At 45.8% G+C, this 71926-nt stretch overlaps 1 protein-coding gene and 1 long non-coding RNA gene across 2 annotated transcripts; one reads left to right on the top strand and one right to left on the bottom strand.

The window, feature by feature from the left end:
* The first annotated feature begins 17049 nt into the window (after window positions 1-17049).
* On the top strand, window positions 17050-27405 carry LOC129658485 (uncharacterized). The gene is made up of 3 exons (XR_008717363.1): window positions 17050-17242; window positions 19512-19574; window positions 27202-27405. It is a non-coding gene; the product is annotated as an uncharacterized LOC129658485 (long non-coding RNA).
* Window positions 27406-32372: 4967 nt separating this feature from the next.
* LOC129658832 (protein cordon-bleu-like) lies at window positions 32373-65105 on the bottom strand. Its single transcript, XM_055589642.1, has 6 exons — window positions 64804-65105; window positions 50260-50357; window positions 47221-49055; window positions 46105-46224; window positions 45182-45442; window positions 32373-33444 (listed from the first exon to the last, which is right to left on the bottom strand). Exons 1-6 carry the CDS (start codon window positions 65100-65102, stop codon window positions 33427-33429), a joined length of 2631 nt encoding a protein of 876 aa, XP_055445617.1. The 5' UTR covers window positions 65103-65105; the 3' UTR covers window positions 32373-33426.
* Window positions 65106-71926: the final 6821 nt, after the last annotated feature.

The following is a 71926-nucleotide window of genomic DNA, read 5'->3' as shown; positions in this document are numbered from 1 at the left end:
ACAAATTGAGTAAATAACATGTGTCTCTGAGTTCTGTGAGCCACGTTAGCAAATTAATTGAATCTGAGGAGGCTTTTATGGGAACTTCCAATTCATAGTCAGATGACCACCTTGACTTGCAACTGGCATCTGAAGGAGGGGGCAGCCTTGTGGGACCTGACATGGTAGTGTCATAAGTAAGTTACACTGTATGATATTCACTTGGTGTCACAAAATCCTGAGGAATTAAGTTGAGAATAAGGTCGAGATAATCAAGAAATCATTGGAGCATCAAAAAAAGTCCCAGTGGCAAGCACTTATTCAACTAGAGTGAGTGAGTGCGAAGTCACTCAGTTGTGTGCGACTGTGTGATCCCATGGACTGTAGCCCACCAGGCTCCTCTGTCCATGGAATTTTTTAGGCAAGAGTACTCGAGTGGGTTGTCATTTCCTTCTCCAGGGGATCTTCCCAACCCAGGGATTGAACCTGGGTCTCCAGCATGGCGGGCAGATGCTTTACCATCTGAGCCACCATGGAAGCCCAACTATAGACTAAGATTAAATAATAGTGAAAAAGAGGACAAAATAGTATTTCGATACCTTCACATGTTTTGATTCAATGAGTATATTATAGCTTACAAACACAGACCAAAAAGCGGGAGAATTAATGGAAAGTAGAATAAGATTGCTGGTTGCTACAAGGTGATAAATGGGGAGAAAACAGTTTGTATATTCAATTAGATACTGAGAGAGAGGAAATGCAATAAAATAAAGGCTATTTATACATGTTGTATCATAAATGAGTATTGTTAAGAAGGAGACAACAGGCTCAAAATAGGGTGACTTGTGCTAAGCCCTACATTTTGAAACCAAGATCAAATATCTAACTTAATTACGTTTCAACTTCTCCCAGAAGTGGAGTCTTAAATCAGTCAATTTGGAATCACCTGGTCAGCACTAGAAATGTCTATCATCCCCTAATGTAATATCACAAACAATTCATTTTTTACTAGTATAACTTCCTTGTCCTGTCCCTTTCTGCCTAATAAAAGCCCTCTTTTATTTTTTTAATTAAACTTATTTATTTTAATTAGAGGCTAATTACTTTACAATATTGTATTGGTTTTGCCATATATCAACATGAATCCACCACGGGTGTACACGTGTTCCTCATTCTGAACCCCCCTCCCACCTCCCTCCCCATACCATCCCTCTGGGTCATGCCAGTGCACCAGCCCCAAGCATCCTGTATCCTGCATCGAACCTGGATGGGCGATTCGTTTCTTATATGATATTATACATGTTTCGATGCCAGTCTCCCAAATTATCCCCCCACCCCTCCCACAGAATCCAAAAGACTGTTCTTTACATCTGTGTCTCTTTTTCTGTCTCCCATATAGGGTTATCGTTACCATCTTTCTAAATTCCATATATATGCGTTAGTATACTGTATTGGTGTTTTTCTTTCTGGCTTACTTCACTCTGTATAATAGTCTCTAGTTTCATCCACCTCATTAGAACTGATTCAAATGTATTCTTTTTAATGGCTGAGTAATATTCCATTGTATATATGTATCACAGCTTTCTTATCCATTCATCTGCTGATGGACATCTAGGTTGTTTCCATGTCCTAGCTATTATAAACAGTGCTGTGATGAACATTGGGGTACACGTGTCTCTTTCCTTTCTGGTTTCCTCGCTGTGTATGCCCAGCAGTGGGATTGCTGGGTCGTATGGCAGTTCTATTTCCAATTTTTTAAGGAATCTCCACACTGTTCTCCATAGTGGCTGTACTAGTTTGCATTCCCACCAACAGTGTAAGAGGGTTCCCTTTTCTCCACACCCTCTGCAGCATCATTGCTTATAGACTTTTGGATTGCAGCCATTCTGACTGGCATGAAATGATACCTCATTGTGGTTTTGAATTGCATTTCTCTGATAATGAGTGATGTTGAGCATCTTTTCATGTGTTTGTTAGCCATCTGTATGTCTTCTTTGGAGAAATGTCTATTTAGTTTTTTGGCCCACTTTTTGATTGGGTCGTTTATTTTTCTGGAATTGAGCTGCAGGAGTTGCTTGTATATTTTTGAGATTAGTTGTTTGTCAGTTTCTTCATTTGCTATTATTTTCTCCCATTCTGAAGGCTGTCTTTTCACCTTGCTTATAGTTTCTTTTGTTGTGCAGAGCTTTTAATTTTAATTAGATCCCATTTGTTTACTTTTGCTTTTATTTCCAATATTCTGGGAAGTGGGTCATAGAGGATCCTGCTGTGATTTATGATATATGTCAGAGAGTGTTTTGCCTATGTTCTCCTCTAAGAGTTTTATAGTTTCTGGTCTTATGTTTAGATCTTTAATCCATTTTGAGTTTATTTTTGTGTATGGTGTTACAGAGTGTTCTAGTTTCATTCTTTTACAAGTGATTGACCAGTTTTCCCAGCACCACTTGTTAAAGAGATTGTCTTTAATCCATTGTATATTCTTGCCTCCTTTGTCAAAGATAAGGTGTCCATAGGTGTGTGTATTTATCTTTGGGTTTTCTATTTTGTTCCATTGATCTATATTTCTGTCTTTGTGCCAGTACCATACTGTCTTGATGACTGTGGCTTTGTAGTAGAGCTTCAAGTCAGGCAGGTTGAGTCCTCCAGTTCCATTCTTCTTTCTCAAGATTGCTTTGGCTATTTGAGGTTTTTTGTATTTGCATACAAATTGTGAAATTATTTGTTTTATCTCTGTGAAAAATACCGTTGGTAGCTTGATAGGGATTGCAATGAATCTATAGATTGCTTTGGGTAGTATACTCATTTTCATTATATTGATTCTTCCAATCCATGAACATGGTATATTTCTCCATCTGTTAATGTCTTCTTTGATTTCTTTCACTAGTGTTTTATAGTTTTCTATATATAGGTCTTTAGTTTCTTTTGGTAGATATATTTCTAAGTATTTTATTCTTTTCGTTGCAATAGTGAATGGAATTGTTTCCTTAATTTCTCTTTCTATTTTCTCATTATTAGTGTGTAGGAATGTCAGGGATTTCTTTGTGTTGATTTTATATCCTGCAACTTTACTATATTCATTGATTAGCTCTAGTAATTTTCTGGTGGAGTCTTTAGGGTTTTCTATGTAGAGGATCATGTCATCTGCAAACAGTGAGAGTTTTACTTCTTCTTTTCCAATTTGGATTCCTTTTATTTCTTTTTCTGCTCTGATTGCTGTAGCCAAAACTTCCAAAACTATGTTGAATAGTAGTGGTGAAAGTGGGCACCCTTGTCTTGTTCCTGACTTTAGGGGAAATGCTTTCAACTTTTCACCATTGAGGATAATGTTTGCTGTGGGTTTGTCATATATAGCTTTTATTATGTTGAGGTATGTTCCTTCTATTCCTGGTTTCTGGAGAGTTTTTATCATAAATGGATGTTGAATTTTGTCAAAGGCTTTCTCTGCATCTATTGAGATAATCATATGGCTTTTATTTTTCAATTTGTTAATGTGGTGTATTACATTGATTGATTTGTGGATATTGAAGAATCCTTGCATCCCTGGGATAAAGCCCATTTGGTCATGGTGTATGATCTTTTTAATGTGATGTTGGATTCTGATTGCTAGAATTTTGTTAAGGATTTTTGCATCTATGTTCATCAGTGATATTGGCCTGTAGTTTTCTTTTTTGTGGCATCTTTGTCAGGTTTTGGTATTAGAGTGATGGTGGCCTCATAGAATGAGTTTGGAAGTTTACCTTCCTCTGCAATTTTCTGGAAGAGTTTGAGTAGGATAGGTGTTAGCTCTTCTCTAAATTTTTGGTAGAATTCAGCTGTGATGCCGTCTGGACCTGGGCTTTTGTTTGCTGGAAGATTTCTGATTACAGTTTCAATTTCCATGATTGTGATGGGTCTGTTAAGATTTTCTATATCTTCCTGGTCCAGTTTTGGAAAGTTGTACTTTTCTAAGAATTTGTCCATTTCTTCCACGTTGTCTATTTTATTGGCATATAATTGCTGATAGTACTCTCTTATGATCCTTTGTATTTGTGTGTTGTCTGTTGTGATCTCTCCATTTTCATTTCTAATTTTATTGATTTGATTTTTCTCCCTTTGTTTCTTGATGAGTCTGGCTAATGGTTTGTCAATTTTATTTATCCTTTCAAAGAACCAGCTTTTGGCTTTGTTGGTTTTTGCTATGGTCTCCTTTGTTTCTTTTGCATTTATTTCTGCCCTAATTTTTAAGATTTATTTCCTTTTACTAACCCTGGGGTTCTTCATTTCTTCCTTTTATAGCTGATTTAGGTGTAAAGTTAGGTTATTTATTTGACTTTTTTCTTGTTTCTTGAGCTATGCCTGTATTGCTATGAACTTTCCCCTTAGCACTGCTTTTACAGTGTCCCATAGGTTTTGAGTTGTTGTGTTTTCATTTTCATTCATTTGTATGCATATTTAAACTCAAACCCAAAACAATAAAGTAAATGGCAATGGGATCATACTTATCAATAATTACCTTAAATGTAAATGGGTTGAATGCCCCAACCAAAAGACAAAGACTGGCTGAATGGATACAAAAACAAGACCCCTATATATGTTGTCTACAAGAGACCCACCTCAAAACAGGGGACACATATAGACTGAAAGTGAAGGGCTGGAAAAAGATATTCCATGCAAATAGAGATCAAAAGAAAGCAGGAGTAGCAATACTCATATCAGATAAAATAGACTTTAAAACAAAGGCTGTGAAAAGAGATAAAGAAGGACACTACATAATGATCAAAGGATCAATACAAGAAGAAAATATAACAATTATAAATATATATACACCCAACATAGGAGCACTGCAATATGTAAGACAAATGCTAACAAGTATGAAAGGGGAAATTAACAATAACACAATAACAGTGGGAGACTTTAATACCCCACTCACACCTATGGATAGATCAACTAAACAGAAAATTAACAAAGAAACACAAACTTTAAATGATACAACAGACCAGTTAGGCCTAATTGAAATCTATACGACATTTCACCCCAAAACAATGAATTTCACATTTTTCTCAAGCGCGCACAGAACCTTCTCCAGGATAGATCACATCCCGGGCCATAAATCTAGCCTTGGTAAATTCAGAAAAATTGAAATCATTCCAAGCATCTTTTCTGACCACAATGCAGTAAGATTAGATCTCAGTTACAGGAGAAAAACTATTAAAAATTCCAACATATGGAGGTTGAACCACACGCTGCTGAATAACCTCCTTTATTTTGAACGTATCCTTTCCACTTGCTAGATGTGAAACTGCCCTATTCATGAATGCTTAAAATCAATAAGATTTTTTAAATGTGCTCAGTTTAACTTTTTTGAATCACTGTTGGTGGTGGCGCTGGGATCTGAAGGAGACCTCGGGCAGCTTCAGGGACAATGAGAAGCACAGGTGTGGCACCTGCACCCACTTTGAGTTCTCTTTCTCTCTTTACAAGGGCCGTGGGCCATGTCCTCTTGGTTCTGAGCTCCACTGTCTTTTGCACATAGCTCTGGACCTAACTGGCTTTCCAGTCCAGTGAAGGTCAGCTTGAATCAGTAGACACTTCGCCCTGGAACCCCAGTCCCTAGCCCTTGGTTAATTCACAGCCCCCAGTTGTTGGTATCTGCTGACTTCATTCATGGTTCCATGACGGGAATGGCTGACGCTGTGCACCGAGGACCTCTTTTGTTTTTGGTTCAGGGGTGGTCTGCAGAAGCTTCTCTTTGGTTATGCTGGTGTCCACAGTTCTGTTTCTCTGGCTGCTGTTGGTTTCTGTGAATGTACACATGAGGCGAAGGCTATTATTAATGGGACTCTGGAAAGCCCTCAAAGCCACAAAGTTGGTAGATGACGTTTGATCGCTTAAAAGCTATTTCCATATTTCTACTCCTCACCTAAGATTCTCATGCTACCACAAGTTGGTCACAGAAAGAGTTAGATTAACACTAGGTCACTTGCCAACTTTAAGAAAATTTTGGTGCAATGAAGTGCACTGTAAAACTCTACATAATCCCCAACCCAATAGCACATCCTTCTTAGGTATTACTTTGACTCTAAGAGGCCTAAGGCTTAGCTAAAGAAATGGGATCCATCAGTTCCAAAGAGCTAAGCACATCACATTCCAGCTCACCAGCTAATTTTAGGTCTAAGATCTCTACTCTCCAAAGGTGTAGATATCTATGAAAATGTCAAAGTGTTACTAATATCAATCTAGGATGATAATGACCATTATTGGGAATGTTTTAACAAGACAAGATCATTCACTGAAGAAGTGCACTTGAAAGTAAGGTTTCCCCAAGCACACACACAGAATAAAAACACCTGTTTTAATTAGTATGCAGAAGCATCCAAAAGTCTTCAAGATTCCAAAATATCTTCACTGAAAAATTTATTAGAAAAGGTTAATGAAAAATTAAAAACACAAGAGGTACCTGAAACAAAAGGCAATAAGACTGACATGACTTCTCCAGATCCCCTCTATCCTCCTTTACCTGAGTAGTAGCTGTTGTTCAGTCACTCATGTCTGAGTCTTTGCAACCCTATGGACTGCAGCACGCCAGGCCTCCCTGTCCGTCACCATCTCTCGGAGTCCACCCAAACACATGTCCATTGAGTCAGTGATGCCATCCAACCATCTCTTCCTCTGTTGTCCCCTTCTCCTCCTGCCCTCAATCTTTCCCAGCATCAGGGTCTTTTCCAATGAGTCATTTCTTTGCATCAAGTGGCCAAAGTATTGGAGTTTCAGGTTCAACATCAGTCCTTCCAATGAACATCCAGGACTGATCTCCTTTAGGATGGACTGGTTGGATCTCCTTGAAGTCCAAGGGACTCTCAAGAGTCTTCTTTAATACCACAGTTCAAAAGCATCAATTCTTTGGTGCTCAGCTTTCTTTATAGTCCAACTCTCACATCCATACCTGACCACTGGAAAAACCATAGCCTTCACTAGATGGACCTTTGTTGGCAAAGTAATGTCTCTGCTTTTGGATATGCTGTCTAGGTTGGTCATAACCTTCCTTCCAAGGAGTAAGCGTCTTTTAATTTCATGACTGCACTCACTATCTGCAGTGATTTCAAAGCCCCTCAAAATAAAGTCTGACACTGTTTCCACTGTTTCCCCATCTATTTCCCATGAAGTGATGGGACCAGATGCCATGATCTTAGTTTTCTGAATGTTGAGTTTTAAGCCAACTTTTTCACTCTCCTCTTTCACTTTCATCAAGAGGCTCTTTAGTTCTTCTGCACTTTCTGCCATAAGGGTGGTGTCATCTGCATATCTGAGTTTATTGATATTTCTCCGGGCAATCTTGATTCCAGCTGGTGTTTCTTCCAGCCCAGCGTTTCTCATGATGTACTCTGCATATAAGTTAAATAATCAGGGTGACAATATACAGCCTTGATGTACTCCTTTTCCTATTTGGAACCAGTCTGTTGTTCTGTGTCGAGTTCTAAGTGTTGCTTCCTGACCTGCATACAGATTTCTCAAGAGGCATGTCAGGTGGTCTGGTATTCCCATCTCTTTCAGAATTTTCCACAGTTTGTTGTGATCCTTGCAATCCAAGGGACTCTCAAGAGTCTTCTCCAGCACCACAGTTTGAGAGCATCAATTCTTCAGTGCTCTGTCTTTTTCCAGCTCTTGCATCCATACATGACTATCGGAAAGACCATAGCCTTGATGATACAGACCTTTGTTGGCAAAGTGAAGTCTTTGCTTTTTAACACACTGTCTAGGTTTGTCATAGCTTTCCTCCCAAGAAGCAGGCTCTTCTAATTTCATGGCTACAGTCACCATCTGCAGTGATTTTAGAGCCCAAGAAATCTGTCACTGCTTCCATCTTTTCCCCTTCTATTTGCCAAGAAGCGATGGGATTGGATGCCATGATCTTAGAATTTTTTAATACTGAGTTTTAAGTTGGCTTTTTCACTCTCCTCCTTCACCCTCATCAAGAGGCTCCTTAGTTCCTCTGTTGATGTGGATGATACCATATCAACAGCTTGTAACTTGATTCCACCTTGTAACTCATCCAGCCTGGCATTTCATATGATGGGCTTTTCATATAAGTTAAATAAACAGGATGACAATAAATAGCCTTGTCACACTCCTTTCTCAATCCTAATCCCATCAGTTGTTCCATACAGAGTTCTAATTGTTGTTTCTTGACCCACATACAGGTTTCTCAGGAGACAGGTAAGATGGTCTGGTATTCCCACCTCTTTAAGAGTTTTCCAGTTTGTTTTGATCCACAGAGTCAAAGGCTTTAGTGTAGTCAATGAAACAGAGGTAGATGTTTGTCTGGAATTCCCTTGCTTTGTCTATGATCCAGTGAATGTTGGCGATTTTATCTCTGGCTCCTCTGCCTTTTCTAAATCCAGCTTGAACATCTAGAAGTTCTCAGTTCATGTAATGCTGAAGCCTGGCTGGAGGATTTTGAACATGACCTTACTGGCATGGGAGACAAGTGCAGTTGTCTGGTGGTTTGAACATTCTTTAGTAGCACCCTTCTTGGGAATTGCGATGAGGATTGACCTTTTCCAGTCCTGTGGCCACTGCTGTGTTTTCCAAATTTGCTGACATACTGAGTGCAGCACTTTAATAGATTAATCTTTCAGGGTTTTAAATAGCTCTGCTGGAATTCCATCACCTCCACTAGCTTTATTGCCAGCACTGTTTCCTAAGGTCTACTTGACTTCACACTCCAGAATGTCTGGCTTTGGGTGAGAGACTATACCATCATGGTTATCCAGGTCATTAAGATCTTTTTCGCACAGTTCTTCTGTATATTTTTTCCATCTCTTCTTGATCTCTTCTGCTTCTACTAGGTCTTCACCATTTCTGTCCTTTATTGTGCCCATATTTGGATGAAATGTCCCTTTGATATCTCTAATTTACTTGAAGAGATCTCTAGTCTTTCCCTTTCTGTTTTTTCCTCTATTTCTTTGCACTGTTCACTGAATAAGGTCTTCTTTTCTCTCCTGCTTTTCTCTGGAACTCTACACTGAGAAAGGGTGTACCTTTCTCAAAAAAAGGGAGGGAGAAATGGAAAGATGCCTGAATACTCACATTGTATATTTCTCTATCTAGACTGTCTTTCCACTCTGAAGAGACTATTAAACAACCAGCTGAGGCTGTAGGAGATCCTCCTCAAATATCTTTCATTCCTCTGTCAAAGACAAAACTATGGGAAATTTCTAAGCCCAAGGAGGATCCACCAAAGTTTTCTGAAGAATTTAGAATCCTTATCAGAGTCTATGACCTTGGACTGCATTTATTAGCTTATGCCCATGCTGGTGTGCAATGAGGAAGTCCCAAAAATGGGTACAAGAAGCAGAATGGCACAATCCTGAGGGTAACGTTGGAGAACCTGTGTTCAACATGCCCCCCTTATGGACTGGGAAAGCTCACAAATTGCAAACACTTTTCAAAGCCATTCTTAGTTCTGCCTGCCGTGATTGGTTAATGACTCAGACCTGCCTATATCTATATATCTATATATATCTGTGTTAGACTTATTATGTTAAAAGTCCACCTGGAAGGGCTCTTCCTAAGGCATCCTGGGTTTCATATAGTAGATGAAGTTACCCAGCCTGCTCTAGTAGCCTTATTTGTAACTGGATTATCTCCTGAGATGAGTGGATTTTCAAAAGGCAGAAAATAGGATGAGAAGCCACCAGTCTGACTGAACTCGTGACCACAGCTAAGCACTTTGAAAGAACTTTGGAGAAGGACCATAAACAAAAATCTGCCAAGTTGCTAACTTCACAGCTGCAACAGCTCCAGGGCCAGGCACCTAAAATAACACTGGGTGTGTGATACCCTCCTGGGGCTCCATCATCAAGGCGCTTGCCCAGGAGTTGCTGTCTCATTTGTAATCCACTGGGACACTGGAAAAAAGATTGTCCTCAAAGTTCTTATGCAGATCCTTCCACACCAACTCAAATGCCCCATATCTGCCCCTGAAAGAGGCCCCATATGGGCCCCTCTCAGAACTCTTGAGACTCTGATGGCTTGTCCTGTAAACAGCTACCAGAGATGCCCTTAACCAGTCAAGGGGAAACTAAAATTAAAGTCAACAGAGAATCTTGCCAAATTTTAGTAGATACTGGAGCTACACTCTCTACTTTAAACCTCATTCTCATAGAGAAAACTCCTCAGAGTGAAAAAGAAGTTTCCATAGTGGGGTAAGAAAATTCAGAGGGAGTTTCTATCTCAACCAGTACAAATGGCTCTGGGACCTATCAATGAAAAGAGTTCTCTTTCGCTCTTTCACACAGCCCTAGTGAGTCCGTGAAACAGATATCTCCTTTCCAAACTAGAATATCCTGACCAACCTGAACCTGATCTTCTCCATTCCTTTCAACCTATCCTTGATATAGAAGAGGAAGAATTCCAGAAGAAGACCCCTAATTTAACCACAGCTTCTGCAGGCTACTAACATTGAGAGAATAAAAAGTGTAGAACTTATAAATATTCTATTGCTGCTACTGCTAAGTCACTTCAGTCGTGTCTGACTCTGTGCAACCCCAGAGACGGCAGCCCACCAGGCTCCCCCGTCCCTGGGATTTTCCAGGCAAGAACACTGGAGTGGGTTGCCATTTCCTTCTCCAATGCATGAAAGTGAAAAGTGAAAGTGAAGTCACTCAGTCGTGTCCGACTCTTCGCGACCCCATGGACTGAAGCCCACCAGGCTCCTCTGTCCATGGGATTTTCCAGGCAAGAGTACTGGATTGGGGTGCCATTGCCTTCTCCAATAGACACAACTCTTTCCAATTGCCTCAACAGCTACTAAAACCCAAAGCCATACAAGACCTCACTCCAAGAGTAGAAGTGCAATTCACCCATGGGCTGAACTTTCCCTGCACTAGTTCCTGTGGCATGCTGACCTTGCCCATCTGGACACCTGATGGGAGGGGATAGTGAATTGTCCAGGATTTGAAATCTATTAAGGAAAAAAAGAAAGAAAGTGCTAGTTGCTCAGTCATGTCTGATTCATTGCCACCCATGGACTGGAGCCCGCCAGACTCCTCTGTCCATGGAATTCTCTAGGCAAGAATAATGAGTGGGTTGCCATGCCCTTCTCCAGGGGATCTTCCTGACCCAGGGATCAAACCTGGGTCTCCTGCATGGCACACAGATTCTTTACTGTCTGAGCCACCAAGGCAGAATCTATTAACAAGATAGTTCTTCCGTATTTCCCAGTTTTTCGGAACCAAACACTCTTTTGTCACCAGTTCCACCAGAATCAGAATGGTTACCTGTTGTGGACCTTTGTTCAGTCTTCCTGAGCATCCCTGTAGGTCATGACAGCCAAGATCTGTTTGTGTCCACTTGGAATAATCAACATTGTGCATAGACAGTTACACTTCAAAGGTTCACCAAGGCCCCTGCTTATTTCTCCCAAGTGTCCCACTGAGATGTAATTAGCCTCCAGATCCCAGGACATCAACCCTCTAGAGCACGTGGATGACCTCTGCTATGTGCAGAGATGCCCATTTATGAATTCAATGTATTTGCTGAGACAGTTAGCTGGAAAAGGACATAAAATCTCTAAAGAAAAATTACAATGATCTCTAGACGGTTTTCATTAGCTCGATCATCATCTAACTGCTGAAGGAATAGAGTCATCTCCAGATTGAAGCTAATCCAAGAAGGCTGTATGCCACAACTCAGTGACAGCTCCATGGCTTCCTAAGCCTGCCTGGCTATTGGAGACTGTGGGTTCCTAATTTTCCTTGTGGACTCACCTTGGAAAGATGATCTTGAGCTGGTCTTTATAAGACCAAGAAAGGCAGGATAAGAACACCTGCTCTAGGGCTACCCAGCTATTCACAACTGTTCACCCCAGGGACTGTAGCCCACCAGGCTCCTCTGTCCATTGGATTCACCCAGCAAGAATACTGGAGGGGGGTTGCCATTTCCTTCTCCAGGGGATCTTCCTGACCCAGGGATCAAACTTGCATTTCTTTTGTTTCCTGCATTGGCAGGCAGATTCTTTACCGCTGTGCCACCAGCAAAGCCCGCTGTTCACCTTAATCAGTTATAAAGGAGATAACTGAGCCCTTGGGGATGTTCACACAGGAAAGTGGCAACGAACACAAGCCCTTTGCCTATTACAGTACACAACTGGATTCGGTTGCTCTTGCCTGTCGAACTGACTTAAGGTGCCGTAACAGAGTTAGGAGAAGCCTCAGAGGATTGGATCTTAAGAAATGACAGTGATTTACAAACTCCACATGCTGTCCAAAGTCTCCTGAATAATGACTTGACTCAACGTTTCTCTGCCAGCAGGTTAACTTCCTATGAGACCTTTCTGCTCTCACTACCTAATCTGCATCTGAACTGTTGCAACATTCTTAGCCCTGCTGTATCACTGTCTCTCTTGACGAAGGTGAGCTTCAGGACTGCGAGATAATAATGTTCCATTTTCTGACCCCAGGTCCTGATTTGTGAGACTAATCCTGATTTAATTTTGTCTGTTGATGAATCAGACCATAAAAATGGGAAAGGGAATTTCCAAGTTGGTTAGGCCGTTATTACCCAACATGCACTGCTTGAGAGGGGAAATCTCCCACAAGCTCAATCAGCCCAAGGAGCAGAGAGGCATGCCCTTCTCTGAGCTGCCCGATGGCAGGACCATACTTACGCTGACAGCCCATATGCCTTTAGGGTCAGCCATGATTTGAGGACGTTACAAAAGTAAAGAGTTTTTCTTTCATCCTCTGAGACCCCAGTGAAAAACAGGCAGCAGGCAAATGACCTTCTTACTACTCTTCTTTTATCTTCTGAAATTGCTTGTATTGAAACTGAGGCTCCAACTAAAAAAGACTGAACTTGACTATGAAGGCCTCACTCTGACTGACCTTCATGCAAAGGCAGCAGCAATAGAATCTGTAAATGTGGTGGCCCAGGTGGATGAAGTTCATTTTGTCTCTGCAAAAGAGGACCCCTTGTTGCCAGACTTTTGCTTTTCTTATATCCTTGTAACATGGCAATAGTCTGTGCCTGAGCCAGAGAAATTAAGATGGACCAACAATGGCTGTCAGTTCAATGAACAGTCAGTGCTGTGGGAAACTTAAGCCATTTGATTCCTACCAGCTTCCTGGTAAACCCCACTGTTAACAGTTTCTGCCTTCCTTCACCCACCAAGGTGCCATTGCTGCTGTTCAGTCACTAAGTCATGTCTGACTCTTTGTAATGCCATGGGCTGCAGTATGCCAGGCTCCCCTGTCATTTATGGTCTCCTGGAGTTTGCTCAAATTCATGTCCATTAAGTCAGTGATGTTATCTAACCGTCTCATCCTCTGCCACCCTCTTCTCCTTTTGCCTTTAAACTTTCCCAGCATCAGGGTCTTTTCCAATGAGTTGGCTCTTTGCAACAGGTGGCCAAAGTATTGGAGCTTCAGCTTCAGCAGCAGAATAAGCATTCCTTCCAATGAATATTCAGGGTTGATTTCCATTAGGATTGACTGATCTGATCTCCTTGCTGTCCAAGAGACTCTCAGAATCTTCTCTAAGCAATATGATTTGAAAGCATCAATTCTTTGGCTCTCCGCCTTTTTTATGGTCCAACTCTCACATACTGATACATGGCTACTGGAGAAACCCTAGCTTTGATTCTGCGGACCTTTGTTGGCAAAGTGGTGTCTCTGCTTTTTAATATGCTGTCCAGGTTTGTCATAGCTTTCCTTCCAAGAAGCAAATGTCTTTTAATTTCATGGCTGCAGTCACCATCCACAGTGATTTTGGAGCCCAGGAAAGTAAAATTTGTCACTGCCTCCTTTTCCCCTTCTGTTTGCCATGAAGTGATGGGACTGGATGCCATGATCTTAGTTTTTCTGAATGTTGAGTTTCAAGCCAGCTTTTTCACTCTCCCCTTGCACCCTAATCAAGAGGCACCTTAGTTCCTCTTCACTTTCTGCCATTAGAGTGGTATCACCAGCATATCTGAGGTTATTGATATTTCTCCTGGCAATCTTGATATCAGTTTGTGATTCATCCAGCCCAGCATTTTGTATGATGTACTCTGCATAGAAGTTAAATAAACAGGGTGACAATACACAGCCTTGTTGTACTCCTATTCCAATTTTGAACCAGTCTTTTGTTCCATGTCTGATTCTGTTGCTTCTTAACTGACATACAGGTTTCTCAGGAGATGGGTACAATGTTCTGGTATTCCTATCTTTTTAAGAATTTTCAACAGTTTTTTGTGATCCACACAGTCAAAGGTTTTAGCATAGCCAATGAAGCAGATGTTCTTCTGGAATTCTCTTGGTTTCTCTATGATCCAATGAATGTTGGCAATTTGATCTTTGGTTCCTCTGCCTTTTCTAAACGCAGCTTATATATCAGGAAGTTCTCAATTCAAGTGCTGCTGAAGCTTAGCTTGATGGACTTTGAGCATAACCTCTCTAGGATGGGAAGTGAGCACAGTTGTCCTAGGTTGAGCATGCTTTAACATTGCCCTTCTTTGAAATTGGGATGAAGACTGATTTTTTTCCTGTCCTGTGGCCACTGCTGAGTTTTCCAAATTTACTGGCATATTGAGTCCAACCCTTTAATAGCATCACCTTTCAGAATTTGGAATAGCTCAGCTGGAGATATATCACTTCCTCTAGCTTTGTTCATAGTGATGCTTCCTAAGACTTGACTTCAGACTCCAGGAAGTCTGACTCTAGGGGAGTGATCACACCATCGTGGTTACCTGGGTTTTAAGACCTTTTTTGTATAGTTCGTCTGTCTATTCTTGCCACCTCTTCTTAATCTCTTCTGCTTCTGTTAGGTCCTTACCATTTCTGTCCTTTATTGTGCCCATCCTTGAATTAAATTTTCCCTCAATATCTCCAATTTTCTTGAAGAGATCTCTAGTCCTTCTCATTTTACTATTTTCCTCTATTTCTTTGCATTGCTCATTTAAGAAGGCCTTCTTATCTCTCCTTGCTATTCTCTGGAACTCTGCATTCAATTTTGTATGTCTTTCCCTTTCTCCTGTGCCTTTTACTTCACTTCTTTTCTCAACTATTTGTAAAGCCTCCTCAGACAATCACTTTGCCTCCTTGAATTTCTTTTTCTTTGGGTTGGTTTTGGTCTGCCTCCTGTACAATGTTATGAACCTCTGTCCATAGTTCTTCAGGCACTCTGTCTGTCTATTAGATCTAATCCCTTGAATCTATTCATCATGTTACCTCCACTGTATAATCATAAGGGATTTGATTTAGGTCATACCTAAATGGTCTAGTGATTTTCCCTACCACCTTCAAGTTAAGCCTGAATTTTGCAATAAGGAGCTCGTGATTGGAGCCATAGTCAGCTCCAGGTCTCGTTTTTGCTGACTTGTTTTTCCATCTTCAGCCACAAAGAATACACTCAATCTGATTTTGGTATTAACCATCTGGTGACGTCCATGTGTACAGTCATCTCTTGTGTTGTTGGAAGACAGTGTTTGACATGACCAGTGTGTTCTCTTGACAAAACTCTGTTAGCCTTTGCCTTGCTTCACTTTTTACTCCAAGGCCAAACTTACGTGTTACTCCAGGTATCTCTTGACTTCCTACCTGAGCATTTCAATCCCCTATGATGAAAAGAACATCTCTTTTGGTGTTAATTCTAGAAGATCTGGTAGCTCTTCATATATCTGGTCAACTTCAGCTCCTTTGGCATTAGCAGTTGAGGCAGAGACTTAGACTACTGTGATGTTTTGCCTTGGAAATGAACTGAGATCATTCTGTCATCTTTGAGGTTACACCCAAATATTGCATTTTGGACTCTTGTTGACTATGAGGGCTACTCCATTTCTTCTAAGGGCTCCTTGCCCACAGTAGTAGATACAATCGTCATCTGAATTAAAATTGCCCATTCCCATCCATTTTAGTTCACTGATTTCTAAGATGGCAATGTTTACTCTTGCCATCTCCTGCTTGACCACGTCTAATTTACCTTGATTCATGGACCTAACATTTCAGGTCCCTGTGAAATATTGTTCCATACAGCCTCAGGCTTTACTCTCACCAGCAGACAGCCATAACCAAGTGTCCTTTCCACTTTGGCCCGGCCTCTTCATTCTTTCTGGAGCTATTAGTAATTGCCCTCTGCTTGTCCCCGGCAGCATACTGGACACTATCTGACCTGGGGGCTCTTATTTCAGTGTCACTTTTTTTTTCGGTTTGCCTTTTCATATTGTTTATGGGGTTCTGGTGGCAAGGATACTGGAGTGGTTTGTTATCTCCTTCTCCAGTGGACCACATTTTGTCAGAACTCTTCACTATAACCTGTCTGTTTTGGGTGGCTCTGCATGGCATGGCTCATAGCTTAATTGGGTTATGCAAGCCCCTTCACCCTGACAAAGCTGTGATCCGTGAAGGGAATGGTACAGTTAAGATGACTCAAATTATGAATAAACATTGGTGGGGGGACTTCTATAACATTGCAAAAGTAATTTACCACTGATATCTGACCTGTCGGCTCCATAATCCTGGAAAATCTATTTTTGTCCCCAGAGGGCTCAGACCTCCTCCCTCTGGACCCGACGGCACCTGCAGCTGGATTCATTCAAGTGCCACTCAGGAATGGCTGTCAGTATGTTCTTGTTACTGTGTCTATGTCTTCCAGATCAGTTGCAGTCTTCCCCTGCTGCAAGGCTGAGGCTGTCACAAAGAAATTGTTAAAAAATGTGTTTTCCACTTGGGGTATACCTTCCACAATCTCCAGTAATGGAGGCATCCACTTCGCTGGGAAAATCACACCAGCCTGACCCAATTCCTTGCAACTGTCACTTGGAATTACCGCTGTCCCTTTCACTTGCAATCATCAGGCAAGGTCGCAAGCAGTTTGTGCCCAGACAGGATTTGTCTTTGTCTGTGGTGGTTCTCATTCCCCATTAGGCCTATGAATGCCAAGTTGTTGCTACCTGACCAGGCCATGACTGCACCCCTAACTGTCCACTCTCATGGTGAGACGCCTTGATGGTTAGCCCCCCTGGATTTACATAGCTCAATCAGACAGGACCTACTCAGGGGTCTTCATGGTTCAGAGTTTGCTTCCTCCAACAGGTCCTCACCTCCCTGGCTCGGGGTCAGTGCTGGGAGTAAGATCAAGAACCTCTCCTTAACTCTTGAAGATACTGCAGAATCTGCCAACAAAGATTCTTTACTCCCTGAGAAGATTGTTCTGCTCATAGGACAGTCCCTGTTATCTTTTAACTGAAGAAGGAAGTGTCTGTGCTGTGGCCAGTTACCACCTGCTGCACTTGGATTGATACTTCTGGGTAAGTTGAGACTCAGCTACATAAGACCACTGAACAAGCTACTTGGCTGAAGAAAGAGCGTTCTTCGGTGGGCCTTTCTTTGACTTATGTGATTTGACTGGCTTTGGTCTTAGGGCCATGGTTCCAAACTTCACCGCGGACATTATCTTGCTTATAATAATCACGGTAGTCTCTCTGGTGCACTGTATTCTCTTAAAAGCTTCAAATGCTGCGTTGTAGCTATCAACCACCAAATAAATAACCTCCCCAAGGCTGGAACATCAGAAAATGAATGAACAGAATGACCAATTTTTTTTAAAAAAAGTGTAAATCTGAATTTGAGACCTATGAAAACCACAGTGACTCAGCAAGAAATCAATCATGACCTGTGACCCCCACACAAGGATCAGCAAAACCTGTAAAAACTTGAGAAGAACATCTGGAGGTGACACTGATGTCAGTGCATCCCGATCAAGCCACCAACGGTATTCTTCAGAGAACTGGAACAATAATTTCACAATTCATATGGAAATACAAAAAAACCTCAAATAGCCAAAGCAATCTAAAGAAGAATGGAACTGGAGGAATCAACCTGCTTGACTTCAGGCACAAAGCCACAGTCATCAAGACAGTATGGTACTGGCACAAAGACAGAAATATAGATCAATGGAACAAAATAGAAAGCCCAGAGATAAATCCACGCACCTATGGACACCTTATGTTTGACAAAAGAGGCAAGAATATACAATGGATTAAAGACAATCTCTTTAACAAGTGGTGCTGGGAAAACTGGTCAACCACTTGTAAAAGAATGAAACTAGAACACTTTCTAACACCATACACAAAAATAAACTCAAAATGGATTAAAGATCTAAATTTAAGACAGAAACTATAAAATTCCTAGAGGAAAACATAGGCAAAACACTCTCTGACATAAATCACAGCAGGATCCTCTATGACCCACCTCCCAGAATAATAGAAATAAAAGCAAAAATAAACAAATGGGACCTAATTAAACTTAAAACCTTTTGCACAATGAAGGAAACTGTAGGCAAGATGAAAAGACAGCCTTCAGAATGGGAGAAAATAATAGCAAATGAAGCAACTGACAAAGAATTAATCTCAAAAATATACAAGCAACTCCTGCAGCTCAATTCCAGAAAAATAAATGACCCAATCGTAAAATGGACCAAATAACTAAATAGACATTTCTCCAAAGAAGACATACAGATGGCTAACAAACACATGAAAAGATGCTCAACATCACTCATTATCAGAGAAATGCAAATCAAAACCACAATGAGGTACCATCTCATGTCAGTCAGAATGGCTGCTATCCAAAAGTCTACAAGCAGTAAATGCTGGAGAGGGTGTGGAGAAAAGGGAACCCTCCTACACTCTTGGTGGGAATGCAAACTAGTACAGCCACTATGGAGAACAGTGTGGAGATTCCTTAAAAAACTGGAAATAGAACTGCCTTACGACCCAGCAATCCCACTGCTGGGCATACACACCAAGGAAACCAGAATTGAAAGAGACACATGTACTCCAATGTTCATTGCGGCACTGTTTATAATAGCCAGGACATGGAAGCAACCTAGATGTCCATCAGCAGATGAATGGATAAGAAAGCCGTGGTACATATACACAATGGAGTATTACTCAGCCCTTAAAAAGAATACATTTGAATCAGTTCTAATGAGGTGGATGAAACTGGAGCCTATTATACAGAGTGAAGTAAGTCAGAGCAAAAACAGTGATACGGTATACTAACGCATATATATGGAATTTAGAAAGATGGTAACGATGACCCTATCTGTGAGACAGCAAAAGAGACACAGATGTATATAACAGTCTTTTCGACTCTGTGGGAGAAGGTGAGGGTGGGATGATTTGAGAAAATAGCATTTAAACATGTATATTACAATATGTGAAATAGATCGTCAGTCCAGGTTTGATGCATAAGACAGGGTGCTCAGGGCTGGTGCACTGGGATGACAGTGAGGGATGGGATGGGGAGGGATGTGGGAGGGGGGTTCGGGATGGGGAACATATGTACACCCATGGCTGATTCATGTCAATGTATGGCAAAACCACTACAATATTTTAAAGTAATTAGCCTCCAATTAAAATAAATAAATTAAAATTTTTTTTATCACATTTCTCAGTTAAGCTGAAAGTCTCATCAAAAGGGGGGGATTGTTTAGAAAGAGACAACAGGTTCCAAATGGAGTCACTTGTGCTAAGCAAACATCACCAAACTAAGACTTAATAACTGACTTAATTACAGGTTCAGCTTCTCCCAGGAGTGGAATCTTAAAGCAGCCCATCTGGAATCACTTGGTCATCACAGGTGAGGTTATCTGCCTGCTAGACCCTTGAGGTCCCCTAGGGAAAGGTGACCTTGCCACAAAGGATCTACTCTCTGCTAGTCACTTTTTTGTCATGCCACCTTCTGCCTGTCAGCAGCTTTCATTCTGTACAGGGCCTCAGAACTCCTAGTATTGGCCTAACTCATGAATCATTGAATAAAGCCAGTTGGATCTTTAAAATTTACTCAGTAAATTGTGTTTTTTAACAGCATCTAAGCTGTTTGCTACGCAAAAGTTACCGTCAGAATCTTACTTTGGCTTGATGATCCATTTCAAGTGAATTTGTTTGACATTCCTAGAGGAATGATGAACCAAGGCCCTTCTGTGTACGCGGTCCAGTGTCTCGTGAGACAGGAGGTCTAGTCTGTGATGGGATGGATCCCATTCCCAACCTTGTGTGAGTGTCAGCTATGGCTTCTTCCAGTCCTTTGGGATGGTTTGTGTTTCTGCCTCTGGTAACTCACTACGTACATTCATTGATCAGCACTCAGTTAATATCCAAGGGGGACGCTCTTCAGAATCTGGCACTCCCCCTCTGCAGCCCCCCTCCCCAAGCCCCTTTCTGTGAACTCTCACTGCCATGCTTTCCTTGACTCCTGTTGTATCTTCTCTGCTCAAGGAGACACAGGTTCTGCCTGGGCTCCACCCACGTACCCTGCCCTGGAAACCCTTCTAAAACCAGAAGCCCATCTGGTACAGGGCTTACCTCTTTGTTTTCTTTCTGTGATGGCTTACCTGATTATGTGATGCTCTGTTCTGTTTTTTGGTTGTTTCTAGCATTGGAGAAGGAAATGGCAACCCACTCCAGTGTTCTTGCCTGGAGAATCCCAGGGACGTGGAGCCTGGTGGGCTTCTGTCTATGGGGTTGCACAGAGTTGGACATGACTGAATCGACTTAGCAGCAGCAGCATGAGGGTAAATCTATTTCCTGTGGTGGTGGTGGTTTAGTTGCTCAGTCATGTCCGACTCTTGCGACCCCATGGACTGTAGCCTTCCAAGCTCTTCTTCCCATGGAACTTCCCAGGCAAAAATATTGGAGTGGATTGTCATTTCCTTCTCCAGAGGATCTTCCCAACCCAAGAATTGAACCCGGGTCTCCTGCATTGCAGGTGGATTCTTTACTGACTGAGCTAGGGATCTATTTCCTATAGCTTCATTTTAACTACATGTAAAACACATACATATTGAAATATAATGTAAGTGATATAATGGGCTAGGCATTTTGGTTAAATTAGTAAAGGTACCTTAGTTTAACTCACACAATAACAGCAAAAGATTATTGGGTGGACTAACAGAGCAAAATTCAACTCTCTGATGTTTATTAGACATAAGTTGAATTAAAGAGATTCAGAAAGTTCAAAATCAAGGTTACAGACAAAGATATGCCAAGTCAATACAAATAGCAAGAAAGCAGGACTTCGGGTCTTGATGGTGGGAGTAGCCATGCTGGGTCCTCTTCCCATCTCAGTCTTTACACATCACTGCTCACCAGCCACAATTTCAGCTGCTGGTGCATCCTTTCTTTGCACGGTGGCTTTCTCTGGATTCAGAGTTTTCACTCCTCTTGTGGCAGACCAGAGTGCTGGAGGATTAACACCCTCTGGGATGTGTCCTCAATCGATCAATGATGGGAACTGGTGTACGTATTTGCCAGCACCCTCTTTACTTGGAGGGGATAACCCTGAGGCACTGACAACTGGGGTTGCCAAGGGGAATAAAGCTGTGGAGGCAGGACAGTCAAGGGCTCCAACCATGACTCGTGGGCTGTCCACCCACCCCTGACACCCTTCCCACCTCCACGAGTTTTCTTCACTCAAATAGACCACTTACACCTGAACCCTTATTTCAGAATTTACTGCAGGGGACCCCAAATGAAGAGGCAATCAGAAAAGGCAGAACTAGCGCTTCCCTGGTAGTCCAGTGGTTAAGACTCTGCTTCCAATGCATGGGTTCAATCCTTGGTTGGAGAACTAAGATTCCACATACTGAACGGTGTAGCCAAAAATAAATAAATAAATAAATATTCTCATTCATCAAAGCATTACAAAAAGAGAGAGAGAAAAGGGAGAATCCAGGCTCCCCAAACAAACTAAAATACAACCAATTTAACATCACTAATGCAATGATTAAACTCTGTAAAGAAGGTGGAACAGTTATGAATACACTAGACATCAGAGCAGTAACTTTTATGAAGCAGAAACCAGAGGAGAAAGAGACCACTATGCATTCATAACAGGAAAGTTTTTCCCAGTTGAAGACAGGTCAAGCAGACAAACAGTTAATAAGAACATAAACTGCCGAGGCAGCAAACTCAGAGGTTACATTTTAGAGAGACACACAGGGCTGTAAAATCAAACCACAGGGAATACACCCTCTTTTCAAGTACGAGTAGAACCTAAAAACTGACCATATTTTAGGACATGCAAAAACATCTTCAGTAGCTCCCCCCCAAAAAGTCATATGAATGGGACTTATGACCATAATACAATAACATAAAAATAAACAACACAGTTGTAAAAGTCCTCCCACAATTTGGAAACCAGCTCAAGGCAGTAAGATAGGGCAACTGCAAGACTCATGTACTTGTTTTCTTCCTGCCAGGGGTCATTTCACTAAGCAGCCATTGGCTATTGAACAGTTCTTGGCTCAAAGGAGAAATAATAAACTAAGTTTCAGAATTTCTGGAAAATCACAATAATAGAAACACATCAGAGTCTAAAATTTATAGCAGCAAATACTCTTTATAAAGAAAATAAAAAAGAAAATGCAGGAATACTTGGCCAATGAAAAAACTAGAAAGGACAATGAAGTAAATGGAAATAAAGAAGCGATCAATGACAGTAAAGCAGAATTAAAGATTTGGAAATAAGGTCCATAGCAGAATTTAATGAGAAAAATATAAAGCTTGCCTTTTGAAAAGAATAGCAACAAAATTGACAAGTCCTAGCCAGCTTAATAAAATAAGTGAAGAAGGAAAAAAAGCACAAGCACACAAAATAAAAGGTGACAACAAGAAAATTGTTATCAAAAGAGAGGAAATAGAAATCACACATTTAATCAGAATCTTCTGCAAGTAAGTTTGACAACTTAAATAAAACGGGTAACCTTTTAGGAAATATAATATCAAAGCTGATATAGGATAATCAGACCAATTTCCATAGAAGAAACAGAGAAAGTAGTGAAAAGTTTTCCTTAAAGAAGAAAAAATTCTTCTTTAAGTACAACGACCAGAGGTTTCTTAGGAAAATTCTGCAAAATCATTAAAAATCAGATAATTGCAGTGCTATCTAAATTATTCCAGAGTGTTAAGCAGGAAAGACATGAAGCAAGGATGATATGTATACCAAACCTGGACAAATACAATATGAAAAAGAAATTACAACCTAATCTCACATGTGAATTTCAATGCAAAAATATCGAATAAAGTAATAGTAAATAGAATCCAATAGCTCATGTAAGTATGAATTCACTGTGACCAAATGGTACATATTTCAGAAATGCAAAAGTGATTCAATACCAGGGACCCTATTAACATAATTCAGTATATTAATATTGTTAAAGAGAGAAATCCTATTATCGTGATAGATGCCAAAAAGGCATTTAACACAGTTCAATACCCATTTGTGACTTAAGACAGAATAATAACTCATATCAAAAGGCAGCTTCTTTCATACAAATGGCAAGTAGGCATGTGAAAAGATGTTCAACATCACTAATAATTAGAGAAATGAAAATCAAAACTACAAGGTACCACCTCACACTGGTCTCAATGGCCACAGTTAAAAAGTCTGCAGATAATAAACGCTGGAGAGGGTGTAGAGAACAGGGAGCCCTCCTGCACCGTTGAGGGGAATGTAAATTGGTGCTGCCACCAAGGAGAACAGTACAGAGTTTCCTCAGAAAATGAAGACTAGAGCTAGCATATGATCCTGCCATCCCACTCCCGGACGGACATCAGACAGACCTGTGACTCAGAGAGACACGCGCACCTCTGTTCACAGCAGCACCATTCACAGCAGCCAAGACATGGGAGCGGCCTAAATGCCCCTCAACAGACGGGTGCCTGAAGATGTGCTTACCTATATACAATGGAAGACTACGCAGGCACAGAAAGAATGAGATAATGCTATTTGCAGCAACATGGATGGGCCTGGAGATGATCATGCCACGTGAAGTACGTCAGGAAGAGAAAGACAAATGCCATATATCACTTATATGTGGAATCTAATATATGACACAAAATGACCTATCTACAAAACAGAAAGAGTGTTTCTTTCTATAGATGTAGAGAACAGATGTGGTTGCTAAGGGGGAGAGTGGAGGGGGAAGGATGGACTAGGAATTTGGGGTTGGTAGATACAAACTATTATATGTAGGGTGGATAAACAACAAGATCCTACTGTATAGCAGAGGGAGTTATATCCAATATCCTGGGACAAACTATAATGGAAAAGAATATAAAAAAGGATGTATATATTATATAACCGAGTCACTTTGTTATACATCAGAGATTGGCACAACACTGTACTTCAGCTTTTTCAAAAAGGCAGTTTATTATTTCATGGGGGAAATTTAGAGGCATTTCCACCAAGAAAAGCAAGGATGCCCACTATCTCTACTATTATTTAACATTGAACTGGAGGCACTAAAGCAATTCAGTTAGAAGCACAACAATTGGAAGGGGACTTATGAGTGACATGTATGTCTGCAAAACCAAAACGATTGATGGTAAATGCTACTACACAAAATAGAAAGATTTATATGGTAGGATCAATAATCCTCACATATACAAACTAGTCTTTTAGCAGACATGATGAAAGAGCAAATGTATGCAGTTACAACATCAGAAATGTAATACACTAGCTAGGATTAAACCTACCCAATGGTGACTGCAGCCATGAAATTAAAAAAGGCTTGCTCCTTGGAAGAAAAGCTATGACCAACCTAGACAGCATATTAAAAAACAGAGACATTACTTTGCTGACAAAGGTTTGTCTAGTCAAAGCTATGTTTTTTCCAGTGGTAGTGTATGGATGTGAGAATTGGACTATAAATAAGGCTAAGCGCCGAAGAATTGATGCTTTTGAACTGTGGTGTTGGAGAAGACTCTTGAGAGTCCCTTGAACTACAAGGAGATCCAACCAGTCCATCATAAAGCAAATCAGTCCTGAAAATTCATTGGAAGGACCGATGCTGAAGCTGAAACTCCAATACTTTGGCCACCTGATGCAAAGAGCTGACTCATTTGAAAAGACCCTGATGCTGGGAAAGATTGAAGATGAGAGGAGAAGTGTCCAACAGAGGATGAGATGGTTGGATGGCATTACTGACTCTATGGACATGAGTTTGAGTAAGCTCTGGGAATTGGTGATGGACAGGGAAGCCTGGTGTCCATGAGGTCTGAAATAGTCAGACATGACTAAGCGACTGAACTAAATTGAAACCTACCCAAAAAGTCAAAACTCACATGAGGAAAACTAAAACAAAGTTGGACAAATAAATATCACTGTATGTGCATTGTGTTGACTTTCTCAAATTTAATTTATAATTTATTGATATCTCAATAAAATACCATATTTTTTTCTGATGTTAAGCAAGTTGGTTTTTAATTTGATTTGGAAGACTAAATGATCTAGCATGAAGATCTCAATAAATGATATTATGTAAAGAGCAATTTTGGAGGGCTAACCCTTTCATGTATTAAAGCATAATAATAATTAGTAAGACTGAAAACTGTGTCATTACTAAGATAATGAAAACTCTGTTATTCATGCATGGGTAGACAGACAAGAAAACAGAAGAAGAAATTCAGAAACATAGCCCATTGCAAATGGATGTTTAGAGAGCTGGCAGTGGAAGAGAAAAAAATGGACAGGACAAAGGTATTCTTGGTTTTACAGAAGCAGAGCAAAGCATTGGCTCTGGGGATGCGGGAGAGGATGGATGCCCCTTGGGTTTCTGGCTCATCCGATGGGTGGGTGGTAAAGGTAACACAAGGAGTTACACTGCCTGATGCCCCTCCTAGTTACCTTTGGTACACTGGGAATGCAGAAAAAGTTCTCTTATTATTATTAAAATTAAAAACCCCTGCAATAATAGAAGGCACAATGCAACCTATCACTGTGCTAACTGTGTTGATTTCTTGTGAATGACGGGAAATCGTGTGAGTCCTCAGTTAATCGCCTGCTGTTCACCACATCTGTGGTGCTGATATGAGTAATTTCCGAGTCAGGTATGGGGTGTCTTGGCAAGCATTTGCCTATTTTCAGCTTCTGACACTTTCTGGAACTCTGCTTGGTCTTGTAGGTAGACAGGAGACCTTCCTTAGCTGCCCCCCTCTCTCCTTGCTGGCTTGGGTTGCGAGTGTTCACTTCCTAACTGGTTTCACTTCCTCCTCTCTGGCTTCATCAACTGTTCTGTATGATGCTTGTAAATGTATAATGCTTATAAATCAGTCTTGCCACTCCTTCCTTAAAGATCCTTCAGTGACTCCCCTTGGTCTTTAGGATGAAGTCCACACTTGTGGCTTAGAAAGTGGCAAAGCATTCAGTTCAGAAGCCTTGTTTTCTGAAACTTTATGTTGCTCTGCTTTGCTCTGGTGTGACTGCACCATTCCTCTGTCTAGAATGACTCCTAATTCTTTGGCTATCAGTGCAGACGTCACCTCCTCTAGGAAGTTTTCTTGGCATTCTGGCTGTGGTTTGGAACTGACATTCCAAGCGTCCACAGCTCTGCTTGCACTCATTGAAATATATCCTTCCCCTTGTCTTCCATCTCCCCACAAGGTAGAGCCCCTCTCGGGAGGAACCATGGCCCTGACGTTACTGGTTCTCCAGCCTGTAGCCCAGTGCTCAGCATATAATGGCCTTTGGTGCTTGTTCAGCTTGAGGAGGAGGAAGGGCACAGCCTATTCATGCTCATTCATGTCTGATCCTGCTCAAGACATGTTCTCTTCCCTCCTCAGTCTCTAAATATCCTGAAAGTTCTAAAGCTGATGTATTTGTCTCATGGCCATGCAATTACTAATTGGAAATTGTTGGTGCCTAGCTCATGGTGCTGGCACCTTCCAGCTTATCCCACTTGGGTCCCTGGACATTTCACATTCTCAGTGAATCACTATACTTTGTAAGAAATCTGAAAACCATCAATATTGTCTATTTTCTTAAGCAGTTCTTTTTTACATGGAGTTGGCTCATTTCAAGCCCCTAAGAGATGAGAATAAAGTAGCTTGCTGAAACAATGATTAACACAGGAGACTATCTTTTTATCTTCACAAGCTTATTAATTGCAAGATAAACTTGGAAAAGCTCTGGACTTCTTGGCCACCTGCATTATTTAGAAAGGGAAGTGAATGAATGGTTACTTTAACTTTTGGTAAATGAGAGAAATGAAGACACATATCCTCTTCAATAATAACGTAAGAGGAAAAAGGAGGTGAAACTTCCAACTGGTACAGAGAAAGATTAAACCCTGTTTCACTTGGAAGAACTACAGATTCCCGCTGAACTCAGATATTCACTGGTGTTTATTCAAAGCCACATCTTCTTTAAAACACCACTGTTTTGATGATATACTCAGGTTCTGTTTTCTTTGCCTTTTCCTCATTAGGAATTGGGGTGAATATTCTGTTTGCCTTTCCAGAACTTTTTCCGCTCCGCCCCCCCTACCTTATTCTCCACTCCTGGAGGCTGAGTAGGCATGGATTGCATCGACAAGTTCCCTTGCCTGTGAGTCCTGGTTGGATTTGGACTGTGGGATGCACTCGATAGACAGGAGCACAGAAGAGAGAGTCCAGGCATGGTTTGGCAGGAGCCAAGGTCACAACTCCTGTCATCACCTTCAGTGACATCTAGAACTCTTGCCAGCCTGTGGCAGCTGCTCCTTCCCTTGTCCTCAGAAACTGAGGAATGGTAAGGATTCACCCCATTGCTGGCCCTGGGCCTATTACTTTCCTTAAACCCTGCCCTTACTTGGTTAATAATCTTTGCACTAAAATTTCCATAAATCATTCATTTGAGTGAGACTTCTTGTTTCCTGGGACACTGGCTGACAAAAGCAACAGAGGTATTTTTACATGAAAAGCATCATTCCAGAACACCAGCTGTCCATAAACCACTTACTCCAGGTCCCTCCCTTTACAGAGAGACTGCAGATCACAGAGAATGGGCGACTTGCTTGGTGCCACATAGCCATGTATGACACAGCCAGAGACTAGAATGCATGGCGCTCGTCTTTTCAGATCACACTGCCTTCAGACCTTGGCGAGGATCAGACAGGAATGCTGCAAAAAAAAAAAAAAAATTATAGGCCAACATCCCTGATGAACCCAGATGCAAAAACCCTCAACAAGACATTAACAAAATTAATATACACCATGATCAATTGGGTCTTATCCTGTGGATGCAAGGATGGTTCAAAATCTGCCGATCAGTCAATGCAACACGTCACATTAACAAAGGAAGAATAAAAATATTATGATTGTGTTAATAGATGCAGAAAATACTTTTGACAAAATTCAACATTCATTTTTGATAAAAAAAAAAAAAAACTCTCAACAAAGTGAGTATAGAGGGAACATACATCATAATAAAGGTCATATATGACAAACCCATAGCCAGCCAACATCATACTCAACAATGAAAAGCTGAAAGCATTTCCTCTAAGATCAGAAACAAGACAAGGATGCCCACTCTCACCAGTTTTAAACAACACAGTTTTGAAAGTCCTAGCAGAATAATCAGAGAAGAAAAAGAAATGAAAGGGATCTAAATTGGCAAAGAAGTAAAATTCACTGTTTGCAGATGACATGGTACTATACATAGAAAAATCCTGAAGACTCCATCAAAAAACGGTTAGAAGTAATACATGAGCTTTCATATTAGCAAGGAAAATCATCACTGCTGTAATAGTTAGCTTTTGCTGAGGGCTTCCTGTGTGTCAAGCTCCAAGCTTGGCGTACACAAGTATCCCCATTAGTTCTCAAAACTACTTTTGCTGATGCTGTAGATGAGGAAACTCAGAGATCAAACTGCTTGTCCCCATCACGTGGCCTGGGGTAGTGTGGCAGAGCCAAGATTCACATCTGAGTCTTTCTGATTCCAGAGTCACATCCTAACCACCCTGTCACATGCTTCTTACCAGAACCTGTTCTGTGGGTTGGATCTGAGAGCAGACCAATGTCTACAAGGCCAGGCCAGATGCCAAAGCTGCTTAATCCTGAGAGAGCAGCCGTGAGGGCAGCAAGCGCATGAGTCGTTCACTCTGTAGGCCGGTGTGCAGCTCCCACCGCTAACGCTATTCGGCACCGACGCCCCAGCAGTGTTCTGCCGGGATAAATCATTCTATAAAGGTTGCCCTTCTCTGGCAGGAGCCCACTGTGGGCTGACAGCTGAGCTGCTATGGGGAAGTTGCCGGAAGATGCTCAGAGGGTGGCCTCCAGGGTTGGGAGCCAGACTGGAGTCCAGAGTCCTAACTGGAGAACTACAGGATCATGGGAACCAGGGACCAGGGAAATCAGGAGCACTTGGATATGACTCAGCCAAGAACTGTGTCCCATCCTAGGCAGCCTCAGGGTCATAGACAGCAACTGTCCATGCCTAATTTTGAAATGATCAGATGAGTACTTGCTTAAGAATGAGAATTTGATAAAAGCAAGGAAGTGGAGAAGACAAAATAAATCCTCCCAGCTCAGGACCGTCTGCCATGTTCGCCCCAGGAGCCCATGGTCTGGGAAGTCTGTGTCCTTGGATAGATGTTCCAGATGGAATCCACCTGGGAGTCCACTGCTGTGCCCTCTTGGGGCCACACCTGGTCCTGTTGCCCATGGGCTCCTGGGGACCCCAAGAGCAGCAGGGGAGTGCCCTGGTCCCCAGGACACACCCTTGGCTCTTGCTTAGACCCTCACCTGCCGTGTCATCTCGGCAAATGACATTTCTTCTATGCTCCAGTTTCCTCCTCTGGATGAGGGGGCATGTAATAAATTTGTCCCATGGGTCTGAAGATTTCTCTGTGCCCAGTCTCACTGTAGCTGGGCACTTGGGCTCCTTTCTCACCCCGCACCAGGGCCCTCCCTCTTCTCATCTTCACCAGGCAGAATCTCCCATGGGAGAGCATTCTGGCAACAGATGACTCAGAGCCACAGTCTCCAGGGCTGTGGAGACAGCATTCCCCCACGTCGGAAACCCTGTCTCAGAGTAGACTGGTGGAACCCAGGAACTCCCAGAGGTCACCTCCTAGAGACAGGGTCCTCTCACTGCCTTCTCTGAGCTTTTCTGGGTCTCACTGTCTGTGGGAGCCCTCATGGGCTAATCCCTGATGCCAGGAAGTGTTTTGATGAAGTCATGCCATTGCTCACCAGGGAACTAACTGCATCTGTCATTCTCTGAGTCCCGCTTACTGCTCACAGTTTTCCAAAGAAGTGAAGAGGGTGACATCACCCTCCTCTCCCGTCCCTTCTCAGCCAATCTCTGATTCCCCCGATGGCACCAGCTTGTCTTCTACCCTCAGGCCTGGGCTGGGCCACCCACCCCCTCTGCCCGCAGACCTGCGCCTGAGAGTAATTTCTCCCTCCCACACTGGCCGCCCCTTCTTTCCAGCTGCTCTGAGCTGCCTCCTTGGAAATCTCCTATCCTCCGCTTGGCTGAGCATTTGCCCATCAGACTGATTAAGCAGGTCCTTCTGGAATTTTCTCCCTGGGGTGATCTGTCTCACTGCCTAAAGGCTGAGCAGGGCAGAGGGAGGGCGCGAGCAGGAGACCAGGTCCAGAAATGCAGGGTCCACCCAGATTCGGTCACAAGATCGAGCCCATGCTCCTGGGCTCCCCGTCCATCCTGGGGTTCCCCTGGAGCCTGGGCAGGAGTCAGATCACCCAGCCTGCCCTGAATCCCCTTTAAGAATGGGCTTCTTAGTAAGTAGGAAGCTGTTCCAAAAACACCCGGAAACAGAAATGCCATTTCTCTGCCCTGAGGGCCTGCCGCGGGAACAAGGAAATAACTGGATCCAGGAAGATGGGGAAAGCTGGACTCTCAGCACTGATGCAGTCAGGCAACTCCAGGGCCCCCCGAGGCTGTGGCCAGAGCCGAGAGCGGGAAGGCTTCCCTGGAGGCCCTTCTGTTGGCCCCTCTGAGACCCTCTTAGCCTCCTGGAGCCCTGGGGGCTTCCATTGTGGCCCCTCAGGTCCTTCCTCTGAGTTCGTTGCAACAGAAGGCAGAGAAAAGATGGGGAAAGCCCAGACTGAACACAGGCCACCTAGGCTCAGTCTCACTGCCCCTGAGGCACTTTCTCTCACTGAGCACTCACTGAGCGCCTGTCTGGAGCTGACAGTGACGGAGATACATTCACGGGTTAAGCTGGGACCTTGGCAGAGAAAGACCAGACACAATTAGTGACTTGCTGGGCTCACAGGTGTAAACTGGGCCCCGGGAAGCTCATTCAGACCTGCCTCCTGTGCTCAGGCTGATGTCCTGTGGGCGGAATGAAGATAATGTGATGCGGCCTCTTTATCATCAGGCTTAATCTTCCTGGACTCAGTTTCTTCATCTGGAAAATGGTCCCTCACCCCCAGTGAGAACCACCAAGCACAATTGGGAAAGTCTTCAAGAAGGCAAAAGCCCAGCGCAGACGTCTGTCCCATTCTCCGTGCCACAGCCCAAACCCAGCATGGGTACCGAATGTAAGCTGATGCAACAAAGGGTAAGTTTAGCATCAGGTGAGCAGCATAAACTGGAGGGTGCAACCTAGGGACCCCTTTTACCGTCCTTGGGGTGTACTTCTGTCATCCTCATGGGGCACCGAATGTAAGCTGATGCAACAAAGGATAAGTTTAGTATCAAGTGGGCAGTATGAACTGGGGGGCACCCCAGGGGCCCCTTTACCGTCCTTGGGGTGTGCTTTGGCCATCCTCATGTCTGCTACCCCCCCAGTCTACCAGGGAGCATGGCTTCCCTGAGAAGTGGGGCACGGAGTAAGAAGCTGGGGAAACTGCTTGACATCCCCCACGTCCCCACCCCCACATCGTGCCCCTCTGCACCCATTCCTCCAACACTGCAGCAAACCCTGCCTTAGGGCCTCTGCACCTGCCTTTTCTCCCGCCAGCGAGGGGTCCACCCATGCTTTGCTCTCTCTCTTCCTCCAGGTTTTACTCAGATGTCACTGCAGCAAGAGGCCTTTCTTCATCACTCTATGTATGCTTCATCCCTTTCAATGTTTTTCTCCTAATCACTTAACAGCATCTAAGTGAACTTGGTATATTGTTCACTTATTTTGTTTATGGTCTGCCTCCTCCACTCTGATACAAACACCATGAAGGCAGGGATTCTTGTCTATTTTGCATCTGCTGTAACCCAGAGTCTAGAAGAGGGCTGACTCATTGAATAAATGAATCTTTCCTTTCTGGAGGATGTCACCAACTCAATGGACATGAGTTTGAGCAAGCTCTGGGCGATGGTGAAGGACAGGAAAGACTGGCGCGTTGCAGTCTGTGGGGTTGCAAAGAGTCGGACACAACTGAGCAACTGAACAACAACAGCAACAACTCCTTTCTACTCTGGGATAGGGTACCCAGTGGAGTCATGAAATCCACACAAGAGCTACAATTTCACTTTCTTTTATTTGTGGCACTAGAAGACCAACAGTGGAGTCAGTGTGATGTAAGAGTGATTGCCTGAGGCCCTCGCTGCCCAGGGAAGGTGAGGGGCCTTCATCAGACAACACACAGCAGTTCCTTCCTACCAGATGTCTGATCTGAAATCACTGTGAAACATACAAACGATCTCGCCATATTTGTTGCTTCATTAAGACAGAAATTTTATTTCAGGAATTCCTCTTGATTTCTATTACTCTCTTAAAGAGCTTTCTCTACAGCCGTAGTCGACAATCTGTGATAAATACCGGAGACTGAGTGCCCTGTGCTGTGATTCTGGGCAAGCCACTCGTCTGCTGCGCAAACCATGGAGACCACGCCCACAGTGTGAACTACCAGCACAATGTGATCTGATGGGAGTGACCTTCAGACTCCCGGTCTCCTCCTTCCTGCCCTGGGGAGGATTTCTGAGGCTCCCAGGGCAGCCTCTGGGCTCTGTGCTCAGCCCTCCGTGGGAGAGGCCTGCGGCACATCACAGCCTGCGGGGGGACAGCACACCACGTAGGAATGCCGTCCACTGCAAAGTCCTTCCGAACGCGTCACCGCCACCTCGGGAGAACTCAGACCTGCCTGATTGTTACTCCGGGTGACTGTGGTCGACTTTTAATAGCTTACTTGGTCAGATCACGGTCTGCAGCCCTTCATGAGGTTTTTACCCCAAATGTTGGAGGAATAAGAATATAATACTTTCATTACTCAGTGAAGTCACATTTGAAAAAGCCTCTCAACTCTTTCTTCTCGCATCAAGTAGCAGATGACATTCAGGTTATTTCATTTACATACTTTCCCTAGAATTCAGAAAGATTTTCAACAATTAATGGTTTTAACCATCTACATGTGGTAAAAGTCTCGAAGATCCAAAATCGGCCTAAGGCATGATTCTTTCCACTCTGTCCATCAATGTAATTAAGCGTGATGGCCCAGCGTTTACAGTCCCATTAACCTGCCAACAAGAATAGTTTATTGGCAACTTTAAATATTCAGAGGCAAATACATTTCCTTGGCACAAGCCATGTGGCAGAGCAGCACCCCCATCCGTTTTAACCACAATGCAGGAGCGGAAGTCAGAGGCGGTTTTGGCCTGGAGACGGGAGCTGGCCAATCCTGAAGCCCCCTGGGCGTGGCGCTCATCAGTGGTGGCTGCGGGCGTCCCTTGGGGGGTCTTTCTGCCACAACTGCATCTTGTCACTGACTCACACGAGCAAGGGCACCTGCGGTGAAGAAAGACCTACTGTTACTCAGGGATGTAGCGGAGTGCAGGGGGCAAGCATCCGGACGCTGAGGAGCTGTGCACCAATCCCTCCTGGAAATAGTCCTCTCCCGTAACAGCCCCCGGTGTTTATACCGTACCCGTCCTACTTACAACCCCAGGGAGAACGCTCTCAGAAACACAGACGTGCCTGAGTGATTTCAGTGACTGGCTCCTGCTTTCAGAAAAGAACGACTGGAACAACTGTAGGGTCAGATCTGCAGGTCCCTGTGCTTCTCCTAGGATCATCCAGTGCCCCCAGCCCCGCCCTCCTGAAGCTCCCGCCCAGTACTCTTTCCCTTTTCCGGACTGGTCTCTCTGCCTGGTGCGTGTCTCTGTTGCAGATGCCCCCTTTTTTGCTGGAAAATGAGGAAAACTCCTTCTTTAAGAATGTTCAGACCACCTGGAAGGAAAAGTCACTCTCACGCCAAGTCCTGGGGAGCCGATCCAGTCGCTCCCCGCCGCCAGGCTGTGGGTGACGTGGCCCGCCATGGTCCCCCAGGTGCCGTGTCTCTCACGCTGGAGCGGGGGCTCCAGGCAGGGATCAGGGCACCAACCCCCACCTCATCACAGGAGGCAGGGCGTGCGGGGCATCAATGAGTGCAGGGGATCCCAGTGAGTGACTGCAAACCCACCCGTTCACCCTGCCACTCTGGGTCCGGGTCTGCACCCTCGTGGGATGCCCAGCTGCAGAAAACGTGATGGCAGGATCTTGAAGGACCTATTTCCATGCCTCTGAAGGCCAAGGTGAACAGCATTTTTAAGCAAAGTGACAGATTCACCTGAAACGGTGTGAAAGGAGATCTGGATTTCTCACCGTGGTTCTGCTGGATTCAGTACTTTCTAAAAGGATCAGTGCTGGCCCCACTTTGCACTAAGTTATCAGAGCGAACATGTGAGGACCCAAGTAGGTCTCTTATGATGGTAACAACCACCACCTCGTAGAATGCTTCCCGTGCACTTCCTGTGTTTTAGGCACCATTTCCAGCCCTGCACAAATCTCATCTGAATAAGGCTTCAGCTCAACTGGGCTTCCCTGGTGGCTCAGAGGTTAAAGCCTCTGCCTGCAATGCGGAAGACCTGGGTTCAATCCCTGGGTCAGGAAGATCCCCTGGAGAAGGAAATGGCACCCCACTCCAGTATTCTTGCCTGGAGAATCCCATGGACGGAGGAGCCTGGTGGGCTACAGTCCACGGGGTCGCAAAGAGTCGGACACGACTGAGAGACTTCACTTTCAGCTCAACCAAATCACAACGCACTAAGCGACTTCACTTTCAGCTCAACCAAATCACAACACACTATTGCTTCCACTATGGGCACTGCCTCCGATACAAAGATGAGAGAACTGGGGTGCGGAGAGCGTGTCTCGACCCAGACCAAATACTAGCAAGTAGCAATCCCTGGCACCCCACTCCGGTACTCTTGCCTGGAAAATCCCATGGATGGAGGAGCCTGGTGGGCTGTAGTCCATGGGGTCGCTAAGAGTCAGACACGACTGAGTGACTTCACTTTCATTTTTCACTTTCATGCATTGGAGAAGGAAATGGCTCCAGTGTTCTTGCTTGGAGAATCCCAGGGACGGGGGAGCCCGGTGGGCTGCCACTGGCCGGTTGACTGCACGGCTGCATGGGTGTTTCTGGCCCCCGCCTCCCAGATCCGTCAGCAGCCCCTTTGCTGCAGGCACCCCGACACCATCTGAGAGACGAGATGGCATGAGACCTGGATTTGCAGGCATGGAAGGAGGAGACAGGCCCCGCCGATTTGGATGGAGCCCAAGGAACACACACTGTTGGTGTCAAGTAGTCTGACACCCAGGCCAGCTTGGGATGGAGACAGAATTGGGGCCAGTGGCGTCTGGATGGTGCAGGGTCTGCCAGGGAGAGGTCACAGGACTGACTCCAGGGACGAGTGCAGCCTTGGGGAAAGGAAGAGGCACTGGAAAAAAGACTCAGGGGGCGGGGGGAACGTGCAGGGCGCTTGCTCAGGGAGAGTACAGACAAGGACGCAAACGGTGACTGCAAACACCACCATGAGGTCCAGGGAACCGAGGGCGGGAAATGCTAACAAAGTTACTTTTAAAGAGTATGTTAGTTTTGTTTCTGATAGGTTTTTCTTCAAGCTCTAGACAACTTCAGAGGTGAGACACTTCTAACTTCAAAACAAAGGTTTTACTTGTCAGTCTGAAACAGCACAATGAGTTTGCCAGAACATCCAAGCAACAGAGAAAACAGTATGTGTGTCAGTGTGAAGAAAAACGGATTGAGCCTGCTATTGGAAAACGCAGCCAGCGTCCTGTTAATAGTGTGCTTATCCCGTTTCCTGACCTTTGAAAACCTGTAGGATAAAGGGCGCTATTCTTGCATCCAAGGCTGCCAGCAGCGCTGTGACCTTGATGGTGGCAGTTCTGGGAGTGTCAGGGAGTGGATGCTGCGGAAGTGCAGGTGCATGAGTGGTCAGGACATCTAGAAGCTACAGTGAAGGGGAGAAGAGGAAAGCGCTAGGCAGAGGTGGCGCTGGGTCCTTGGGAGGGATTTTTAAAATGCATATTTACTATTATTGTTTTAACAAATTAGTTGATATATGATATGTTAAAATGCAAGCATTTAAAGTGTAAACTTTGATACATTTTGATATATATGTGTATAAACATCACCAAAGTTAAGATGATGGATTGGGGTTATTTTTTAAAATTCACTTTTATTTTTTTAATTTAAGTTGAAGTATAGTTAATTTATAATATCATATTAGTTTCCGATGTATAAAATAGTGATTCAGTATTTTCATAGATTATACTCCATTTAAAGTTATCATGAGATATCAGCTGTATTCTCTCTGTGCGGTATAACAGGCCCTTACAGTTTGTTGTATACACAGTAGTTCTAGCTCTTAACCTCCTTCCTGTGTCTTGCCCCTCCGCCTCCTTCTCCCCACTGGCAGCCCCTAGTTTGTTCTCTGTATCTGTGACTTTGTTTCTGTTTCGTTATGTGTACTTGTTTTATTTTTCAGATTTCACATCCAAGTGGTAACACAGAGTATTTCTTTCTCTGCTGACTTATTTCACTACAAGGCTTCCCTCATAGCTCAGTTGGTAAACAATCTCCCTGCAATGCAGGTAACCCTGGTTTGATTTCTGGGTCTGGAAGTTCCACTGGAGAAGGGATAGGCTACCCGCTCCAGTATTCTTCGGCTTCCCTTGTGGCTCAGCTGGTAAAGAATCTGCCCGCAATGTGGGAGACCTGGTTTTGATCCCTGGGTAGGGAAGATTCACTTGAGAAGGGAAAGGCTACCCACCCCATACTTCACTAGGCATAATATACTCTAAGTCCATCCATGCTGTTGCTAATAAGTTTCACTCTTTGCTTTCACTCTTTCAGCTCAGTGGTATTCTGTTGTATATATACCACATTTCTCTTTGTTCATCATCTGTTGATGGACACTTAGGCTGCTCCCATATTTTGGCCGTTGAAACCAATGCTACTATGACATTGCTGCTGTTGTTCCGTTGCTAAGTTGCGTCTGACTCTTTGACCCCAAGGACTGCAGCACTCCAGGCTTCCCTGTCCTTCTCTCTCTCCCAGAGTTTGCTCAGATTCATGTCCACTGAGTCAGTGATGCTATCTAAGCATTTTGTCCTCTGCTGCCCTCTTCTCCTCCTGCCTTCAATCTCTCCCAGCATCAGGGTCTTTTTCAACGAGTTGGCTCTTCGCATCAGGTGGCCAAAGTATTGGAGTTTCAGCACGAGGGTGCACAAATCTTTTCAAATTAACGTTTTCATTTCCTTCAGGTCTATGTCCAGGAGTAGAACTGCTGCAGCATATGGTAGTTCCACTTTTAGCTTTTAGAGGACTCTCCGTAACGTGTTCTATAGGGGCTGCATCCGTTTACAACCCCACCAACAGTGTGCAAGTCCTCAACCCCCTTGCAATCCCGCCTCTCCCCAATCCCTATACAACCACTGATACTCTATCTCTACACAGTAGTTTGCGTTTCCTAGAATTTTATATACACGGAACAATCTATTATGTACTTTATTTCTTGTCTGGCTTCTTTTGCTCAGCATAGTTGTTTTGTGATTTATCTCTGGGTTGTTGCTTGTACATTCTTTTTACTACGGGGAAGTGATTCACTGCAGGGATACACTGGTTTTGCATCTGGGTTGGGCACGTCTCAGGGAGGGGTGCCCTCTCCTTCTCTGGTAAGTGGGGTGATGGTGTCTGCATTACAGGACACCTCCCCCTCCCCCCATGAGGCTTGTGCTGCGCCTCACGGCACCGTCAGCAACCCCGCTGCCACTTCACTGAGCATCTCAGCACTAAGCACGAGGAGACATCCCAGACACCGTGGCCACCCACAGCCTGGCCCCACTGGGAGAAGCACCTTTCAGAAGGCAGTTCCAAGTTGCGAAGATGAATCTCCCAGGACACAAAAGGGTAGGTGGGAACATGGCCCAGTGAGGGGAGTTACGGGGCAGGTGAGTAAAGCAGGGGGGACTGCACATCCTCTGCGCTCCTGGCAGTGACCCTGCTTTAGACCAGCCTGGCAACCCCAGTGATGCCAGTGTAGGAGCCCGGGGCTGGGAGCATTTGAATCTCTGGCTGGTTGAAGACCTGGAAGGAGCTCTCATCACCACCAACAGCAACCTGATGGCCAAATCCAGATTTCCACAGTTCTCAGTGAACTAAAAAAAATATTTGGGAAGGAAAAGTCCTAAACTTCAGTGTCAAAGAGGAAATTGCAGGTCAGCACTAAAAAGCTTTGGCTTGGACAATTCAGTGAGACAGATCTTGGCAATAGAATTGGCCACAGGTAGCAAAATGATGCTGATGGCCATTAGGGTCAACCCAAGCGTAAGCCACCTTGCTAAGGAAGGGAGTAGTCTGCTGCTCAGTGTCGGCTCACATGATCAGGGGACCTGCCCTAGGACGGGTGTGACCCAATTCAGGAGGGCCCTCCCTCCCCTCCCTGGCAAGGGGACAAGGGCATGCTGCAGAGAGAAAAGCTCCAGAAGGTTCCCTGGTGTCCCTAAGGTTTCATGCTTCCTAAAAGAGTCCTTCTTAGTTTGGTTGGACAAGAAGAAAAACAATGAAGGACAAAGCTTGCAGTTTGAGGCCAAGCCAGAAAGCTGTAAAAATATCCAAGCATCATTTTGCTTCCATGCCTGCCAAGGAAAATGATGTTTATATGGGAAAAGGCAAAATGATCTGTGGTGACAGAGCTGAAGCTCAGAGTGAGGGAAGGGAGAAGTTGCTAGGAAGCAGCAGGGTTCTCTGCCCTGACTGCCATCTTCCCGCCTGGACAGGTCAGCTCCTGGGCACTCGTGGGTGCCTGAGGGAGTCAGGCAAGCAGCTGTGCAGAAGGGGAGCAGGAGCCCTGGCGGAAGCCTGGAGGTGCCCAGAACTCATCTTATTTTCCAGAGAAGAAGGTGGTTTCTTCTAGCTTGATGTGGATTCTTGGCAAGTTTCTAATGATTATGCAGTCAATGAGCTCTGAGTACAGGGACCCTGAGTTGCACTCTGCCACTGGTCTGGAGAGTCAGGTGATATGGTGGCAGGAGATGCCCGCTCCCTCTCCATTCTCCCAAAAGATAGTTACTGAGCAACGACTCTGTGTTGGGGGCTGTGCAAAGCCCTGGGACCCGCTGGAGCTCACAGTGTGGCAGGAGAGCAGGCACCATGCAGATGTTACACAGATCGTTACTGAGATTAGACCGTGATGTGATTGTGCGGGTAAATGAGGTAATGCTCTGACGGGCCCCTCCTCCAGCCAGGAGGCAGCGGAAGACTTCCTGGGGGCTTGAGGTTAATTCAGGAACATGCAGGATGACTGGGAGTTAGTTGGCAAAACTAGGAGGTGAAACCTTTTCCTTTCAGGAAGAGGGAACAGCATCCTCGGGGGTCCCTCAGCAGGTAGCCTGTGATGACAGACACCCCTGGGTTCTGCCTGTAGGAAAAAGAGGTCACCTGAAAGGTCTGCGACAGGCAGGATGGTCACCAGGCAGCAAAGGCAGAGCTGGCCTGTCTGTACCTCTGAACTATTCCAACCCAACCAGAACACATCCAAGGTCTACAGTGCGCTTGCTGAGCGCAGTGTGGGACGGGGTGTGGGCGGCTGACGGTTCTCTCGTGCTGGCTCCCGGTCACAGAACTTGGGTTCTCTCCCCACAAGCGAAGGGGCTCTGGCTTAGGAGAACAGACGTTTGCTGCTGCTGCTGCTTTGCTGTGCTGGCTCCGGCCCCCGGGGCGCTGACGTCATGTCAGCTGTCTAATCACTTCTCACGGGGTCTGCTGCCAAGACCAAGCGCCAGGACACATGTGTGGTCTGACTCAGTTAATTCCTGCGGTGGGAAACACACACCTGGGAGGGCCCAGCCAGGGCGGGGATGTCATGGGACCTAGTAAGGCATTCCCAGAGGCTGGCCACCCGGGCTGGACTGCCCTGGGGTCTGGGCCAGCAGCGGTGCTGACCTGGTTAAGCATGGGGACAAGGCCGCAGGACACCTGTGCCCCGCCTTCCCATCTGTGGGCTGGAAGCTGCAGCGTTCCCGCCCAGGAATGTAACGGAGGAGGTGCTCACTCTTGGCCCTCCATGGAGGACTGCTGGGACACCAAAGGAAAGGCCTTGGGGCTTTCACCAGGTCCCTCACTTTAGGAGATGTCCCTAAGGCTAAGGCCAAGGACAAACCCCCTCTTTCTCTACTCCTGGTTGATAACCCCCAAGGGCACAGACAATGCTTCATTCATGTCTCTATCGTGAGCAGCTACTGCGATCCTGGACTCTGGTGGGTTCTCAGGAAATGCTTGTGGATGAATAGCTGGATGTGTGAATGTTTTAAATATAAACACGGATTAAAAGGGCACTTGCTGTCCATCCCAGAACCTCTGAAAGGATGCATTCAAAGCAGACCGACAAAGACTGTCCGACCGGATGGGCAAGTTTCACCATGAATATGAATTCAGGATGGAGTGGAAGGCAGAAGTGTACTGGGGGGTGGGCAGGGGGCGCAGTCCAGGGTCTGAGCCTTGCACTCAAGATAGGAGAGCCATGTCTCCTGCAGATGGGACAGCAGACTGAGCAAAGCCAAGGATGCTGTCACCTGGGGCTGGAGGAAAAACAAAGCAGGCATGGCTCTGACAATCACAGACACAGAGGCAGACGTGTTCACTACATACCGTGGAGGGAGGCAAATGGACTTCCAATCACCCTGAAAAATGGCCAACTCACTTCTAAGGGAATGATTCCTCCTACATCAAAGCTACCCTCTTGCCTTTTAGCATAAGCAGCATCATTGCCAGCGCAAAACGTGTTCCAGGAGGGTGAGTCACTGTGCCTGTGTTTAGCAGTAAGAGTCTGGTCCCCGAGAACCCTCCCAGCAGGGTCAGCTGCCCTGCTTGTACTGGAGGAGGTGGCCTCAGGCACTGCAGCCCCTCACACTACCCAGCAGAGTAGGGAGCACCCTCAGTCCAGGATGCTGTCCTTGCTACATGCATCCTGAAGCGTGACTGAACACCCAGGACAAAGGAGCATCTGCTCATACTGAGAACCCACAGACAGCACAGTGCACATGGCATGAGTCCCGGAGCCTGGCACTTTGCATCTTTTCCTCAAGGTTATGCAACTTTAAAAGCCCGAAGGTGAAAGAAGCTGAAGAGGCAAAGCTCAAATGGCTTGAGAAGCAAGTGTCAGGACATGCACGAAAGTGCATCTGATGAGAAGTCACAAAGACCTCCACGGCCTGTGCCTGCAGAGGAGCGCTGCCTCGCCAGGCTCCTCGGAAGGCCCAGCTGGCCCCGGTCAGCTGAACGGCATGCGTGTCCCCTGGTGTCACAGGTCTGCTGCGCCACACCAATGGTCGGGGAGAGCTGCTTGAAAAGGAGGTCAGGTGTGTGCCTCTGGGAGGACATCCACTGGTTCCAGGTGAGGCCAGACTGTCTTAGCTGCCCTGTGCATCCCTGATGGAGGCTGAGCCGAGGCTGCAGGGTGGATGGACAGTCCTGACTTCCTAAGTCACATGTCCTTCAGGGCTTACAGGAACGGGAGATGCAGACTGCCAGTGAGAGGTCTGGGTCACTGTGTAGAGCAGTGACCTACAGAGTCCCGTCACTCAGCTATGCGGCCTCCAGGTAAGGTGTGCGGCACTGGGCAGACAAATGGTCAGGGTCTCCCAGGTCATCTTCACCCTCTCATCTGGGGCCTGGCTGTCAGTCTAGGGGCATCTCTTAAATGCTCTGGGCATCAAAATCTCAGATGCACCAGACTCACTGCCTCAACCCTTCCAGGATGGAGAAGGCAGGTCCCAACACTTAGATTAATCCAAGAAACAAATAAAATGCGGGCTTCTGACTGCCATCTCAAGCAGCTGCTAGGAAGCTGAGACGGTGATGAGCAGTGGCCAGGCCTGGGCCTCCCGTGACTCTTTCTGCCAGCCCCCCAGGCTGTGCTGCTTGCTGTGTGGACACACACCCTCCCTGCATCCCTACCTGCCACCCAGCAGGCCCACCTGGTCCCAGCCCTTTCTCCCACTGCCCTTGCATTTCCCCCCACTTTCTTTCCCATAGCACAAATAGCCTCCTCTGCTTTTTCAGACAATTCCCAAACTCGATTTTTTCCCCTTCCTTTCTGGAAGGCCCCTGTGCATGCTCTATGACAGAGAAAGCCTGAGGTTCAAGGTGGCATGGGTGGCAAGATTTCTCTCAGTGCCCCTATTCCTTAGGACTCCTGCCAGATGTGGGGAGAGGAACAGCTATCTGAAACCATCCAAAATCAGTCAATGAGAATATGAGTATAGGAGAAATAAGTACAGCCTTCATATTCAGCAGTATTCAAACTGTATCAAAGCTCAAATGACACAGATAATGATCTCAAACCTCAATGGAAAGTGATTTGGTAAAATTGCAGATTTGTAGGCTCAAACCTCTGAAAAATCTACAACCACAGGATGCAGATGTCTTGTGGATTTCACTTTGAAAACAATGTTTTCAAAAACTCTAAATTGTTCCCAGGGACCAGCTGAACCATCAGGGTTGAGAAGTGGCTGTGTTGCGTTGGATTCTCTGGGAACCACTGGCACTTTCTTTCTTTGAACTATAGTTGATTAACAATATTATGTTAGCTTCAGGTGTAAGGCAAAGTGACTCAGGTATATATATATATATATAGATAGATAGATAGATATAGATATAAATATAAATGCGTGCATTCTCAGTCACTTCAGTCATTTCCAACTCTTTTGTGACCCTATGGACTGTAGCCCACCAGGCTCCTCTGTCCATGGGATTCTCCAGGCAAGAATACTGAAGTGTGTAGCCATTTCCTCCTAAAGGGCATCTTCCTGACCCAGGGATCACACCCACATCTCTTGCATTGTGGGTGGATTCTTTACTGCTGAGTCACCAAGGCCTCCCACCATGGCTACTTTTTCAGATTATTTTTGACTATATGCTACGACAAGATAGTTAATATAGTTCCCTGTGCTATACAATAAGTCCTTGTTGATTACCTATTTTATATACAGTAGTACTCTTGCCTGGAAAATCCCATAGACGGAGGAGCCTGGTAGGCTGCAGCCAATGGGGTCGCTAGGAGTTGGACATGACTGAGCGACTTCACTTTCATGCTTCACTTTTATGCACTGGAGAAGGAAATGGCAACCCACTCCAGTGTCCTTGCCTGGAGAATCCCAGGGATGGGGGAGCCTGGTGGGCTGTCGTCTATGGGGTCGCACAGAGTCGGACACGACTGAAGCGACTTAGCAGCAGCAGCAGCAGTGTGCATATGTCAGTCTCAAACTCCCATCCTGTACTTTTCCCTTTGTAACCATAAGTTTGTTTTCTATGTCTGTGTATCTGTTTATGTTTTGTAAATAAGTTCGTGTCCTTTTTTTTTTTTTAGATTTTGCATATGTGATATCCATACAATATTTGTCTTTCTCTATCTGAATTACTTAGTATGATAAGTGAAGGTCCATTCATGCTGTGCAATTGGCATTATTTCACTCTTTTTCGTAGCTGAGTAGTATTCCAGTGTGTATATGCACCACATCTTCGCTATCCACTCATCTGTTGATGGGCACTTAAGTTGCTTCCGTGTCTTGGTAATTGTAAATAGTGCTGCTGTGAACATTTGGGTGCATATAGCTTTCTGAACTAGAATTTTTGTCTTTTCCAGATATATACTCAGGAGTGGGAATGCTGAATCATATGGTATTTCTATTTTTTTGAAAAAAACTTTAAAAAATATTTTTAAAGGGAACTCTATTCTCTTTTCCACAGTGGCTACACTAATTTACATTCCCACCAACAGTGTAAGAGGGTTCCTTTTTCTCCACACCCTCTCCAGCATTTGTTTTTTGTAGACTTTTTGACGTTGGCCATTCTGACCCATGACTGGCCCTTACTTTCAATTTGATGTTGAGACACGGATAGAAGAGAGAGGTTGTCTCAGGTTTGAATTACAGAGCTGTCTTCATCAGCGTCTGCAAGGTCTAACTGTTAGACGCTTACTTAGCCATTCACCCTGATGTCTTCACTTTCCCTCATTTCATGTAATAAAGCACTAAGCTCATCAAGATATAAATTATGGAGAAATGGCAACAAGTAAAAACAAACTGAAAGCCCTCAACAATTTTAACTGCCCCCACCAACTCCCCCCACCCCCGGCATCCAGAGGACAGTCTGGCATCCAAGGCCAAGAGGTTAAGTGCAGTTTCTTCTCCCAGCATCCTGAGGCAGGGCTGAGCTTTCGATACATGGAGTGCCCTTAGCATTCTCCCTACCTGATGTCTTGGGTCCCTGTTAGGGCCACAGAGCACAGCTGGGGACACCTCTCCAGGACCAGGGACACACTCTGGGGCCTACCCGAGAGTTGTGCCTCTGGCCCCAGGGAGGCTCCCAGTCAATGTGCTAAGGCCACTCCGGCCCGGCTGCCACAGCATCCCCGGCCTCAGTGAGGACCGCCTTCTGCTGTGCTGCCTGTGGGAGCCTCCCCTGCCCTCCTTGCTGCCCTAGGCTCCTGGCGGGAAATTTTTCCGCAGCGTCTGCCCCCCTCCATGGAAGTGGCTCACCCATCTCGCGGGCCAGCTGCTGTCCTTCATTCTGAGGGCCTTCTGTGCCCACCAGGTCCAGCCCTATGTGACCAAGGCCGCATTACTCAGGTTTTCTGAGCCTCATTCACTTTTTATGTAAAATGAGAATAATCATAGTACTGACCTCTTCAGGGACACGTGAGGACTTAAGCTTAGGATTTGGAAATGATCTCTCTTAAAGTAATACCTGTCACCACCTCCCTATGATTAGCCTAACTTCCCACCCGCTAGAAATGGGCAGGGAAAGAATATCAGTCCATCCACAGAATCATTTTGGAGTTAAAGCAGATCTCAAAGCCTACCTAATCAAAGTCCTTAAAATTTGGGAACCCTACATTGGACCCCACAAAATCCACTGCTTTGAGGGACCAGGTAGGCGATATGTTCAGACCAAACAGAAAACAGGGTAGAGCAGAAACTGCAGAAAAACCAGAAACGCGTGCCCCGCCCAAGGGACTGCAGAAACAATAATTCTCCAAACGAATGCTGTCGCCTGGACCCCGACCAGGGCCCCGCAGGATGCATCCCAGATGGATGGAGGGGGAGCGGAGGGGGGGTTGGGGTGACCTGGGCCTCCTGCAGCCCGCGGGAGCGCGCACGCGCCGTCTCACACCCTCACCTTTCTCAGCCTCGCGGCTCCGGTGCCAGAGCGGATGGCGTCCATCAAGGCCTGTCTGGCGTCCACCGGGCTGCCGAGGGGTCCCGTGCTGGACCTCGACGCCGACCAGGATGAGGTGGGCGCCTGGGCAACTGGAGTGGGTGGGGGCAGGGGCGGCTGGGACTGGACCCCAAGGTCTTCTACCCGCGAGGGGTCTGGCCCGTGTGCAGACAGCGCGGCATTGCGGAGGCTCTGGAGCTCCTCAGAGGCGGAGGACGTGACCTAGCAACGAGACGGTGAAATGACAGGGTCCCAAACGTCCTTTCCAAGAGGCAGTGCTTTTCAGACCCTGAAAAAACCCAGGGGCCGTGTCTGCTCCCCATCCTGGGGCTCTCCGTCAGGTCAGTGACTGCTGGCAGGGAGCAGGGCTGCCCTCCTGAGACCCCTGCCTTCCTACCTCACCTGGGCCTGCCTGGACAGACCCTGAGGCTGCATGCACACAGCAACAGCCAATCGATGGGAAGGACCCCTCCTCCAAACACGGAGAGGAAGGTGCCCACCCGGTTTTTCCTCGGATTCTGGCTGCAGAAGGTGCATGACCCTCTGTCTCCGAGCTCAAGTCCGGGTAGTCCTGCGACTGTGTCAGACCAGCCCCAGCAGGTAGCAGCTCCATCCTGGAGCTGAGTGGCCACTGCCTCTGCTGCTGGGTGACCCAGCCCCGCAGCCCGCTCGGTGTCCTGGGAGTGTGGGGAGGTGCAGGCACAAGTGTACAGGAAACGCTCCTGCCTTCGGGAGAGGCTGGCCCTCAGGGCCTCTCCTGCGGCCGGGCTGGCCACTCCAGTGATGACTTAGCATCGCTTAGGGAATCCGAGGGTCGCTCTGGCTTGTGCAGTTTTCCGGGGGTCACTGTAGTGGGTGGGTATGTGTCTGGGGCCCCCTCTCACCTTCCTCAGGCTGCAGGTCCCGCTGTGGCTGCGTATGGCCGCCAGGAGGGCTGAGCGCTCGCTGTCCGCCTCAGTGTAGGACGGTTTCTTTGGCCCTCCCTTTGAGCTGGGTTCTGGAATCTAGAATATTTATTAATGATGTCAACTTCTGTCACTTGGGTGACGGGGAAATGATGACTATAAGGCAGTACACAAGAAAGTGTATAGTTATCAGGTCAGGCCTGCAGGGTCAGTTTTATCACCTCTGTCTGTTAGAAGGTAGAATTATCAAGGTGCAGTTCTGGATTGACCTCACACTATATAAAAATTAAGGGGCTTCCCTGGTGGCTCAGCTAGAATCTGCCTGGCAATGTAGGAGATGCAGGTTTGATCCCTGAGTGGGGAAGATCCCCTGGAGAAGGGAATAACCACTCCAGTATTCTTGCCTGGGAAATCCCATGGACAGAGGAGCCTGGTGGGCTAGAGTCCATGGGGTCACAAAGAGTCAGACATGACTGAGCGACTAAACAACAGCAACCAAATACAGAAATCAAAAGCTATGTATTTGGGGAGGCACAGGGTGATCACCCTCCCCAAATGTCATCTCCCTCTTTCCTCAGGGGCAAAATGAAGGAAACAGTTTCTAACCATCAGTGTCAGGGTAGCTGTTAAATAACATTTGCAAGGTGATAAATTCCTACATGAGGGGCAGGTGTCATAAAATTTTCCCCAAGGCTTCAGCCCACCACTGCTGAAAATGCAGGGTGATAGGGGGCAGGGCCTCAGCCTGACTCTGCATCTCCCCCTCCAGGCTCGAGGACCAGTTATGGCTGACCCCTCCCCAAGCCGGCACCCCACCCCACCCCTCCACTCCCCCATGCCCACACAAGGATGTATTGCGGACACCTTTCCCCAGGGCAGCCAAGAGCCTTAAAGGCAGCGTGGGCAAACCAAAGCCATCAGTTTTGTCTCCTTGGTGGTTCTATTGAAATAACTCCATAGGCAGGGAGACGGAAATCCAGGTAAAATTAAGCCGTGCAGTCACCCGCATCCCTAGCCTGGTCCCCCTCCTCTGATGTCACCTAAGATCTGTGTCTGAGTGGGTGTGGGGGAGAGGCCGTCCCTGAGGAACTTCACCTTGCGGAGCCTGTCCTTGCCTCCCGCCGAGTGGATGGCCTCCATCAGGGCGCTGTGCAGGGATGTGTCTTTCGGAGCCGGCCTCTGGACCACAGGCCTGAACTTCTTCTTTGGCCCGAAGATGCTGGCTGGCAGTGTACCACCAGCTTCAAGTACACCTGTGCTTAACAAACTGGGCTTTTCCTCCCGTTGTGGGGGCTCCTGTCCAGCCTGGCCGTTTGTGTCTGACACTCTTGGAGAGCAAGGAGGCTCGCTGTGGATGGGGACCCACCGGGAGCCATTCACCAAGGTGCTGCCTGAAGTCTGATCATCTCCTGAGTGAAGGCGTGAGGGACTCAGGCTGTCAGACTTGCACTTGGGGTCGGATGCCGAGTCGGTCCTATGCGTCCTTATGTTTTGCTCTCCACTGAGACCACTGCTCTGTCCCACAGAAGCCTGGTCCCGTTGTGCAGCTGTGACTAGTGAGCCACGGGAGTTTCTGTGGATGCCAGACGGGTAGTCTTGAGCAGACAGCTTCCCGTAAGGGCTGCTGACTTGCCATCCAGGATGGGGCCCTGCCGTCGATTGCTCCCCCTCACGACGAACGCCCGCGCCCGGCTTTGGGCTGGGGGTGGCACTGTCCTTCACCACAGGAGGTGCTACCGCTGGCTCTGGTGCTGTGCCTTCACACGTCCTCTGGGTGTTATCCTGTCTCCTCCCCGCATCACTGTGGACTTTCGGGGTCCCTATCCGCTTGGCAATGGCAGAGGCCATGTACTGACTGGATGTTCTCCTCTGAGGTTTGAGAAACGGGACTTCCGCCGTGTTAGCTGCTGGCACTTGGAGGGGCCGAGTGGCTGCTGGGGGTGGCCAGCTTCTCCCCTCCCCCACAGCTCTCCCATCTTCCGAGTGGGGGGACTGGGGCCCGGGCAGTGTTCCCTGGGGGTCTGGGGAGGTGGGCTCACCTCTCAGTCTGCTTTCCTGAGGTTGCAGATTCGTGGGGGTGGTGGGGGTGGGGGTCCTCTTGGGCCCCTCCATGGGCTGGCCAGAGCGCTTCCCTACAGAATTGGATCTCCAGAATTCTTTGACTTTTCCAATGGGTGGGGTTTCTGCCTCCAGAGTGGGTGATGAGGGGACTACAGTCCTGCCGGCATGCACGTGGGGGCTCACCAGGTTCCCCAGCTCGTCGATCTTAATGGCACCCACGGAGAGAGATGCCCCCCGGTCATAGCATTTCATCTCTGACTTCGGAGGGACAATTTTATAAGTTGTGAGGCCATATTTAAGGCCATAACTCCCCACTGGGTGCTGGCCTCGTTGATGCCATGGCGGTAGTGTTGAGATATCACCTTTACCATCGCTTGCCTTTTCCTTCCCCAGCTGCGGGATCACCCTCCCAGGGGCTGGGGTCCCCCCGCTGTGAGCAGAAACAGGCGCCCTGCCTTCCTCCTTCCCATTCCAGTGGTGAGTGTGAAGCGCTGAAGCAGAACTCGCCGTGGGCTCCATCTTCCTGGGATCCACCTCCTTCCAGGTGTTGGTCAAGGCTGACCTGACCTCTCTCTCAGGCTCCCGGGAAGGAGCTGGTGAGTTGGGCCCTGCTGCCCGCCTCTCGCTGCGCTGCTGGGGGCACTCGGCCTGGTGTGGTGGTGGCTGAGCCTTACTGTCAGCCGTGCTCCCCACGTCGAAGGAGCCGGCGTTGTTGTTTCTATTGGAACACACGCCTGAGTCCACGGGGTCATCCAGAACCTCCCCTATGAACGTCACCGGGATTGCCTCACTGTCACCATGGGGGGTGGACATGCCGTGTACGGAGTTGGCGAGGGGGCCTGCGTCAGCTTCGTAGCTTTCTTCCATTTCTGCAAAGAAGCACAACTCAGGTCACAGGCAGAGCCCACTGGGATGATTCTGATACCCCTTAACCAGTGAAATCCCACCTTGATTTTCATCTCCTGAGGGTCCTTTGGTGTAAGTTATTTAGTGTCATTTGGGTTGTTGTCTACACATGCCCAGAGCCAGTCTCAGTGCATAGGAGCCAATCAAGGATGTGTCTGCAGATTTATGATGCCTTGGGGGCAGGCACTGAGGTACCACATTTTGCCAGTATCTTTACTTACAAATTGATGTTGAAGTCCAAGCCCTCAGTAAACACCACCTCAGAGCAGGATGGGAAGGTGGATTTGGGATTTTTACTTTCCTCTTGATTTGGTTCACAAGGAGCATCACAGAATCTATGGGTCAAGTTGCTCTTGTTCTGCTTCCTAAGAGGCAGGTGACAATGCCTTGAGCCCCCAATAATTAGCCCTAAAGGACATAGTGGGCCTGCAGGCAGGGTCTGAGGGACAGACCAAGGTTGAGAAAGGTTTCTTAGCTCTGTCAACCCCATTTGAGAACAGAAAATGAAAAAGTGAGTCAGACAAAAGGCTGGGTCAGCTCTGGAATCTGCCTCCTCCTTTTTTTTTCGGTTGTCAGGCAAGGCCTATATCTACTTTCTAGTCTGTGTGCCTTTGTTTGAAAGATTTCCAGTTTGTATCTGAGCTGGTTTGTATCTGCTCAGACCTTACACTATTCTGCCTGATACGTGCACAGAAGTGCAGTCCCCGGGACGCCCCCAGGAACAGGGGTCCCTGGGGAGATGCTGTGTGCTGTGTTCTCATTGAAAGTCAGACCACATGTTAGCAGGTCATGGGCTGGGAGGTTTAATCCAGAGGCCTGTTTGCCAGAGTGGCACCCAGTGTTTCCCTAAGTCATCTGAGGGCTGAGAACTTCTTCTTTGGTTCATGTGTGCAGACTTTTAATGTGCAGAATCAGTATTACTCAGAGCAGGCTGTAAGCGCCTGCTCGGACATTTCCTCGGCACTGTTTGGCCGCCCAGTGCGTGGCCCCTCCTGGAGCTGAGCTCCCTGTGTGCTTGGCCCCCAGCCTGGGGCTTCCTCTCTCAGAGCCACATCTCCTCTGCACACACTTTCTGCACGTGGTCACCACGGTGCAGTCAGCAACCCTGACAGCCCTCAGGGAGCCTGGCCCCGGCGGAGACATCCAGGCAGGAGGGGCGGTGCTTACCTTCCAGGTCTTCGTCCAGTTCTGCAAGGGTTTTCTGAAACTGTCCAGTCATGAATATTTCCTCATCTTCGTGTGAGGCTGGGGCAGCTTTTCCGTTTCTAGGGAAAACCAAGAAGAAAAGGGAGCATTCATTTAGCTCATTATTTATGTAACTGACTCTTTTCTGGAAATACCTGAGGCAGATACAACTTAACGTCAGGCCATTGCATAGGCACTGCTGTCCTTGGAACGCCTGAGACACGGATGCGGTGTGTGTCTGTGTGTGTGGTGTGTATATGCTGTGTGTATGGATATGCGTGCGTGTGTGGTACACAGCAACGGCCACTCCAACAGTGAACTTCAGGGCAGCAGTGACCACCCCTCCAGCTGTGCCCCCTCCCCACGCCCACACAGCAGTGACTGGAGTGGGGGAGGGTGGGCAGGGAAGCAACCCCTGCACCCCGTGAGCCTTCCCATGTGGGTTCTTTTGCCCAGATAGTCCCATGGGAAGCCTCACAAGCAGTTAGAAGGCAGGCAAGGTCATGATCGCCACTTTCCAGAGAAGTGACCATGTGCTGAGAGGCTAAGAGTGCAGCTGTCCCTGCTCACAGGGGCTCCTGACCCTGGGAGGGCTGCCACGGCTGTGTCCACAGGTGCCTCGCAGCCCTGCGACCCGGGTGTCCAGGGAGATGTCCCTACCTGCTGAGGAGAGCTGGGCTTTGCTTCTCTCCAGCCCTGGACAGTAGCATCTATGAGACAACAGCTGCCAAAGCAATTTGAGAGCAGCCCTTGGAGAGGCTCTGGTCTCTTTTGTCTCATGGTGCCAAGAACAGAGACATGTACAGGGTGATTGTCCCTCTTCTGCAAAAGCGGAAGGTCTTTCCCGCTGATCGTTAGACTCAAGGGCCAGTTTCCATTGTTACTAATCAGGCCGGGATAATGATGCATGAAATGTGCTTTGTACCGTCCTCACTTACATAGCAGAGCTTGTGTTCTGGTAAATGAGTCTTTCTTACTTGGTGACTGTGTCCCTTTGGGAGCCAGGAAGTGGCTTCCAGATCCAACTCAGCTAATGTCCTCTGACACGGCAGACAAAGGGCGCTGGCTGAGATGCGTGCGGCTATGGACCAATTAATGACGACCACAGAGGCACAAGACTTGCCTTTCCTGTTGCTTTGCCATAAGACTTAATTGGATGCATTTACTAAACTTGTATCTTTCTCTTCCACAGAATTTGATGGTTTAGATAAATTTAAGTTATATATTCAATCAAGTATATGGCAGAAAAGAATTGTAGGGGCTCTGTAAAGTAGTATTTGAAATGGAAAATAGTGTTTTTCAAAGGTTGGCTCCCAGTCTAGAATGGTTAAAGCCTAGTCAGACAAAATTATATCTACACTTTTCCTTCAGAGTATTTGCCTTCCCTTCAAAGTATGCAAAATCACATTGTTCTATGGGAATAGAATGATATCAATAAGAATTAAAAACTATGGCACATGGAATTACACTGAATATTTTATAATAATCTATAAGGGAAAAGAATCTGAAAAAGAATGTATATGTACATACATACATACATGTATGTATGCATGAGGGCTTTCCTGGTGGTTCAGATGGTAAAGAATCTGCCCACGTTGCAGGAGACCCAGGTTCAATCATTCAATCCCTGGGTCAGGAAGATCCCTTGGAGACAGGAATAGCAACTCACTACAGTATTCTTGCCTGGAGAATCCCATGGACAGAAGAGCCTGGCAGGCTACAGTCCATGGGCTTGCAAAGAGTCAGACATGACTGAGTGACTACATTCTATACATGTATACAGTCATATGCATATTATACATAGATAAGTAAATATATATGTGTATTTACTTAACTGTACATCTGCATCTAATACATCATGATAGAGATCAAACTAGTCAATCCTATAGGAAATCAACCCTGAATATTCACTGGAAGGACTGATGCTGAAGCTGAAGCTCCAATACTTTGGCCACTTGATAAAGAGCCAACTCATTGGAAAAGACCCTGAGGCAGGGAAAGATTGAGAGCAGGAGGAGAAGGAGGTGACAGAGGAGGAGATGGTTGGATAGAATCTCTGATTCAATGGACATGAGTCTGAGCAAACTCCAGAAGATAGTGAAGGACAGGGAAGCCTGGCATGCTGCAATCCACAGGGTCGCAAAGAGTCAGACAAGACTTAGTGACTAAACAAAATCAGCCATACTTCAATAAAAATAAAATAATGTACTCTTAGAAGAAAATGAATTAAAAAATAATTTAAGAGAAAAGTTCCACTGATGATATTACTTTATAAAAGGTAAACTAGAGAATGAAAATCATCTTGAACTGATGAAAATGCAAGGCATCTGAGACTCTTACACCTGTCGCTCCTGGTTTAAACTGGAAAGCAATGCAAGCAGGTATATCAAGACGCAGAAACGTAGTTTTAACTTTGTAGGACCTTTGGTTCATTAGCCTCTCTTCTGATAATTTGCCTTAATAATCCTGTGGAAGGAAAATATGAACCACCATGTTCATCATATTCATGAGGAGAGGTCTCCAGCTTCTGGCAGCAGGGAGTTCCCTCTACTACTGCATCGATATGTGATTACGATGTGGGGGTGGAAACACAGGTCACAGATGAAGCCCGCATATTATGTGAAGAAATCAAGACATTCAACTCCATCCAGGAGGGTCATGATGATCTAAAAGGAATCTGGGTCTGGAAGACAAGGGTGATGCAGAAATCTAGACACCACTACCAGCCAGTGTGATTTGTTGAAATGGATGGATTACGGCAAATATTTTATCCTTTCTCCTATGAAGTATGCTCATTTTGGTACAAGGCAGCTTGAGTGATGAGGTGATTTTTTTCAAACAAGACAACATTTAAAATGATTCTTTGGTCCTCCTCGTGTCCGACTGTTTGCAAGCCCAGGGGCTGTAGCCCACCAGGCTCCTCTGTCCGTGGGATTCTCCAGGCAAGAATACTGGAGTGGGTTGCCCTTTCCTTCTCCAGGGGATCTTCCCCACCCCGAGATCGAACTCAGGTCTCCTGCAGCTCCTGCTCTGGGCAGGTGGGCTCTTTACCACTAGTGCCACCCGGGGGAAGCCCTCTAATGAGCACTAATTATTTTATGAAAAGCAGTTTACATGTTTGTTGTACCATGCCCAATACACACAGTATGTTGTGTTTATAATTTTATTTTGCTATCAAGAGCCTAGCAATCCCAGTGATGATCCTGAAGCACTGTGTGACAGCCATAAATCCTCAAGAAGGCACTACAGCAGGGCCTGAGCCACCCCTTCACCACGCTCCTCCCACCCACACACTGGCCTGAGCCGCCCCGTCTAACCATCAGTGGCCAAGCCCCAGGCTCAGAACTTCAGATCTGCTCTCTGCCTGCCCATCTCACCTCCCATCCAGGCCCTCCTGTGAAGTCTGGGGTCCCTACATCTAGTCCTCTGTCCTCCACTTAGCTCAGCGGTCTTGCCCATCCCTTTCTTCCATCTGCCTCTTGTACAATCAGAGGTTTTCCCCAGACGCTCAACTCTACACTGTGCTGACACCCCCATCCACCTCTGGCCCACCCTTGCTCCTGACACCCCAGTGTGGACCTGATTCCCTGGGGCATTGCTTGTCCAGCAGGAGAGAGTGGACACCGACAGAAGCCACTGGCCTTGGGAGTGCTCTGGAGGGAGGGAACCCAGGTCCTCCACTGGTGTTTCTCCCAAGACTGCCAAGCAGCTCTGGGGTAGGGCAAGGCGAGGCCTGTGACCACTTCATTTCTGCAGCTGGTGCCGCTCCTGATACAAGGCAGAGGGGGGCCACCACTCTCTGGATTCTGGGCTTCTGTATGAATGGATTTTCTGGCCCAAAGATACCAGTGGTAATGTATCTATTTTGCTTTCAAACATAACAGCTTCAGGGAGGAGAGATTTAGCAGAATGAGCTTTTCGTTCCTCCCCCACCCCATCCACGTCTACTGTTGCTGCTGCTAAGTCACTTCAGTCTTGTCCGACTCTGTGTGACCCCATGGACGGCAGCCCACTAGGCTTCCCCATCCCTGGGATTCTCCAGGCAAGAACACTGGAGTGGGTTGCCATTTCCTTCTCCAGTGCATGAAAGTGAAAAGTGAAAGTGAAGTCGCTCAGTCGTGTCCGACTCTTAGCGACCCCATGGACTGCAGCCTACCAGACTCCTCTGCCCATGGGATTTTCCAGGCAAGAGTACTGGAGTGGGGTGCTATTGCCTTCTCCAATCCACATCTACTAATTGACTATAAACCTTCCTCTCTTCCTGTAAGAACAAGCTAGGAGCACCAGGGCCCTGGGAGCACCAAGGGCAGCTTCTGCGGGCTTAGCAGGAGAGCCCTAGGATGTGTCCCAAAGAGGCACAGTTGGCCAGAAACACCACGGCCTCTTTTTTAGCTGAAAGTCTGCTGCACAGGTGTTTCTCTCCCGGGCATCATTCCTCATGCCCAGCACACACCCCGGTTTCTAATATAGGTTTCTTATTGACATTTTGTTTTGGCTTGAGACCAAGAAAGCGAGGGCAAACAAGCGGTGCAGACGTTCTGATACCAGCTGCGCGTGTTGAATAAACATCGCCAGCAGCCTTTCCTCCCACGGAAGGTGACTCCACAGAGAACACCGCCACGGGGACGGAGGGCGGTGCTGCCGGCTTCCAGCAGAAGCACTCCCAGGAAGCCGAGCAGCCTCGGGGGGGGGGGGGGGGGGGGCGTGGGGCTGGGGGCAGAAGGCCGCTGCCCTTGGTGGGCCGGGGGCCAGTGATGGGCTCGGCACCCTCTCCCGCAGGAGAGCCAACAACACACGTGATATCAGTGCCCAGGCAAACAGGCGCCTTTCATTCTTTCCCTTTTTATATTAGAGAGAAAAAGGAGTGTGTGCAGACCTTCCCCACTCCAGCACATTAAATCATTTTCTTTTTGATGTGGCTAGGAAAGTTTCTGTAAATAATTTATCCAGTCACAGAAAAAAAAAAAAAAAAAAGTCTGAGAGGAAAAAGATGTCCTTTTCAGCTAGCATTTCAATTGCTGATGACAACCAAAACAACCCATGGGAATTCAAAACAATTACTTGATAAACTAAAGGCAAGAAGCCTGGGAAAATATACAGTTGATGACAGTCATATATGCTTAACTTCCGCATTCCATGTACAAATGGCCTTCTGTTTACAAAGCTTCAGAGTTCTAGAACAACAGTGTCCAGTAGAAATGTAATATGAGCTACATGTGTAATTTGAAATCTTCTTGTAATCACATTAAAAAGGTGAAAAATAATAAGCAGGATTACTTTTCATTAAATACTTTTAACATTAATTTTTTAATTAGTATGGTAGCCACTGTATCCACAGCATAGTCCCTTCCCTGCCCCCATCTTAAATGTTTTTAAATGTTCCTTTGTTAGTATAGTTACAAAGTTTTAGCATTCTGAAAGGTATTAAATGCTTCTAAATGCTCTTGCTGGCGCAAAGATCAAAGATCCGTTAGTTACAAACCTGCAGTGTTCTAGAAGGTATACAATATATCTAAATGTTTCTGTGGTCATAGAGTTCTCACAGTTAAGGAAGTTTCAGGGTCTAGAATGTATAAAATGTTTCTAAATGCTCTTATAGTTACAAAGTTCCTATAGTTACAAGTTTTTAGGATCTAGAATATATAGAATGTTTCTAAATGTGGCTAGAGTCACAGAGTTCCTTCCTAGAGTTAGGAAGTTGCAGAGTTCTAGAAAGTATAAAATATCTCTAAACGCTGCTAGGTCAGAGTGCTCCTCTAGTTACAAAGTTCTAGGGCTGCAAAGCCAGGACCAGAGCCAGTTTGTAGTCCCTCCACCCACGACTTGCACAGGCCCAGTTCCATAAATGTCTTGAAACCATCAGCCCTTCAGACACTGGCACAGTTTCTCTCTTCCGCAGCCCTCATGCCCACCACTCACAAAGAGGTGGGGGCTGAGAAGGAGCTTAGGGACTGCTAGGTGGAGGGTGGGCGGTCAGTGGACATTTAAAGGCCACACCCTTCCCCCAGAGAAGCTATAGTTTCTGTCTTTTGAGGCTCTGAACATGATTTCAGTGTGGTCTACTGTTGAAAAACAGAGCCTGATACCCACTTACCCAATCTCTCTCATTTACTCCTTATAGCATTCCTGTGGAACAAATGTTTCCAAACAGACCCCAGGAGTGAGAGTTTCACAATATTGATACACCAAGAGATGAACTGCCTGATTCCAGCAAGACTGCCTTTAGGATATGAGAGTTTAGAAAGAACGCTAGTTCCACTAGTATCCCTATAAGCAGGTAGGAGGTGACAGCCCTCTGTCTCTCTCAACATCTTGTTGTTTAGTCATTCAGTCGTGTCCGACACTTTGTGACCCCATAGACTGTAGCCCCCCAGGCTCCTCTGTCCATGGGATTCTGCAGGCAAGAACGCTGGAGCGGGTTGCCATTGCCCCCTCCATCTCCCCATCTAGCTACACGCAAATGTATGCATGTGTGTGCATGGCTTCTTTTCAGACAAAGATGTTATAAATAGTTAACCCAGGCAGATGGTCAGAGGTAGACACAGTTATAAGGATTCTTCAACAAATCAAGTTTCTGTCCTTCCTCAGGCAGTTTTAAATAAACAACATCAACGACAATAACGATAAAACCAGGCATCAATTTCTGAAGGCTAGCAATATGTCAGGCACCATTCTAAGGGGGTGGTACCACAGATCTCCACTGTGCTGACAAGAAAACTGAAGTGAGAGGTCACGTCCCTGAACTACAACTAGGCATTGCCTCACACAGGCCAGAAGGGCCACCATCAAAAAGGCTACAAACAATAAATGCTGGAGAGCACGTGGAGAAAAGGGAACCCTCCTCCACTGTTGGTGGGGATGTAAATTGGTTGCAGCCACTATGGAGAACAACACGGAGGTTCTTTAAAATAGAAAAACAGAGTTAATATATGACCCAGTAATCCCCCTTCTGGGCATATACCCAGAGAAAATCATAATTCAAGAAGACACATGTACTCCAGTGTTCATTGCAGCACTATTTACAATAGCCACAGTATGGAGGCAACCTAGATGTCCATCAACAGAGGAATGGATAATGAAGATTTGGCATATAGATAGATAGATGGATAGAGATAGACACCTAAGAAAGAATGAAATAATGCCTTTTGCAGCAACATGGATGGACCTAGAGATTATCATATTAAGTAACATAAACTAGACAAAGATAATTATCACATGATATCACTTCTGTGTGGAATCTAAAAAAAAAAAGGGTGATATAAATGAACTCACATACAAAACAGAAAAGACCCACAGACACAGAAAACAAACATGTAGTTACCAAGTGGGGAATGAGGAGGAGGGATAAATTAGGAGCTTGGGATTGACATATACACACCACTATACATAAAATAGATAACCAACAAGAGCCTACTGTATAGCACAGGGAACTACACTTAATGTTTTGTAATAACCTACGAGGGATAAAATAGGGAAAAAATAAGGGGAAAGCATATGAGAAAGAACAGATATAAATGTATAGCTGAATCGTCGCCTGAAACTGACATAACTCAGTAGATCGACTGTGTTGTTGTTCAGTCGCTGTGTCACGTCCAACTCTTTGCAACCCCATGAACCGCAGCACACCGGGCTTCCCTGTCCATCACCATCTCCTTGAGTTTGCTCAAACCCATTTCCATTGAGCCAGTGATGCCATCCAACCATCTCATCCTCTGTTGCCCCTTCTCTTCTTTCCCTCAATCTTTACCAATGAGTTGGGTCTTTGCATCAGGTGGCCAAAGTATTGGAGCTTTAGCTTCAGCATCAGTCCTTCCAATGAATATTCAGGGTTGATTTCCTTCAGGATGGACTGGTTTGATCTCCTTGCTGTTGAAGGGACTCTCAAGAGTCTTCTCCAGCACCATAGTTCAAAAGTACCAATTCTTTGGCGCTCAGCCTTCTTTATGGTCCAACTCTCACAATTCATACATGACTACTGGAAAAATCAAAGCTTTGACTAGACGAACCTTTGTTGGCAAAGTGATGTCTCTGGTTTTTAATACACTGTCTAGGTTAGTCATGGCTATTCTTCTAAGAAGCGAGAGGTCAAGTCACTGACTCAGGGCCCACCACCAGCAATGAGCAGATATGATGCCAGGTAGTCTGACCATGGACTTTCTAGTCTTCATGTTGAGTTGCTCTGTAAGTATGAGGAGAGTTGGCCTGCGTCATACATGAAGGAAAGATGCGTTGGGAAGGAGAGCATATGTGGGCATCACACCTCCTACTCAGGGCGGGACTGTGAAGAGGTCACTCCTAGGTGCCCTCAGGATGATGGGCCATCACCACGTGGCCTGAATTCTTCCTGAGGGAGGTTATTTACGATCTGTTATACATTTAGAGGGAGACTCTGGGAATTGGATGTCCCACTTGCTGAGTCAAATTTGAACTGAGAGCATAGATTTATTTTGCAATGAAATTTATAATTGGACTTGATGCAAAACATATCATTTTCAGATCACAGCACACAAAGCGTACTCCAGTCATTCCCAAACTTCCGTGTTTGCTCTCTTTAGAAGACGGGTGTTTATTCTCGAGACTTTCCAATTCAAAATCTTTGCTGCCACAGCATTAATTGGAGGCCAGCCAGTGCCACCCTGAGGAAGGGGTAGCCATGACTTCAAGGAGCAGAGACTTCAAATTCAAGTGCATGAGCAGGAGCCATGCACTTTGTCACTGGACTGAATAGCTTAAGAAAAATGCTTTCAGTTGAGGCCAACACCATAGGCTCTCCTTGGACAGGCAGCAGCAGCTCTGCAGCAAACAGTCTTTGCCTCCAATTTGTCAAAGTGGGACCCCTAGCCAAAAGAGTCTGGGTGACTGGGCTATCTGCAGAAAGCAGACAGCAGAGGACGGAGAAACAGCCCAGCAACTAGAACTTTATAGACCTTACAAACTGGGGTCTTTGCAGGTCACAAAGGATATTCCACCGTTCCTTCCAATATTTAATGAATCCCTGCGTGTCAGGGGGATGACAGTATTAAAGGGCACCCTGGCAAAGTGAAAGCCACAAACACTCCTTATTTCCCCTTGGGGACAGGTCCCATGCCAGAGATTCTATAAGCTGGGGCGCTTGAGTCTGTTGGGGATGGCTTCACCACCCATCAGAACCCACATCCCACCTGGAGAGGCCCAGCTGTGCCTGTCATAGCAAAGGGTAACTTCTGTTTCTTGAGCCTCTGAGGCCTGGCACTCCAAGGATCGAGAGGCCTCACTATCACAGCCAGGCTCTAGATCATTGCAGGAAGAACATAAACACAAATGGCACCTTAGGATGAGCTGTAGTAACCAGGTGTTAGAATCATGCAGGGTGGAGCCAGGAGGTGGATTCAGGGAGCGGCAGGAGGCATTGAGATCAGAGTGCCATCTCCTTCAAGGGGCCACCCTCTCTAAAGGTGGTCCAGGGGCATCCAGCACAGGAAGGGAGGGGCTGGCAGGTTGAGCAAATACACATCTGTCCCTGTTGCCCTGTCCATCTTCTCCTGGTGGTGCAAGTGTGAGAAATCATGCTCTTTGTTATTACTGCATCTCTCAATCATTGAAGATGTGTGCTCCTGGGCAGAGCTCCAACACAGGGCCCTTTCTAGGTGGGCAAGGTCAAGACCACACCTCTGTGAACAGCAGCAGGCTCTGCTCTCCAACTATTTCAGCTTGATTCTGGGCTGTCAACCCCTGAGCATAGGTTCTCTTCTCATTGAACTTGACCCCTGGCTAGTCTGGACACCTGAAATCATCTGCTCCATTGTGAATCACACACGCTATCCTGACATGGTCAGCCCCTGTGACAGTCTGGCCAACCTCCCCTCAGCCTTCAGCCTTCGGTGCCTTTTTGCTGGCCAGGCTTCCAATGCCCTAGTTTGTGGATAGGACCAAACAGCACATGCCTGGAGGCACCACTTATCAGGAGCAGTGCATACCTTCTCTAGCCTCTCTATCTGGGGTGCATATGTGTAAATGCTGCACGACAGTCTAAAGGATGACATAGGACAGCATCTCCCAAATGGTGCTCAGCAGAACTCATTCTATAAGACAGCAGAAGCTGAGCAGAGGTAGGAGTCAGACAGGTTGCTTTGCTGCAGAATTTGTAAGAGACTCTATACTCTTGTCTTCCAAGGGGAGAATATGGAAGTTCTAAAATTTATTCTGAAGAATTATTTTTCAAGAGATAGATCCCAGGAGATACCCAGATCATCACAGTGACTCCGCAGTTGCTAGATGAGTGAGCAGAGCAGGATGTGCCGAGGTGTCGAGCACTCGGTGAAGCCCACATCTGGGACCTGCCCGCTCAGCACACAGATGTGTGGGTTGTTGTTGTTTTTTTGTTTTTTTTTTTTGCCCTGAATGTTTGAAATGGTTTCCAATATTTAAAATTTGGGAGACCTCACAGAAAAAAAAATCTAGATTTCTGGCTTCTCTTCAAAAGCCAGCCACAGCGGCTCTATAATGTCTCAAGGTAACAACTGAAGGAAGCCACGGGCTTACACTCTTTAGAGAAAACTTGTGCTTTTCCCTGCACCCTGTGGCCTCTGAGTCTGCAACTCCTGCTTAACATAGTTGCCACAGATTTTAGGTAATCTTGACATCAATAAATAAAGTTATGCATTTGGACAGAGAAATGGGATACACCCTGCTGAAGTCTCTGAGTACATCTAGTTTGTCAATGGAGATAACTCTTGGTTTTAAAAAGAAAAACTACAGACAGCCTTTGAAAAATAATGGGTGGAGAGCTGATCCCAGCTCTGAGCAAACAAAGGAACAGGACAGACAGGACAGCGGGCCTCAGAGATCGTTGTCATCTTCATTTGACTCTGAAGCCTAAAAACGGCAGGTCGGTGTGCCATGAAAATTCATGGTGCTCCGGTTCCTAAATTAACAGTGATGATTTAGTCAATGGGTCCCCTCTATGGTCATTCAACAGGCACTGAACATACTCACAGGCGCCCAGCAGCTGCCACACCTGTGACAGATAGAAGGCGGTATCTGCACAGGTATAAGCAAAATTCGAGGCTCAGCAAAGTTAAGTGGACCCACAAAGGCCAGGCAACTAGTCCATGGTGGTGGGATTCCATGTGGGCATGTGAGGGTCCAGAACCCCCTCCTTCCCCTCCACATTACTCTCAAATTCCGCGGCACCCCAGAGAAGAGAACAGATAAACATGACTGGCTCCCTGTTTGAATAAAACATCAGGTTCCAAAGACCCTGTGATTATTCTGGCTGTGGTAGCAGACAACACGATCCTATTTGAAGGGAAGTCAGCAAGATTTTACCTCTGGGTTAATGCCAGGAAATCCACCAGGATTCTTGCATGAGCATCCCTGGGTATTGAAGTAACATATCTGATTAGTATCAGATGTAGAGCTCAAGGTGTACCAGCCCCATGCAAAACAACCAGACACTTCTGAAGATGACTAGAAAGCTATTCTCCTTTACATTTAAGTGGATGATGAAGGAAATGAAATAATTTTCCTCTGCAAACAGGTCAATCTCAGCTCAAGGTATCCAATATGGGCCAGAGGCAAAAGGGACCAATTGCCACCTTCTCATTTCCTGTCTAATAAAATATGATCTTGGAATTGTCCTTAAGATTAGAGAGCTTTATTATTAGAGTGTGTATACAACCACCCAGGGAAATGCTTGTGATAAACTGATAGCTAAAAGTAAACCAAAATAAAAGAGTATTGACACTATAGTTAGATTAACCACACAGAGACTTGAGTGTTCATTTGGACAAAGCTGAAACAAAACATGAAAAATATAAGGGCACTCACTCATTTTGGTGATCAACTTACACTTTAAAAAAAATCCTATTTTACTTCTATTAATGTTTCAAAACCTTGTGTGATTGGTTCTTAAAATTATCTTAAAGGTAAAAAAAGCGATTATCATATTAAGTGAAGTAAGCCAGATAGAGAAAGACGGGCATCATATGCTATCGCTTATATGTGGAATCTAAAAGAAGAAAAAAAGATACAAATGAACTTGTTTCCAAAACAGCAAGAGACTTACAGACGTAGAAAACAAACTTATGATTATGAAATGGGAAAGAGGGGTGGGGAGATAAATTAGGATGTTGGGATTAACATATACACACTACAATGTATAAAATAGATAAATGGAGAGGACCTACTGTATATATAGTACAGTGAATTCTACTCAATATTTTGTAATAACCTATAAGGGAAAAGAATCTGAAAAAGAATATGTGTGTGTGTGTGTGTGTGTGTGTGTGTGTGTGTATGCATATATGGGCTTCCCTGGTGACTTACACAGTAAAGAATCTGCCTGGAATGCAGGAGACCTGGGTTTGATCCCTGGGTTGGGAAGATCCCCTGGAAAAGGGATTGGCAACTCACTCCAGTATTCCTGCATAGATAATTCCATGGACAGAGGAGCCTGGTGGGCTATAGTCCATGGGGTCACAAAGAGTCAGACACAACTAAGTAACTAACACTTTCACTTTCACATGCATTTTTTTGGCTCCAAAATCACTGCAGATTTCATTGCAAAATCACTGCAATTTCATTGCAGCCATGAAATTAAAAGACGCTTACTCCTTGGAAGGAAAGTTATGACTAACCTAGACAGCATATTAAAAAGCAGAGACATTACTTTGTCAACAAAGGTCCATCTAAACAAGGCTATGGTTTCTCCAGTAGTCATGTACGAATGTGAGAGTTGGACTATAAAGAAAGCTGAGTGCTGGAGAATTGATGCTTTTGAACTGTGGTGTTGGAGAAGATTCTTGAGAGTCCCTTGGACTGCAAGGAGATCCAACCAGTCCATCCTAAAGGAGACCGGTCCTGAGTGTTCATTGGAAGGACTGATGTTGAAGCTGAAACTCCAATACTTTGGCCACCTGATGTGAAGAGCTGACTCATTTGAAAAGACCTTGATGTTGGGAAGACTGAGGGTAGGAGAAGGGGATGACAGAGGATGAGATGGTTGGATGGCATCACCGAGTGGATAGACATGCGTTTGGGTGGACTCTGGAAGTTGGTGATGGACAGGGAGGCCTGGCATGCTGCACTTCATGGGGTCGCAGAGTTGGACACGACTGAGTGACCGAACTGAGCTGAACTAACATCCATATAGTATATATGCGTGTATACATATATAAAATATATGTGTGTGTGTATATATATATATACTATGTATGCATGTGTACATATATAAAATATATGTGTGTATATACATATACTATATATGCATGTATACATATATAAAATATATGTGTGTATATACATAAATGAATCACTCTACATCTGAAGCTAACATGGTATACTTCAATAACAAAAAAAGAAGGATGAGATGCTGAGGATTAACCTGCCTTTCTAATTAAGAATGAAGCAAGGAATTGTAACAGGGCACTGATGCAGAGACATATTAACCAGTCTATGGAAAGAGTACAAGGAACAGACTGATGTGTATATGGAAACTTGATAAGGACTGACATAGAACTAGGAATCAGTGGGGGAATAGATTCCTTCTTCATGTCACACCTGAAAATAAACTCCAGGTGAACAAGAAGCCCAAAGGTGAGAAAGCAACACTGAAGCTTTTACAAGAAATTCTGACAATCTTTAGTCCTCTGCGGTATGAGAAGGATCTCTCAAATATTCAAATATCATAAACATTCCAGAGAAGGAGGACAAATTCAACAATATTAAAATCAAAAAGCATTTTTATACAATAAAATAAAACAAAGCTAAATTCAAGCCACAGTATTAGAGACTCTTTGTGTGTAAATAACTAAGGAGACATTAATGATTAAGAAAAAAGTAACATCCCCAAGTTTTGTAAAAAAAAAAAAAAAGGTTGTGAGAGGACAATTCATAGAAGAGGAAACTGAGTTTCTAACATACATATGACAGGACGCTCATCCTTACTAATCAGCCGTGTGTCTTAAAGCATGAGACGCCACTTGGCCCCGGCAGGAGCGCAGTGCCCCAGACGCCCGCTCGTCCGCGTGCTGGTGTGAAGGTTGACGGGCAGGGCTCTACAGACGGCCGGAGGGCGTGGTCAGCAGGTCATCATTTCGGACAGCAATTTGCCAATATTCCAAAAAGCTGAATTTTCTCTGAAGGCCTAATCAGTCCTCTTCTAAAAAACTCTATCCATAAATGGAGATATACATATAACTTGCTCATTGACTCCAGGGGTGAAAAACCAGGACGGCTCAAGTGTCATAAAGAACTGGATGAGTGAGTGAACTAATGACACACATGTCACCAGGGATAAATCGTAAACACATGATATTGTGGAAACAGGTTATGGTGCTGTTTATATGAAAGGTAAATGTGAACAAGCTGACACTATGCATTATTTATAAATACCTGAATAGCTAGACATAGCATGAAGACAGAACCATGTGCAACACATCCCCAGTCAGGCTCCTCACTATGGAGCCCTGGTTGGCTCACCGGGACAAAGGCCTCCATCCTTTGAGGCTGGAGGGGACCCCCCTTCCCAGCTGGCCCGCGCCTCACCTCAGATGCCGGTTCTCAGAGCTGCTCCTCTCCCACAAGGGGCTCTTCGGGGGGCCCGGCTCTGGCGTCCCAGCCAGGTCCTGGTCGCTGCAGTCCTCCTGGTCTGTGCCCCACTTGTCTTTGGATCTCGTGCTGTCATGCTGGGAATCCAGGGACACGATGTCCGAGGGGGAGCTCATCACACCTGAGTCCTCTGTGGTGTCCTCCGAGGCGAAGCAGCTGCCGACAGACACCGTCTCCTCAGCCTCCGATGGCACTGGGGGGGCCCCATCCACACTGCAGGGACCACCGGGCCCCATGGACAGGTTCACTGGACGAGACACACAAGGGAGGTCAGCCACCGCGCCAGTGAGCTCCCCGGCCTGACTCACCTGAAACTGCGTCTGTGATGGGAGCAACATTTTCCCTCAAAAATCAGCATATTTTTAATTAGCCTTTGAGATTTTCATCCTGTACATGACTACAGGTAAGTGTGTGTGTGTTAGTCGCTCAGTCGTGTCTGATACTTTTGGACCCTATGGACTGTAGCCCTTCAGGCTTCTCTGTCCATGCATTTCTCCAGGCAAGAATACTGGAGTGGGTTGCCATTTCCTTCTCTAGAGGTCTTCCCAATCCAGGGACTGAACCCAGGTCTCCTGCATTGCAGGCAGATCCTTTACCATCTGAGCTACCAGGGAAGCCTGACTATGGGTAAACATTAAAAAAAAATTCAGACTAATGACATGATGAATGCAATTGTTTCTAGTCTGATCCTTGGCTTAACAGAAGTTGTTTGAACATGAATATTTTTTCTTTTAAATTAAGGTTTTCAAAATGGAAACAAAGTTCAAAATAACTAATCTTGTTCAGGAACTTCTAACAAATATTCCTCAGGAACATGTGCAATTTGTCTTACTGGATTAATGACACTTTTCATCAGTGTCTGGCTCTACCTTTATTTTCATATATGAGGCAGTAAGATATGATTTAAATAAGAGATGTTCTTAGAAGAGAACCCTCAAGTAAAATTTAAAAGAACAAGGACAAAAGCATCCTTGGTTGAGCTTACTGGCTCCTGAGCACTGAATATGCAGAACGTACGGGAGCAGAAGGAATCGATGCGCAGAGCTGCAACTCACTGTGGAGGCCTGAATTCATTCCGCCCAACTCGAATTGAGACGCTGGAGGCACGTATGTCCAGACATCATGAGGGACAGTCGATGTAACGAAAGCGAGGGATCCATTTTTCTGATACTGAGTGTTGAGGTGGTCTAAGACTGTTCACTGAAAGCTCCACACTTGGAGAGGAAGCCCCCTAATACTGAGGTGGGAGGACAGGTGTCTAGAACTCCGGCCCAACTGCAGACCAGAGGTGTGTGCTTTCACTGAACATAGAATTAGCTTTTAAACCTCAAGACATATGATCTACATGCTGCTTGTGGTCATCCAGGAAATAGCAATTGTGTTGTGCTGCGGTTTCAGTGTGTTTTATTTTTGAAAATCCTTCCTTCAGTAAGTAAGTTGTTGGACACCTAAAATGGATCAAGACCACACACATGCTGAGTGTAAACTCCACAGACTCAGACAATGACAGACAAGTGACACAATAATCACACTCAAGACAGTGAATATGTTAACCAGACAGCAGACGAGACAGAGAATGAAGAAAACCAAAAGAACACCAAGGAGAAAATTACTTGAGGTGTTGCTTTCTTTGAGATCCCGCAAATAAACAAAAGAATGAGAATAAAAACTGCCAGTTAACAAAAGAGCTCACAAAAAAAGATCAGAAACATAAGGGAGGGATTGTTTAGAGACGCGAATGCGCAAGGCAGTGTATCTGAACGCAGTGAACGCTTCTGAACAAGAACCTCTTTCTCTTAGCTTTCTTCCTGTCTTTTGTTGCAAGGCTCTTAATTAGAGGGCAAATACAGAGAAGAAACACTGCCTGCAGATTAATACCACCAAAGCTTTTTCTGCCAGGGGTCTGCTGAGACGCAGTCACACTCAGATGCTGTGCACCAGCTGCTTTGTCCACACAGCTGGCGACTCTACCTGACACATCACTCCTGCCAACCCCACTCAAAGCTGCTCCCTTGCCTGGCTGTCAATGGCGGCCCCCATGGCTGAGCAGACTCCGGTTTCCTGCTTTCTCTTGGTCACCATCACTGAACGCGTAGGTCAATCAAACTAACACTTTTTCTCTGCAATGTAAAAAGAGCACAGTGATGGAGCATACAGGTTTCTGGCCACAGAGACCTGGATTCAAACCCAAGGAGGGCGGTTGACTGGTTGCCTAGGGGCACATCCCTGGACCCTCTGCCTCAGTTTCTCCTGGGAGAGGATGTGGTGATCCTCCCACAGGCTTGGACTGAGATGAGGACCAGGTGTGAAGCCAGCCCACTGCCTGGGGCCCCTGGCATGTCTCCACAGCAGAGTGCATGCCAGGTTGGGAAGGGCCCCCTGATTGGACTTGGGGACACAGGTCCACAGGTCTCAGCTCTATGGTGACTCGCAGTTTATGGGGGACAGACAAGTACACCAAGACTGGCAGTGCCACGTGTTGAGACCAACACCAGGACTGTTTGCACAGGTGGAGGGGGTGGGCTGGTCACAGGGAGGTCTCAGCACAGAGCAGGTACTGGATAAGTGCTCAGTCCAGCCCTGCCCTCCACTGCTCCAGTAGGCATCACTCAAGTGTAAAGTGACCTCAAGAGACCTGCTACTTGAGGAAACACTGGGGCAGCACCCCCCACCATGGGGTAACACTAGAACCACCTGCTGTGAGCAGGCTTCCACGCACTCACATGTCCTGGAAACTCAAAAGGCATTTGTGGTAAGGGAGGACTTCGTCTGCCCCTTTTGATCTGGTTATAAGATTGAGGATGCTTGTCTGGGCTTGTTTTATATCCCTCAGAAGTTTTGAGGTAAAAATACTTGTGAATCCCCAGACTCAATCCAGCCAATGGCAAATGCTTAGTCAGCAAGAGGTGAGCAGTCTCTACCCAGTTGGATGTGTTAAACCACTGAAACTCACTGTGAAGGGTATGAGTGCCTGTGCGCCCCTCTTCCCAAGCGAGTCCTCTAATTCTGGAGGATGACCTTCCCCAGGGCCCAGGGTTCTCTGTCCTCGAACCTGACGGACAGGTGTTGGTGAGGGCCCACCCATATGCCTGCTCCAGGATGCGGAGCCCATGCTGGGCGGCAGGCGAGGGGACCTGCTCTCAGGGAGCCTGCGGTGTGTGGTGGGGATGGTCACACAGGGTCAGAAGGGCAGCTGCCTAAACGCCCAAGGGGGAAGGAACAGGGGTGAGAGCACCTGCAGCCTGCAGGTGCGGTAAGCACCAGTGAGTGGGGGTAGAGCGAGGATGGGAAGATGCTCAGAGCACAGGGTGGGTCTTCCAGCCAGAAAGAGAAACAGCTCTTGCAAAGGCTCAAGACTCCTGTGAACCATTTTGGGGGGAGCTTTTTTTTGAACTAAAGAAATAAACCTTTTTTTGAACTAAAAAGTGATTACTGCAGAATTTTTGCAAATGTGGAAAAGCACAATCTATTTTTAGCAGATACCAAATACAAATTCATAATTAAATCACCTTCCAAATAAATAGCCACAGAGCCCAAGTCAGGAAATTTAATGCTTCCATTGTCCTCCACCTGAATTATATAATCCCATAGCTCAAATGCCATTACAGCTAAATGCAAGCTTTGGAAAATTCTCAAGCTTGGGTGTAAAGCAGAAAGTGCTAACCTAAGATTGCATGCATGCATACTCAGTTGTATCCAAACTCTTTGTGACCCCATGGACTATAGCCCATCAGGCTGCTCTGTCCATGGGATTTCCCAGGCAAGAATGCTGGAATGGGTTGCCATTTCCTTCCAGGGGATCTTCTGACTCAGGGATCAAACCTGAGTTTCCTGTGTCTCCCACATTGGCACATTACCACTGCGCCACCTGGGAAGCTCAACTTAAGGCTACTAATTCCTTAAGTTGAACACAATCATTTCAGTTTGGCATGAGTCCCACTGAGTTTTTCTTTCATAAAGTCACCCAGGAAAATTTCAAACACCAAATGTGAATATCTTTCAGGTATTTTTGTTATGGATTCATTTTTATTACTTTATTAAATCAAAGATATTGTATCTTATGATGTTGCTTATTTCTTGGTCATTATGAAAGGAAATTGGTCAAGAGTCTGTTTCACCAGGTTTATCTGCCTAAAGAAAATGTCTCAACAAAAGACTAATCTCTTCCTCATCTCATCACGACACCCATGGCTCCCTTTCACAAGCTGACAAGCCATGCTCCCATCTCCTGTCTCAACCCATCTTGATTTAGTTCCCTTTGGTCTATGCATTGGGAATAAAGGGGAAAATAAAATAGTTACAGGTGGGTGCTGCAGAACTACTGGGGTCAAACTGACCTGGTGTGTGTCAGTAATTTTTGTCATATACACCCCAAACTAATTTTGAACCGTGTATTCCCACCTACCGGAGAAGGCAATGGCACCCCACTCCAGTACTCTTGCCTGGAAAATCCCATGGACAGAGGAGCCTGGTAGGCTGCGGTCCATGGGGTCGCTGAGTCAGACACGACTGAGCGACTTCACTTTCACTTTTCACTTTCATGCATTGGAGAAGGAAATGGCAACCCACTCCAGTGTTCTTGCCTGGAGAATCCCAGGGATGGGGAAGCCTGGTGGGCTGCCGTCTATGGGGTTGCACAGAGTTGGACACGACTGAAGTGACTTAGCAGCAGCAGCAGCATTCCCACCTACTCTTTAACTGACATTTGAAAATATCCATCATGAGTTAAACTAGTTACAACAGATGTAACTTCATTGTAATTATTATTTAAATATGCTTAATTGTTTTACAAAACATAATAAAAGGCATCTGAACATGACAGTGTCTTGATGTCCAGAACCCGGCATGTAAATTGGATGAGCAGTTCTCCCTTTAAGAGGTAGCCTTCTAGAGCACAGCTCTTCTTTCTGGAATTTACTCCCCTCTCCCACACCACAAGAATCTCACCTCATCCTTAATGAACGTACTTTGTGCTTGAGAGCTTTCCTACTGATTAAATAAAAAATACATATAAATTAAAATGCAATTTTTATTTCCTCTCTCAACAGAAGGTAGTGATTTTTTTCCTATACCAGGAAGTGAGCATTGTAATCATGAACAGGAATGAGCCAATAAAAATTACATGAGTATTTTAGAAATGTTGACATTTCTTAAACAAAAAGGCAAAGGGACATTAGAAATGCATCTATAATGACTCAGATTAGGCTTTTTTCAACTAATTCCTTAAAAGTGACTGGTTACTTAGTACTAGAGCAAGGCAGGGTTTGCTATTAATGCAATTCACATTTTTCATTCTTATCACTATGCTATGCTAAGTTGCTTCAGTCGTGTCCGACTCTGTGCGACCCCATAGACGGCAGCCCACCAGGCTCCCCCGTCCCTGGGATTCTCCAGTCAAGAACGCTGGAGTGGGTGGCCATTTCCTTCTCCAATGCATGAATGTGAAAAGTGAAAGTGAAGTCGCTTATCACTATTAACACATTATAAATCAGAGATGTATTATTAGATATTTTGTTATCCAAATGTTATCAACTAGAGATGTGTCAATATCACTTATGTAACAAATCGCTGACCACAGGTATCAGTTTCTGCAAAAATGCCCCGGGTCAATAATGACCTAAGAAACTGAAAAAATTACTCACACAAGTAGGTTGAAGCAAATTAAGTTTTGCTATAGGACATCCCTCTGCTCAGTTTTTAAAACTTTGATTCTATTACACATCACTTGATCGGCCACAAAATTTATGTTCAATGACGTGTTAATCGACAGTTTGCTCAGACCCTTTATCCATTTTGTTGGAAAGAAAACTTGGAAACCACCTGATGTTCAACAGGACTATCCACCTGCTCGGGCCTCCAGCAGGAAGGCTGTGTGTGCTTTTGTCAGGCAACAGGGTAAGGTCCGCCCTCCTCAGGGAACCACATGTAAGTGAGCTTCCTGGTGGATGGCAGCTTGGCATGTTTTTTTGTGGTGGGGGAGAAGGGCATTCAGCAGAGGGGAGCTGGGAGGACCCCCGCCCAGGTGCTGCCTGCTGTGAGCTCTCAGGTACCTCAGTTCTAGAAAAGAATGCCTGTGGACACACAGCATCTGGGTACAGATTCCCTTGGAAAGCCTTATGGTCTCCCAGGAGAACACATTCCCAGGTCAAATCCTCCAACACACACAGAAGAGGTGAGTCAGTTTATGGGTGGGAGGGGAACACGTGGAATCTGCCATGGGAAGACAGACAGGGGGCATTCTTCTACCTGGAGGAGATGGAAAGGGGCCAGGACCTGAGTCTTGAAACAAGCAGAGGAGGGGCAGGCAGAGGAGGACAGTGAGACTAGAGGATGAGCGGAGTCAGACACACAGGTGGAGTGGGAGGCGGTGTGTACTGGGTGGCTGGGCTGTGCGCTGTGTCTTACGTGGCTTACGTGGCTGCGTCAGCACGTGCATGCAGATGTCAGCCGGGGGAGCAGCGGACAGCTGGCCCCAGTTCTGGCTACCTTCTTCTCCTGTTATCGATTCTTTCACTACAGTTTCCTCAAGGTGAAGTTTACATATTTATTCCTCTGTGAATTGACAGTCTCTTTCCCTGGATGGGCACCATTTAGTATTTTATATTTGGAAAAGAATATAAAAAAGAATGTGTATATCTATCTATCTATCTATATATATGTATAACTGAATCACTTTGCTATACAGTGGAAAATAACACATTATAAATAAACTATACTTCAATAAGAACTTATTATATAAAAAACACATTTTATATTAACGTTTTTGTCCAAAAGCCCCACAGACCTAGGATCCTCAAATATATTGATGAAGATAACAATGCAGCCAGTTCAACATAGAGCGGTACATGAATAAATATGTTTTTCAAGAAGGCAGGATAATAAAGATCTTGAAATCATTTGTGGATCTAAAATTGACCTGAATTCTTTGAAGAGTCATATAATGTACTCTTGGCTTCAATCAATCTGTACTTTTCCAAAGCCTGAACCATAACCCTAATCCTAGAATCCTAATGTGCCTGTTAGAGACACAGAGAAGGTCCCCGTTTTTCCCGTGGTAAGA

The sequence above is a fragment of the Bubalus kerabau genome, chromosome 8 (genome assembly GCF_029407905.1).
Source record: "Bubalus kerabau isolate K-KA32 ecotype Philippines breed swamp buffalo chromosome 8, PCC_UOA_SB_1v2, whole genome shotgun sequence".
Taxonomy (NCBI): Eukaryota; Metazoa; Chordata; class Mammalia; order Artiodactyla; family Bovidae; genus Bubalus; species Bubalus kerabau.
This window is presented reverse-complemented; position numbering and strand designations above follow the sequence as displayed.

Excerpts from the sequence above, each read along its gene's own strand:
- LOC129658832 (XM_055589642.1), bottom strand. The coding sequence starts at position 65,102 with ATGGGGCCCGGTGGTCCCTGCAGTGTGGATGGGGCCCCCCCAGTGCCA. Across the intron at positions 46,225-47,220 it reads GCAAGGACAGGCTCCGCAAG|ATTCCAGAACCCAGCTCAAA; the intron begins GTGAAGTTCCTC and ends TAAATATTCTAG. Across the intron at positions 45,443-46,104 it reads GGACCTGCAGCCTGAGGAAG|GTCACGTCCTCCGCCTCTGA; the intron begins GTGAGAGGGGGC and ends TCTCGTTGCTAG.